General features: G+C 47.1%; 2 protein-coding genes across 4 annotated transcripts; one reads left to right on the top strand and one right to left on the bottom strand.

Moving 5' to 3' along the window:
• Positions 1-37,738: 37,738 nt before the first annotated feature.
• Positions 37,739-39,767, bottom strand: LOC100278542 (uncharacterized). Its single transcript, NM_001151782.1, is given in 9 exon segments — positions 37,739-37,967; positions 38,062-38,140; positions 38,239-38,284; positions 38,398-38,646; positions 38,758-38,835; positions 38,930-38,999; positions 39,095-39,148; positions 39,249-39,317; positions 39,404-39,767. Coding segments are annotated over 9 exon segments (1,065 nt in total). The 5' UTR covers positions 39,731-39,767; the 3' UTR covers positions 37,739-37,874.
• A 5,180-nt stretch (positions 39,768-44,947) lies between these two features.
• On the top strand, positions 44,948-56,289 carry LOC100384198 (uncharacterized). Of its 3 annotated transcripts, XM_020549947.1 has the most exons (10): positions 45,037-45,420; positions 46,117-46,396; positions 46,503-46,617; positions 46,876-46,942; positions 47,222-48,267; positions 49,872-51,436; positions 51,534-51,637; positions 52,872-53,668; positions 53,944-54,056; positions 55,633-56,289. In XM_020549947.1, coding segments are annotated over exons 4-10 (3,918 nt in total). In that variant the 5' UTR covers positions 45,037-45,420; positions 46,117-46,396; positions 46,503-46,617; positions 46,876-46,941; the 3' UTR covers positions 55,925-56,289. The 3 variants fall into 3 exon arrangements, with proteins under 3 accessions (XP_020405534.1, XP_020405536.1, XP_020405535.1); XM_020549945.1 differs by lacking the exon at positions 46,876-46,942 and having other exon boundaries at positions 44,948-45,420; XM_020549946.1 differs by lacking the exons at positions 45,037-45,420; positions 46,876-46,942 and adding an exon at positions 45,458-45,618.
• The last annotated feature ends 15,133 nt before the right edge of the window (positions 56,290-71,422 follow it).

Here is a 71,422-nt window from a genome sequence, read left to right as displayed (position 1 = left end):
GGTGCATCTGTCGGACTCCAAAGCAAAGCTGAGTCGTGCTGCATATCGGTGCTTGACCCATGTGGGTGAAGTAATGACTGCAGCTGCGCCTGCCCCCGCATGGCACCATGCGCCATCGCAGTGGATGGTCCACACCTTCTCTGCAGGCGTGTCCGGCTGCGTTATTGGCCCGGTCCAATCGACGATGAAGTCTGCTAGGACTTGTGACTTGATGGCTGTCCTGGGCTCGAATGTGATATGGTATCCGGAAAGCTCGGCTGCGCATTTGGCGATCCGGACAGATGCCTCCGGATTTCTGAATAATTCGCCGAGTCCCCTGTCCGAGGTGACTCGTACCTTGAACGCTTCAAAATAATGGCGTAGCTTGCGCGAAGACATAACGACTGCGTAGGCGATTTTTTCCAGTTCTGTCATGTTCCATTTGGATGTCGTGAGCACTTCGGAGACGTAATAAACTGGACACTGTCTGGTCGTGCTCTCTCTGTCCTGTTCTTGAACCAGCGATGCGCTGATCGCGTGCGGCGAAGCTGCGACGTAGAGCAACAGGGGTAGCGAGGGGTTGGGGCTTGTAAGAATCGCCAGCTCTGACAGGTGCTGCTTTAGTGAAGCGAAGGGCGCCGCTTGCTCTGGTCCCCATGCGAAGTCTTTTGCGCCGCGTAGCGTTTTGAGGAAAGGTAGGCTTCGCTCTGTGGACTTGTAAATGAATCTGTTGAGGGCGACCAATCTGCCTGTCAGTCGTTGGACGTCTCTGGCTGACTACGGGGGCGTCATGTTGACGATGGCCTGTATTTTGGTCGGGTTGGCTTCGATCCCTCGGTGCGACACCAGGTAGCCCAGTATCTTCCCCTGGTGGACGCCGAAGATGCACTTTTCAGGGTTTAGGCGAAGTAGTGCGTCCCTCATGTTCGCAAACGTTTCTGCGAGGTCAGCCAGATGTTCTTCTTTGCTTTTGCTGGCGACGACGATGTCATCCACATACGTAGATATGTTTCTGCCGACTTGGCTCTCGAGCACCGTTTTGGTGAGGCGAGAGAATGTGGACCCAGCGTTCTTAAGTCCCTCTGGCATTCTGATGAAGCAATACGCGCCGAAGGGTGTTATGAAACTGGTGCTGGCCTTGTCTTCCTCCTTCATATATATTTGGTGGTAGCCGGAGAAGCAATCAAGGAGTGACATGACTTCGCACCCAACCGCACTATCGATGATCTTGTCGATTCGAGGCAGCGGGAAATTATCCTTGGGGCAGGCCTTGTTGAGGCTGGTGAAATCAATGCACATTCGCCACTTGCCGCTCTTCTTTTGCACCATGACTACGTTGGCGAGCCACGTAGGGTAGGCGACTGGCTCGATGAAGTTGGCCTCAAGCAGGCGGTGTACCTCGACCTTGGCGACTTCTGTCTTCTCATGAGACATCTTGCGCAGCCGCTGCTTCTTTGGCTTCATCGAAGGGTCGATTCCCAAGTTGTGCTCGATGATAGAGCGACTAACTCCGACCAGGTCGAGGGCGGACCAGGCGAAGACGTCCTTATTTTTGGACAGACAGGAGAGGAGTCTCTCCTCACATGCGAAGTAAGGTGTTCACTTATGATGACCATTTGCTTGGGCGTTGCTTGGTCAAGGGGAACAGTCTTGGTCCTATCGTTGCTCCGCAGCTGCGCCTTTTCATGCTCTTTGGCGGTTGGGCTGGTAGCCTCGGGGACCTCGCGCTGCACCGTGAGGCAGTGTACGTTCCTTTGCCCTAGAACGAAGTCGCTTTCTATGTTGCGCGCGACCTGCTGGTTGCCGTAGACTGTGATCGCGCCTTGCGGACCCGGGATCTTCATGCACAGGTAAAGTCCGTGAATGGCTGCCTCAAACTTGTTGATGGAGCCCCGACCCATTATGGCGTTGTACGGGTACACCATGTCGACGATGTCGAAAGTGACTTGCTCACTTCGTGCATTGGGTGCTACACCGAAGGAGAGGGGTAGCTCTATTTTGCCGACAGGAAAGGTGCCCTTGCCACCGAAGCCATACAGGGGGTTGTTCGAAGGTTTAAGCAAGCCGTGGCTGATGCCCATGCGGTCGAAGGCGTGGAGGAAAATGATATCCGCCTGGCTGTCGTTGTCAACTAAGACTTTGTGTAGGTCCCAGCCTGCCATGCTGCAGTTGATAACCATGGCGTCGATGTGGGGTGCGCTGCGCAGGTCGACGTCTCTGGCGTCGAAGGTCAATGGCACATGGGACCACTTTGTCTTCACGACTGGACCGGTGACGACGACGTGGTTGATGCTGCGGTAGTGGTCCCTCTTCTATCGCTTCGTGTCGAAGTCGACGCTGGACCCCCCAGTGATCATGTGAATGACTCCGCGATACGGCTGAACAGCGAAGTCTTCTTGTTTTGGTGCTTGGGGGTGTTTGGGGTGGTGGATGTTTGGTTGTTGCGGATGTGGAGGTGGGAGTGGGGGAGGTACGATTTGTACCTCCTGGTGGTGTTGGTATGCGTGGTTAGATGGATGCTGAGCGGGGCCGTGGTTGTATGGTTGTGGGGGTTGTTGATATGTGTGCGCGACAACTCTTGGGTTGTCGGCTGGTTGCGCCCGAGACATCCTGTCTCTGGTGGCCTTCATTTCCGGGCAGTCCCTTGTTGGGTGCTCGCAGTCTTCGTCGTGGAACAAGCAGTAAAATCTGCGCGGCTGCTGCGCCCGTCCTCGGTCCCGACCACGAGTTCCGTTGCCGCGGCCCTGGGGGGGATAATCTTGGCGACGAGAGGCCTCACCAGCGGGCTGCTGGTTGGCGATGTTGTGTACCTGCTTCTGACTGCGGCCGTCCCGACCGGAGTCTGACTGCAAAGGTCTCGTCCATGTTCGGCTGGACTGCGGAGGGTCTTTGGGTTTTCTCTGGGACTCGACCTTGCGCTGGTGGAGCTCTTCAGATCTGGAATATTTTTCGAACAGCTGATACAGCTCCTGGAGGTTCTTGGGTGGATCTCTGATGCAGTGGCTGTAGAGGACGCCAGCCCGAAGGCCGCTGATGGCGTAGTGAATGGCGATTTGGTCATCAACCGAAGGCAGTTGTGACTTGAGAGTCAGAAACTTGCGGTAGTACTCCCGCAGAGTTTCTCTTTCCAGTTGCTTGCAGAGTGACAGTTCAGCCAAGGCGTCGATGTCTAGGCGGTACCCTTGGAAGTTGAACAGAAATTTGTCCCGGAGACTTCTCCAGGAGTCGATGGACAACGGGGGCAACCTGGTGTACCAGATGAGAGCCGGGCCTTCGAGGGCGATGATGAATGATTTGGCCATCGTGGCGTCGTCCCCTCCGGATGATGCAACGGCGACTTGATAGCTCATGATATATTGTGCTGGGTCAGTGCTACCGTTGTACTTGGGGTAGGTCCCTGCCCTGAAGTTGGCGGGCCATGTTGACACTTGCACGTGCGGCTCCAGGGGACTCCGCTTGTCAAGGTAGTTGACACCTTGGAATGTTGTGGCGTGCGGGATGACGGGTCCGCGCTGAGGAATGAATAGGTCTTCGAATGGCATGCGCTGTTGGAGGGGTTGGCCGTGTTGCAGATCAAGTTGGCCTTCGCGCTGCATGAGCACAATCTCTTGCTCAAGCTCCTGAGCCCTCTGCTCCTCCTCACGTATCATCTGGCGCACCTTGGCCTGCGCAGAGACATGTTGGCGCTTGGCCTCGAGGATCTCTTTCAGCTTCTGGAGGTTGCGGTTCTTGATGCGCAAGGCCCGCAGCTGTAGCTGTTCCTCTGCTGAAACGCCGATGACTTCGCCATCCTCAGTGGCGTCCGCGCCCTCCGGTGGAGCGAAGCCTGGGGGAGGTTGCGGTTGTCCTCCGGAGCTGCAGGTGCGGAGACTGCCTTCGGGTGTAGGTTGTTCATTGCGCTGCCTCTTGCTGAGTGCGTCGTCTTCGCAGGCTTCTTGGTGGGTGGTGTCTACAAGGGCCTTGCCCTTTTTCTCGGCCAGCAGCGCTGCCTTCGCTGCTTCGTCAACAGATGGTGCTGCCTTCGAGCTAGCTCTCTTGGGTCACGCGGGTGATTTTTTCGTAGCACGAACGGTGGGCGCCAAATGTTGGCCCTTTCTCTCCTGGGAAAGTTAATCCAACGGGGGAATGAAAGCAACATAAACAAGGTTTCAACTCGAGATGGCAGTAGCTCTGTTAATCTAGCCTCTCAAGGGCACTATACGGGGGTATTTATAGGTGCCTGAGTGCCCAACGTCTCAATGTAAGGACACATGTACCCTCAGGCGCCTGGACTATCCCTGGAATATTTCTATAAAGGAGGGTTACAGACTGTCATTACAGAAAAGCTATTAAAAATCGGGCCCGTAACACGCTTCTCCGTGCGGGGCCTGTTACAATGGGCCGAATCCCACGTGGGCCTCCAGGCCGAGTGAGGACGTGGGACGGGGCAACGTCGTCGTAGGCCTTCGTCTCGTAGTGTACAAGGCGAAGGGTGGACCTTGCCGGTTCTTCTGCTTCCGTTGGTGCAGCGAGAAAGACGAAGGCTGGAGCGAAGGGTAGCGTCTTCGCCTTCGCCCCAACAACCCCTATCCTTCGGCTTAAGAATGATACCGAGTTCACTTGGGGGCAGAGCAGCAGGAAGCATTTGATCTCATTAAAAAATACTTGTCTGTGACTCCCATATTAAAAGCACCATGAGCAGGAGTACCATTCCAATTATTTATTGCAGCTCAAGATAAGGTCATTGGGGCTGTTCTGACACAAGAAACTGAAGGAAAGGAGCATGTGGTGACATATCTAAGTCGGAGGTTGGTGGATGCTGAAATGAGGTACACTTTTATTGAGAAGTTATGCTTATGCTTGTTTTATGCATGCACCAAATGTAGATGTTATTTATTGTCTAGTCATTGCACTGTTTCTGGTCAAGCCGATGTGATCAAATATATGTTGCATAACCCAATTATAAGTGGTAGAGTTGGTAAGTGGGCTTATGCACTCATAGAATATGACTTGGCCTATGAACCATTGAAATCTATGAAAGGCCAGGTTGTAGCGGATTTTATTGTAGAACATCAGATTAATGATACTCATAAACTAGATATGTCATACCTCACTGTTACTCCTTAGACTTTATATTTTGATGGATCGGTTTGCAATGAAGGGCAAGGAATTGACATCGCACTTGTTTCACCAAGCGCGATGTCTCCTTCGACTTCTCTAGCCGATTGAAAACTTATTGCACTAACAATCAAACCGAATATGAGGCCCTTTTGTTCGGCTTGTTACTTTTAAATTGTATGGGAGTAAAACATGTAAAGGTATTTGGTGATTCTCAGCTAGTCGTCCAACAGGTGTTAGAAGAATATCAATGTTTTGATGGTACTCTAAATACTTACCTTGAAAAATGTTGGGGCATAATTCATTCTTTTGACGAATTCAGTATTCGGCATATCTCTAGAGTTGAGAATCATAGAGCCAACAATTTGGCACAAGATGCATCAGGTTATCGGATAAAGCGAGGAAGATTTCACAACACTGAAAATCTGATAACCGGTGCAGGGCCAATTCCCCAGGTCGCAGACCGTCCAAGTGGAGACTCCAGACTGTTCGGGGTTGCCAGGAAAGTTCTCCTAATTGATTCGACTGATAATGAAGCCGATGCAAGTGATTGGAGGACACCCGTAACTAATTATTTACGAAATCCCAGTATCAGGACAGATAAGAACATTCGGCGTACATCTTTCAAGTATGTTTTGATGAGTGATAAACTCTACCGTCGAACAGTCAACGACGTCCTGCTTAAGTGCTTGGGCCCAGATGATGCTATATTAGCCATGGCTGAAGTACATGAAGGAATTTGTGGTACCCATCAATCGCTCCAAAGATGAAGTGGTTGTTGCGAAGGTCTGGTTTTTGTTGGTCTAACATGATAGCTGATTGTTTCAAGTACTATAAAGGGTGCCAAGTGTGTCAAAAATTTGGCGACCTACAGTTGGTCCCTGCAGCTGAATTACATCCTATCATCAAACCTTGGCCTTTCAGAGGCTGGGGATTAGACTTTATAGGAGAAATTCATCCTTCATCATCAAAGGGGCATCGGTTCGTGTTAGTTGCCACTGACTACTTTACCAAATGGACTGAAGTTGTTGCTCTGAAGAACATGACACACAAGGAGGTAATTGAGTTCATAACTGAGCATATTATTCATAGATTCAGCATTCCCCAGACTTTGACTATAGATCAAGGAACTTCTTTTATGTCAAAAGAGGTACGTGAATTTGCCGAATTATATAGAATTAAGTTGCTTAATTCATCTCCATATTATGCTCAGGCCAATGAGCAGGCCGAGTCTAGTAATAGGACATTGATTAACTTGATAAAAAAGAAGATATCCGATAATCCTAAACATTGGCATAATATTTTGTCCGAAGCTTTATGGGCTCACAGAATATCTAAACTTAGTGCTACTAAAGTATCTCCTTTTGAGCTTGTCTATGGGCAGGAAGCAGTGTTGCCTGTGGAAATAAGTTTGAATGCCGTCACGTTCACTAGACAAAATGATCTAACTGTCATTGATTATTATAATTCAATGATGGATAATATTGATGAGGTGACCGACAAGAGGGTCATAGCTTTGGGAGCAATAGAAAAGGACAAGATCAAGGTAGCTAGGGCCTTCAACAAGAAGGTCAAAGCAAAGTCATTTCAAGAAGGGGACCTGGTGTGGAAGACTATCCTGCGTCTAAGGAATAAAGACCGGAAGTTTGGGAAATGGTCGCCAAGCTAGGAGGGTCCTTATAAAGTAAAACAGGTAATGTCTGGTAACACCTATTTACTACAAACATTACAAGGCAAGGATTTACCCAAGGCTTTGAATGGGCGTTTCCTCAAACAGTACCACCCTAGTATGTGGCAAGATGCCTAAGAGAACTGATGTAATCACATCGAGTTAGTTGCTTTTAGTTTGCTCAGCTCCACCAAAAGGCAGGGGGCATATGTTGGGCACCAAATTGAGCGCTCCGAACGGTCCGCGCCTGTGGGCCGGACGGTCCGCGCGTGCGCAGAACATATTAGGGTTCCGAGTTTTGTGCTACGGTTGTTAGCTAGATTCACGGAATTAGCTCGGAAATTAGTTTGTAAAGGGTCCAGCCCCCTCCTCTATAACTAGAGAGGTATACGGCCGATTTGTAATCATCAATCGAATCAATAATACTTCTATTTCGCATTTATTTCCTAGGAGTAGTTCTAGTCTAGTTCTAGTTTAGCCTTCCAATCCCCAAATTCTTCGCTTCTCTTCGACTCTACGTCGATTAGAGGAGTCTAGGTCGGCCTGCCGAGCCTAGACATCACCTAGGATCTTTCCTCCCCGACGGGGTCCCTCCCAGGAGCGAGATCCAGGCACCGCCAGCGATCTTCCGCTGCCCCTGCGCACACACGGACCGTCCGGCCGTCAGGCAGGAACCCTAGCCTCGCGCCAGGCCGCAGACCGTCTGGCCCTTGGCCGCGGACCGTCCGCCCCTATGCAGAGAGCACCGACGCTGATTCGTGTTGAGTGATTGGCGCCATAAAAAGGTGTCAATAGGTCGACTCTGACGGGTGAACAGTGCAGCAAAGTACCACGGCAGAAGTCACAGCAACAAGTCAGAGGGGCACCGGACTGTCCGGTGCCGCAAGAGGACAAAGCTCCAACGGTCGCCCAGGCTCCGAACTCTAACGATTGGGTGGCGTGGCGGCGCACCGGACAACCTACAGTGCCTGTCCGGTGGCGCACCGGACAACCTACAGTGCTTGTCCGGTGGCGCACCGGACTGTCCGGTGCGCCCATCGCCAACAGCCTCCCCAACGGTTACTTTGGTGGTTGAGGGCTATAAATACCCCAACCACCACAACTCCAATAATCCAAGATTTCTGAACATCACATTCAAAACAAGAGCTCTAGCATTCACTCCTAAAAACAATTCAAAAGACCAAAGCCTCTCCAAGTCCCAAATTCACCTCAAATACTTAGTGACTTGTGAGAGAGTGACTTCATGTTCTTTTGAGCTCTTGCCTCTTGGATTGCCTTTCTTCTTTCTCATTCTTGTTCTCAAGTAACTTGTAATCAAAGCAAGAGACACCTAAGAGTGTGGTGGTCCTTGCGGGGTCTTAGTGACCCGATTAATTAAGGGAAAGGCTCACTCGGTCTAAGTGACCGTTTGAGAGAGGGAAAGGGTTGAAATAGACCTGGTCTTTGTGACCTCCTTAACGGGGACTAGGTTCTTTGGAACCAAACCTCGGTAAAACGAATCATCGTGTTCATTCGCTTGATTTTCATTTGATTTGTTTTCCCCTCTCTCACGGACTTGATTTTAGTTATAACGCTAACCCCGGCTTGTAGTGTGTGTTAAAGTTGTAAATTTCAGATTACGCCTATTCACCCCCTCTAGGCGACTGTCACTTCTTGAACTGCTCGTAGGTGCTAGACAAATTCCTGGAGGACGACCTGCCGGACGGACTGGACCAGTTCTACCTCCAGATGGGCACTGCCGACAAGCAGAAGGTGAAGATGATGCACTTCTGCGAGATGGAGGAGGACATGTTGAAGTCATTTATGAAGGACAAGGCGGACATCAGTGTCATCTCAAGCCTGTCTTCATTATCGTCGTCGTCATCGTGCTCACCACCCTAGAAATCCACCAAGAGATGATCAATCGACCAATTTTTGGCGTATAGTTTTTAATCACCATATTGGGGTCCTGGACCCAGACAACATATAGGGATGGACATGTACACCTGTGTATGTATAGTGCTTACAAATGGTGTAAGTAAAACTATATTTGCAAAGAAACATGGCAGGAACACCCTACAAATCGATGAAAAAGATGTCGGTAGTGCTCTATAAAAGTATGCACATAATTTGATGGCCCTGTTCAAACGCTAGCGACTAGCGAGCACGCTCATTGCCATGTGAGCATGCCACGAGGTTGTTGAGGCTATTTTCCACAGGAAAAAAAGGGAAATAGAGGCAAATGAGGTCGTTGAGTAGAGATGAAAATGGGTAAATTTCCGTCAAGTATTACTATCTTATACTCATATTTATGATAAAAAACAACCTTATAGAATCACCTATATACATTTGTGGGTATAAATTTCTCTTGTACACATACCCATGTAGGTCAAAATCGTCCGTCAAGTCATCTATACCAACAAAAAATGAACATCTATCAAAAGACACATTGCAAAAATGGTAGGTTTTGAACCAAACACTGATACCATATATCTGTCAATCCAAATATATATCTAGTACATCCATCCATCCAAATGTCAAATATATCCATCTAATTACCATTACAAAAATTCTAGCATTGTCCAATCATCCATGTGTTAGGGTTAATGTGTATGAGTGAGGACGAAACGTTCTAATACCTGCATACCCATTGGGTGAAGATTTTTACATAATAAAAAGCATATGTGTAGGATATTTAGTGATTTAGTCCATATACATCCCCTAATAGAGTAAATACCTACTGGGTCGTGGCCTCGTGGGTACCCATAGCCATCTCTACCTGTCTAAATATCATGTTCGGTGTCATATCCGATGGTACACTAGACACATCTGATGAGTATTTGGACTCTCAGCATAACTTGCATGCTCTCTGAGTGCCCTATCTGGAGAGTACAAACTTCTTGAGCCCACTTTCACATGCTCTCTGAGTGTCATGTATGGTGCACCTCATTTGGTGCACACCAAACATACCAATGTAACTCTAAAACACTATAGGGCACATTCATATTCGGTGTTCTGTCCGGTGAAGCATTGGACACATCTGGTACTACAACAGCCTTACCAACTCTTTTCAATTGGCTTTTGAGTAGGGTTTTATTTTAAACTTTTTGTGGGCTCTCTTGGATTTACCTAGCTTTAGTTTTTGCAAGTGTGCATCACAACACCTAACTATACTCATCTAGGCCAAATTACTCACCTCATACCTTCCTTTATAGTATGATCAAAGAAAAATTAAGGTCATATCACTAATCTAAGTGTCCAATGACTCCATTATCACTTAGAACTAGCTGATCCTTGACCTTTTCGGCCATCCCTTTAAAAATCAACCATTGATCTCCATCAACAAGGACATGATTACATGAATACCGCATAAGCCCAATCATCCTGCATTATTGTGACCTAACTTACCTTGTTTGTGAAAACACATGTTAATCATAATAATATTACCTTGTCATTAATCACCAAAACCGAATCGGGGCCTAGATGTTTTCATTAGCACTAGGGCCTCGTGTGGAGTTGGAGGTAGACCTTTCAAAAGGGCATGCGAAGGTTAACAGGATGAGCACAACTTTGGGTGTGTGGCGCCCAACTTGTAGGCTACAGTAAGAATATGAGAAAATGTATTTGCATGACTCCTCTTGAGAAGTCCGCCATGGAGAGGTCATTGGTCGAACTTGCCTAAAGGCCAGCAGTGATACCCACCCAAGGAGATCTAACACCTTGTCTAGGTGAAAGTCGTCTAGAGGAGAGTGAATAGGCGAAACCTGAAATTTACTTCAAAACAATCTAAAACTTGACTCGAGATATATAATCTTAAGTGTTAGAATAAGATGGTTAGTGTAGGGTGAGTATAAGTTCAACACTTTCAAGTTGTTGCCAATAAAGAGGTGTGGAATATGATCTTAGCAATAGTATGAAGAATAAGCCAAGTGTGAGGTTAGGGAAGATAGATAGAAAACAAATTGCAAATGCAAAGCACAAAGACACGATAATTTGTTTACTGGAGCTCGGTTTCCAAACAAAACTTACTCTGTTGAGGAGTCCACAAAGGACTGGTTCACTCTCAACCCTTTCCTCTCAAGTGGTCACCAAGACCGTACTTGAGTCCCTTTATCTTTTTTTCAAGTGTGGGACTGAGACTCGCAAGACTCTTCACAACTTAGAGGCTCGTACTCGCTTTACAACTCAATGGGAGCTTAGCTCCAAGGCTCGAGATCACAACACAACCCACAAATGCTGCACATGCAAGTGCTATCTCACTAAATGTTCAAAGCAAGGCTATTTCTAAGCCCACTTTGATTTTATGGCACTTGGATCACTTTGATGCTTGGGAACAATGCTCTAATGTATGTGACTTATTTCTTAGCTCTTGGATTCTAAACACACTAGTTGGGTCATACTTATAGGCCCCAAAACCCCTTATAGTCGTTGGAGATGCACTCCAAAAACTGCTCAGGATCTCAGTGCATTGGACCTCTAACTGTTGCAAGTTTGGTGCACACCGGACCTGCCACGTTGATGCCACATCATCAGACCGTTGGACCTTCCTCTCCGACCATTGGGTACACTGTTCGTTTGGTGCACACTAGACCTGGTCCGATGCACCAACTGACTTGTGTCCTAAAAAATGTTTATGCGGTCCCTTTCTAGAGGGAAGTACGGTGCACACCGGACTTGGTCCCGTGTACCAAACTTCGAAGGTCCCAAAAATGTACTATCTACTACCTCGGTCTGGTGCACATCAGACATGTTCCTGTAGGTCTGGTGCACTTGCAATCAGCCTAACTTCTTCAAATTGTGCACCTTTTCCTTTGTCTTCATTTGGCTAGTGTCTTAGGTACTTCTATGACTTAGACAAATGTATCTTGAGTCCATCCAAACATTCTAAGTCATAGGTATTGGCTTAAATGATTTTCTAAATTCATTTGCCTTTTCTCTTCGAGTCTTTAATTCATATAGCCCTTAGAACATGAACAAGGAAGAAAAAGGCAACGATAATGGGTTCGCAAGACTAGGTGAAAAAGGTATAATGCCACACAAAAGCCTATTTAAAGCCTCTCTCACCCTCTCCCTTCTGTGTTCATCGAGTGAAAAACCAAAAGCATCACATGACTCACATAAAAAGGTGAGTCATGCAACATGACATGTGTGTAGATGAAATTATTCTACCGCTATGATCATTATGCCTAAGATTCTTGCCATGCATGATGGAACAAGTCCGTCATGCACACTTACGACCCCACTCTCGCTCGGAATCAGCTAGGATCACTAAACTAACTTATCACCAAAAAACTAGCAGTAATTAATTTTGTCCCACATAATGATTGGGTTCCGAGCCCAAGGAATGCATATCATATCAAAGGGGTGCAAACACAAGATGTGGTTGCGACCAACCCTTCAGCTTCTAGGCTGAAGATGATGATGAGTAGCATATGTTCTCGTATGGCACAATGGCAAGGTTTATACATGAACCCAAGGGACAACTAAGTCATGATATGAACCCACCCTGTCATGATGGGTCGCCTCTCCCTAGTATCGTTCAGTCCTCCCCTCATGCTCGATTTCTCTAGGGACCTAGTTGTCGCGATGTCCATCAGTGCCTCTAACAATGAGATGCGTAGTCATAATCTGGACGCACTTAAAATTCATTTAATTAGCTATCTAGCAAGAAATATGGGCCTACTAGTAGGACCACTCCAATAACATATCTATGGCGCTCTACCAGCGTCTAGGGAAGGTAATACCTGGCTACTACAATGACACATTCAAGGATCCTAGTATAGAAAGCTATCAGAAGGCCCACTGCCTTCGAGGCCCCGTACAATGTGAACCACCCTTAGGCCCAACCGAGGCAAGAGATTGACATAGAGTAACATGATATTAGCGCAATTCAAAGAAATGAATACGTTACAAAGGCTCGTAAAGAGTTGCTAAAAGACATGAGGCCACCAGACCTCTTGGGTTACTAGGACTAGTGCCCATAGTGCCCTGGGATGTCTCAAGCTAGAATAATCTAAGTCCCAAAGACCCCTTGTGCCCAAGGACACCAATGAGCAATTAAAGGCCCATTGACCCATCGTACCATGTGGTGCTCATGAGTTTAAGTCACTAGGGCCCTATGTACCCTAGGATGCTATGAAGGATTCGGGTGCTTTGGGCAGTTTGTACCTTGGTGCACTTGGTGGAAATTAGATGCTTGGGGCTCTCTTCTAGGGCAGAGTCCCTAAGGTCCTTGGCATGAGATTATGAGAATGGTCGGTCCTTGAACCTTTTGGGCCCAAAAACCATGGGAATAAGCGACTTGACACGACTAAGTGTAATCCTGTCACAAGGCATAGGGATGATCATAGGGCCACCAAGGGCAGTATAGCCCCAATGACAGGGGTTACAAACAAACAAGTCTGTCACATTAGCTTAACCGATAAGTCTCAGGTACATCACATTAAATGTGTGATGTGCAACATTACGAGCCTAACACGCATGTTGTTGCTGCGACTTACTGCTATTATTCAAGACCATTATACGATACCTGTATTGATCACGTAGCCATGCATGCAGAAAAAGGTGTACCATGAAGTATTATCTAGTAGGGAAGGATACATCAACAACCATCATACTCAGTGGCACCTAGCATGGGCCCTGATGCCCATGGATGCAACATATCATACCTATCTCTATGGCAGGTATGGCAATAGGCTGGCGAAGGACATCTACAACATTGTGCAATGACCAAAGCATGGCACTGAGTATGACTCTAGGTTCAAGATAAAAATGAGGTACTTGGGTATTAACTAGTGGGATATGAAGTTTGGCTAATGTAACCTCTATCCACCCTCACACTTTAAAAGGGAGGGCCAGCGTAAAATTTAAAAGGATCTAGAATTCACTCTACATTGAGGGCAAACATAAAGGTGGATTAGAACCATTTAGGCTAGAACTCCCACCCCAACCAAGAGGTGAGGGGAGCTAGGAGGCCTTGATGCTCGCTTGTGTTTGGGGTTGTAATATTCTTCACCTTTGTGTTCATCTATCGATGAGTAGCAAAAGGATGTAGGATATTATGTACCCTAGGTCCGAGCCTCTCTATTTTCCCAGGTGTTGGCTCCCACTCGTGCCTAAGTTCAGCATGATCGCTGATGTATGCCTTGCCCTCTCCTGAAACTCTCTCTTTTCAGTACTTTAGGTACCCTGGTGTTGTTATGCAATGGCAATGGGGTTGATAAAGAGGATGAAAATAAAAGTAAGTGTGGCATTAAAAGCCACATCATTCAAGAGCAAGAGTAAGAAGAAGAAAATTAAATCTAGTGATGATGAAGAATGCTTGAACTCGAGTAATGAATATGATAAAAAATGACTCTCTTTGTGCACCAAAGGAAAGGCTACGGTGCAAGAAGAATAAGGTTATCATCCAAAAGTGAAAGGGAAATATGTGATATAGCCATTTCTAACTATTTTGGTCATTAAGGGCGTGTTTGGTATGACTCCAGAGAAAAACTCTAAGGAGGAGCTAGCTAGAGCATGCCAAACACCCTAACTCCAGAGTTGTAAACTCTATGGATTTTTTGGAGCTGCAGTGTAATTTTTTGGAGTACCTCTTTTGTTGCTCCAAAAACTCAAAAAAACAACCTAGTCATGGAGTTTAAAGTTATTTACCTGCCACTGCCACCGGTTATGAGAAACAATCTAAACTCTGGAGCAGAGTTGTCCCACCTAGAGTTTTAGAGTAGAGCTGCTCTGCGGTGGAGCAGAGTCATGCCAAACACGCCCTAAGTGTCCATGAAAGTAGCCTAGAGGGGGGCGAGAGTGAATATGCTACACCTGAAATTTTCTCACTAAAAACTTGTGTTGGGGTCATGCTTCATCGACGAAGGTCCTGCAGGAAGAAACACCTTCGGCAAATCCGTTTAAACGTAGTACCGAAGCTACCACTAATGAAGCTTCGGTACTATAACGTATCTGAAGACGAAGGTTCAAACCAACTTAAAGATGAAATGACTTCTTAGTCCATAAGGGTCTGAGTCATAATTGTAATCTTTTGTAAGGGGCATGATTGTAATTTCTCACAGGCTGCGTCCTGTGCCTATAAATAGATGAACAATACTCCTTTACTGTTCACGCAATCCTGTAACCATCAACGCATCACACTGGAATTATTGTTCTTTGCCAAGGCAAAGGTATAAATGTGTTTAAATATTATGTTTTAATACTTAAGTTTGTATAATAAAATATATGTATAATAATATTTGTTTTTGGTATAAATTTCTTTAATGTTTCATGTTCTAGCATTGTCTACATTGTTTTATAGAACTGATCACAAAGGTAAGACCTTCGTGATATTTTGCTTATGGTCTTCGTCCGAAGTTCATTATATCCTAAGGGTGATAATGCTTCAGCGGACGAAGGGCATTAACATTTAACATTTTATGTTGCCTTGTTCTTAATTCATAGCATTTGAGAACAAGGCCCCAACATTGGCGCCCACCTCCGGTGAACTCACTTCCACTTTTTGAGCTGATGGCTTCGTTCAACAACAAAGCTAGTGTTGCTTCGGCTACGAAGCTGGTGCTCCCAATAACAGGCGGATCGTGCTCAGAACCGGCCAATAAAAAGCAGAAGGAGGCACAGAGAAGGGTACAACATGTCGGGGTACAGAGACCCTTCATCAAGTCAAGATGGTCTCATATCCCAATTACCTTCTCCCAAGAGGACCTTCAGCTCAAGGATTACCCTCACAACGATGTTATGGTCATATCTTGTGTCATCAAAGGATTTCTAGTCCATAATGTTTTGGTTGATACAGGCAGTGCAGCCGACATTATATTTGCTAAAGCCTTCAGACAGATGCAAGAGCCAGAAGACAAGATTCATGATGCTACGCACCCTCTTTGTGGCTTCGGAGGAAGACAAATTGTAGCGCTTGGCAAGATTACCATGCCAGTGACCTTCGAATTTGTCAACAATACAAGGACTGAGCAAGTTGTGTTTGACATTGTCGACATGGAGTACCCTTACAATGCAATCATTGGTCGCGGAACACTCAATGCTTTCGAAGCAATTCTTCAAACAACATATCTTTGCATGAAGATACCTTCGGATCAAGGACCTATTGCTATTTATGGGAGTCAGGAAGCTGCCAGAAAAGCTGAGGGGAACTAGACAGATTCAAAGGCGATCCATAATATAGATGAAGCCGAAGCTTGTGAGCAGTACAAGTACAAAAGGGAGAAGGCTGCTTCATCCGATCAGCCGAAACCCATGCTTTTATGCGAAGATATCGCAGAGCAGAAGGTGCTGTTGGGATCTCAATTATCTGAGGAACATGAGAAAACCTTGATAAGGTTCTGTTCAACAACAAAGATGTCTTTGCATGGTCAGCTAATGATCTATGTGGTGTTAACAGGGATGTCATTGAACACTCGCTCAATGTTGACCCATCCTTCAGACCTAGAAAGCAGAGGCTTCAGAAAATGTCTGACGACAAAGCTGAAGGTGCTCGGAATGAAGTAAAAAGACTTCTTAGCGCTGGGGTTATCAGAGAAGTGAAATACCCAGAGTGGCTAGCCAATACTGTTATGGTGAAGAAAGCCAATGGTAAATGGAGAATGTGTATTGATTTTACTGATCTCAATAAGGCTTGTCCAAAGGATGAATTTCCATTGCCAAGGATAGATTCTCTAGTAGACGCAGCAACTTCGTCAGAGCTTATGAGTCTGCTAGACTGTTACTCAGGCTATCATCAAATTTGGATGAAGAAGGAGGATGAGCCAAAAACCAGCTTCATAACCCCTAGTGGAACATATTGTTATCTTCGGATGCCTGAGGGGCTTAAGAATGCTGGAGGAAGCTTCAGCAAAATGACAGCGAAGGTTCTCCATTCTCAGATAGGCAGAAATGTGCTAACCTATGTTGATGATATTATAGTAAAAAGCATCAAGCAAGAAAATCACATTACTGATTTGCAGGAGACATTCGCTAATTTCAGACAAGCTGGTCTAAAGCTGAATCCAGAGAAGTGTGTCTCCGGAGTAAAGAAGGGGAAATTCCTTGGTTGTCTGGTCTCAACAAAAGGAATCGAAGCTAATCCAAATAAGATCGAAGCTATTCTTCGGATGGAGCCGCCAAGCACAAAGAAGGGGGCTCAACGACTGACAGGAAGACTGGCATCTCTCAATCGATTCATATCTAGATCAGCAGAGAGAAATTTATCATTCTTCGAAGTGCTGAAGTCAGCCGAAGTCTTTCAATGGGGATCAGCTCAGCAGAGAGCCTTCGAAGAGCTGAAGCAGTATTTGATAGACCTAACGACGTTAACTCCACCAGCGCCAGGGGCTCCTCTGTTGTTGTACGTGGCAGCTTCACACTCAGCAGTGAGTGCGGCACTTGTTCAAGAAAAACTTGAGGGACAAACCAAAAAGCAAGCCCCAATATACTTTGTCTCCGTAGTTTTTAGTCTATCAAAGAAGAATTATACAGAATTGGAGAAGGTCTTATATGCCGTCTCAATGGCATCCAGGAAGCTTCGACATTATTTTCAAGCATATCATATAATTGTCCCTTCGTCACAACCTTTGAAGGATGTCATGAGGAACAGAGAAGCTACTGGAAGAATTGGAAAGTGGGCTGCAGAGCTCAATGAGTTCAGTATTGATTATGTGCACAGATCCTCAATACAATCCCAGGTGTTAGCAGACTTCATTGCCGATTGGACGCCAGGGGCTCAAGGAGAAGAAACAACTAAAGATACCGAAGTATGGATGGTATTTTGTGACGGTTCTTGGGGAACCTTCGGGGCAGGAGCAGCTGTTGTGTTAGTTGCACCCTCCAAAGTTAGAACTTGCTACGTAGCAAGACTTGATTTTAGCTGCACAAATAATATTGCTGAGTACGAAGCTTTGCTTTTGGGCCTTTGGAAGTTAAAGGCAATGGGGATTAGAAGGGCGGTTCTTAAAACCGATTCCCAGGTTATTTCTGGCCATATTGACAAAAGTTGTAAAGCAAGAGACCCGAAGCTTGAGAAATATTTAGACATGGTCCGAAGGATTGAAGCTTCCTTTGAAGGGTTTTCTGTCAAAAACATTCCTCGAGGAGAAAATGAACATGCTGATTTGCTAGCCAAGTCAGCAGCACAGGGGTTGCCCTTACCTTCGGAAGTATTTTTTGAAACAGTAAAAGCACCTTCGGTTGAACTTCTTGAAAGAGCAGTCCTCAATATATCTCCTGTTCATAGTGAAGATTGAAGAACTGAGATCATTTCTTTCTTTCAGGGTAATTTCCTTTCAGATGACGAAGCTTATAACAAGAGAATAGAGGCAAGAGCTCGACCATATGTTATAATAGAAGGGGAGCTGTACAAGCATGAAGTCTGTTCTCCACTACTCAAATGTTTATCTAGAGCCGAAGGTATAGAATTGATGAAGGAAATACACGCAGGACTGTGTGGATCTCATATTGGATCTAGGCCTTTGCTAGGAAAAGTTTTTCATCAAGGATTTTATTGGCCAAAGGCAGCTTCAGATGCAGCCGAATTAGTCCAAAAGTGTGAAGGCTGTCAGAAATGCGCAAGAGATCAAAAACAGCCTTCGTCTTTGACTCAGTTAATACAACCCACTTGGCCATTGCAAAGGTGGGGCCTTGATTTGTTAGGCCCGCTACCACCAGCACAAGGAATTTAAAATATGTTGTGGTAGCAGTAGAATATTTTTCCAAGTGGATTGAGGCGAAGCCTTTAGCCACAATAACTTCGGTTACCATTCAGAAATTTTTCTAGTAGAATATCGTTTGTCGCTTCGGAGTGCCGAAGGCCATTACTGTGGATAACGGAACACAGTTTGATGCCGAAGCTTTTAAAGAGTTCTGTGGACAAATTGGCACGAAGATCCATTTTGCATCGGTTAGGCATCCAGAGTCAAATGGACTTGTCGAAAGAGCTAACGACATCATAATGATGGGAATAATGAAATTAATCTTCAATCAGCCTAGAGGAAAATGGCCAGATGAATTAATTAAAGTGGTGTGGAGTCACAATACAACGACATCAAGGTCAACAGGCTTTACACCATTCAAGTTATTATTTGGTGACAAAGCAATAACTCCGGAAGAAGCAAAAGCAGGATCAATAAGAACAGTGGCTTCGGTAGAAGACGAAGCTGATTATTCTGTGGACAAAGATGCTATAGAAGGGATCAGGCTTCAGGTTGTGGAAAACATCAATAAATATCAAGCCAAAACAATAAAATGGCGTGGTAGAAAGGTTCAGCTAAAGAATATTAAGCCAGGACATTTGGTGCTTCGGAGAGTGGCCAACCCAGACACAGTAGGCAAGCTACAGCTGAAATGGGAAGGACCTTTTCTGGTAGTATCTTCGTCAAGACCCGGTTCCTACATATTGAAGGATATGGACGGCAATGACATTCCTAGATCATGGAATGCGGATGAGCTTCGACGATATTATGTCTAGCTTGATGTAATTTTTTTCTATTCTTTCTTATGGCACTCTTTTCCTTTCCAAAGGGGGAGAAAGGTTTTTAATGGGGCCATAGCATGTAATTTCTCTTTTTCTTATTTCAACTCTATAAGAGCAATATCCCCCAAAGATGTAAATGTAAAAGCTGAGAACGCACCATCGAGTGCAAAGAAAAAAGAAAAGAAAACAGGAAGAAGCTCAAAAGTCGTTCCTAAGGGAATGCAGAGCTTACAGCAAAAAATAAACGCTGATTCCGCCGAAGTAGAAGGCGAAGAAGCTCCTAAGGGAGACTTACAGCGAAAAATAAACGTTGATTCCGCCGAAGTAGAAGGCGAAGAAGCTCCTAAGGGAGGCTTACAGCAAAAAGTCAGCACTGATACACCGAAAATAAATGGTGAAGCCGAAAAAATAAGCGGCAAAAAGATTTGAGTCATTCCTAAGGGAATGAAGGCTATGATTATGGCTTCGAATATGTATTTGGACATTCATTTGCACGATACATTACATCATGGCATTTGCATTCATAAACATTCATTTAGACATACATAGGATCATTATCATCATATCATACAGAGAAGACAGATGCTTCAGCTATGAGGATAAAGCTTCGGGGAAAACAGAAAGAAGAAATTTTCATGCTTCGTTGTGTACGAAAAGAAGGGAAGGTGTTTTTCGCCTTCGGCTCAAAAAGAAAATTTCGTCCACAGCAAAGCAGATCGCACACGTACAAAGGGGTAAAGATATATTACGAGGTACGCACAAATTTACATAAATTTCTTTACAATCATATTACAAAATTTTCTCTAGAATCTTCTGCAGCAAAGTCTTTCGGAACAGCTGTTAAGGCTTCAGCTCATCATTCTTTAGCTTCATCATCCTGTACATATTAAAACGGAATGAGAAAAAGCACAGAGTTCAAGGAGAAGGTAAAAGTATCAAGTATAAGTTTCTCAATGGCCTAAGGTGGCTTCGAGCTTCGTCACCAGCCATTTTTCGCCCGCCGTTTATCCAAATTTGAGTCATAAATCTGTTTCCTATACTTCGAGCTAGGCTGGGGATGTCAATCAAATCTGCTGGTGACAAACTGAAGTTTGGCCTATTAACAATTTTCACGTGCGTGCAGCCAGTCTTCAGGAAAGCAGTAGCTGTGCCTCGAGAAGCTAACAGGGCGCAGAAATCGGCATGCCCAGCGATAACTTCGTCAAGCGCATCAACTTTGCCCTCAATATATTCAAAGGTGCTTGGCAGGTCTTCAACTGAAGGTGTAAACTTTTCAGAGCTGGCTCCAATTGAGTAAAAGACACCCTTCAGCCGCTGCACGCATCGGTTGCCGAAGTCTAAACATTTATCCTGAAGCTCTTTCAATGATTTTTGCAAATTTGAACTCTTCTCAATTTCGGTTTTGAGATTCGTCTCAAGATTCTTCTTTTCTTGCTCAGATTTTTCTAATTTTATGAGTAATTCGCTGTTTAATCTGTCAATCTCGGCTTGAGCTTCTGCCAGCGAACCCTCCATGGAGTGGATGACAAAGTCCTTTTTCTCCAAAGCAGCTTCGTGATCTTTGATTTTATTTTCTAGATCTTTAATTGTAGCTTCGTTTTTCTCGTCTTCGAGATCTTGTTGCATCCTCAGCACTTTACTTAGTAATATACTCTGGCAAAATAACCTTCGTCAGAAAACATCTTAATTCAAAAAATAATAACAAGTTCAGAGTTTTACCTTAAAATTATCATAGAATAGGCTACCGGCGACATGCTGTCGCCGGTACCTCCAGAGGTCCGCCTCAATCTTCGGCAGGCCAACACTCTTCGAGAAAGTCCTAACGACCTTTGCCTCGGTTCGATTCCGAAGGCATCTCAATTTCCCTTCATTGACTCCGCCGAACAGCAAAGCCCCTGGTTTGTACCCACAGGATACAGCATATTTCTTCAGTTCTTCTTTTTCAGTTTCTGATAACTCTTGCCCTAGTATATCTTGAAAATCGAAGTTTTCCTCTTCCAAAGTATCTTCAACTGGCTCTTTTCCTTTCTCAATTGTTGTGTCCACCGCGGCCGCTGCAGCTTCTTCCTCAGCCATTTTTAGAAGCATGTTATCAATATCACCAAGTGTGGTTTCTAGATCAGAATCTTCGGCGGTTTCGGCTTTGGCACCTTCGGCTTCGGTAGCTTCAGCTTCGGCAGCGCCAACGTCTTCAGTAATTGGTATTTTTGACGCCGATGCCGGCGGCGGTGTCTGATGAATAACATCGGCCACTTGGATAATTCTCCGTTTTTCAGCTTAGCAGGACTTTTCGTTGCCAAAGGCTCCTTTTCCTTCTGAAAAAGCTTCGTCAGTTGTGGCGCCAGCGGACTTAGCTTGATAGGCAAAGGTTCAGTCATTACCTTTAGAATTTCTTCCACATCGGCAGCAGAAGGCGTTGCAGGAGCTTCTTCTTCTGGGCCCGACGTTTTTGGTTTCGGGGTTGTAGCTTTCCTTTTCTTTGAAGTAGCTATCTTCGGCTCAGGACTCAGCTTTCTTTTCTCAAAAATTTCTTTGTCCTTTTTAGCCAATTTAGTAGCTTCTTTGTCAAGGACGCTGGCAACTCTTTTTCTCTTCTGGCCTTCGGCACCTTTGCCCAATTGCTCATAGTCAGGATAATCAAAATTCAAGGCATCCATCACCCGATTCATTCTTCGCTTCGGACGAGTACCGAAAGCCGTAGTCATTAACTGATCTTCTTTCTTAGAATAGTTGCCAAGGATCTCGTTGCACATAACCTCAATTGTGTCCAACCACTCTTGGTAAGGTGCTTTAAAATGTTTTTTAAACTTGTAATAATAAGGTAGCCAAACAAGCTCTTTCTTCTTCTTCTCCCCTTTCAGCTTCGGCATGTCCCATTCCTTCAAAGTTGGGAATACTCTGAAGGCTAAGAATTCTTGGACTAGATCCCTAGTGCCAATGTGCTCTGCAACAACCCGAAATTCGCCCAATGCAATCTGGCATGGACTATCTGGATACATGACGCATTGGGGCCTAGTTTCTCCGAAGGTTAAACTCAAAGGGCTCTGAACTAGCTTCTCCTTCTTCTCATCCACTTTGACATAAAACCATTCACTCTTCCAGCCAGCTGACCATTTTGTACGATAGCTGATAACTGGATACTTGGCATCTTTCCGATATGCAAAATTGTAGCAGCCGAAGTTATCATGTAGCCCATCTTCTCTAGCTTTTGTCTGGTAATGAAGCTCGTGTGCTCGGCAAAAACCTTCAGCAAGTGGCTCTGCCTCCTGGCTTCGGAGTGCCCAGATGTAAACATTAAGCCTAACAATGGCGTTAGGAGTTAACTGATGAAGGTGAATCCCAAATCTCTCTAAAACATCAGCAATCATCCCATGCAGGGGAAATCTTAACCCTGCTTTGAAGAAGCTCTTAAAAACCACCACCTCATCTTTTTCTGGCTTCGGGGTAACCCGAAATTCATAATCTCATCTCCCTCACGATCAACCCTGGCAGTGGAGCGCACTCTAGCCATTTGATTATGAATTTCTAGAAGTTTTTTGAAATTAATGACCTTTTTTCGAAGCTCTTTTTGCGACGAAGCAGAATCCGAGGTGATGCTTCGTTTGAGTGCAAGGGCCAAGCTTCGGCTATGGTTAAATTCCTGGCAGCAAAACAGTGCAATAGCAATGAATGCTGTGGTAACTTCACACCTACTCGTCTGTTTATATAGTGCTGCAGGTAAGAAGGTGAATCGTCAAGTCTCCTACACCGGACGAACAGTCGCTCGCACCCACTGAACGGTGGGCCACAAAACCCGAGAAGGTGAATCCGCATGGTGGGACCACTCCACGCTCGGAAATTTTATCGTTTCCCAGCAACGAGCTCAGGGAAGGTGTTTTTTGGACCTTCGGCTTCCCGAAGCCTAAGAGACTTTTTCACGGATCAAGCTCGTTACGAAAAACGATCTAGCACCGCGAAGGGGCTACTGTTGGGGTCATGCTTTGTCGCCGAAGGTCCTGCAGGAAGAAACACCTTCGACAAATCCGTTTAAACGTAGTACCGAAGCTACCACTAATGAAGCTTCGGAACTATAACGTATCTGAAGACGAAGGTTCGAACCGACTTAAAGATGAAATGACTTCTTAGTCCATAAGGGTCTGAGTCATAATTGTAATCTTTTGTAAGGGGCATGATTGTAATTTCTCACAGGCTGCGTCCTGTGCCTATAAATAGATGAACAGTACTCCTTTACTGTTCACGCAATCCTGTAACCATCAACGCACCACACTGGAATTATTGTTCTTTGCCAAGGCAAAGGTATAAATGTGTTTAAATATTATGTTTTAATACTTAAGTTTGTATAATAAAATATATGTATAATAATATTTGTTTTTGGTATAAATTTCTTTAATGTTTCATGTTCTAGCATTGTCTACATTGTTTTATAGAACTGATCACGAAGGTACGACCTTCGTGATATTTTGCTTATGGTCTTCGTCCGAAGTTCATTATATCCTAAGGGTGATAATGCTTCAGCGGACGAAGGGCATTAACATTTAACATTTTATGTTGCCTTGTTCTTAATTCATAGCATTTGAGAACAAGTTCCCAACAACTTGAATTGAAGTCAAATAGAGAGTTGCACTGGTGCAAACCGGTTCAACCAAGATAAACTCGGTTGACCCACCTTGAAGGAGCTCAACTGTGATTTTGGGCTAACAAAAAAACTAGGGTACACATCAATATCTAAAAGATGGTTTGAAGCTGTTGGATCTTTTATGGGCTTGGCCCATTTATTGAATAAACTCTATGGTGTGTAATGGTGGAGAATACCAATAGTACCACATTGGAAGTCCAAGGGTCTTTTGCCTTGACTTATATGGTGGGATTTATTCCACTTAACTTGAGAAGTCAAGAAATGGACAAGGGCGTGCCACACGCGCGCGCTCGCGCCGCCGCCGCCGCCGGCCGGGCCGGGCGTGGCGAGGCAAGGCGAGGCAAGGCGAGGCAGGCAGGCAGGCAGGCGAGCGGGCGTGGTGTGGTTGTGTTAATTTTTAGCACTCACTAACCGCGTACGTCAGCCGAGTGACCCTGTCTCTTCGTCTGCCGAGTGACCCTGTCTCTTCGTCAGCCAGCCGAGTGACCCTTCTCCTTCAGCTGCCGACTCATGGCGTGACTCGGCGAGAGCTGGCCGACTCATGGCATAACTCGGCTAGAGCTGGCCGACTCTTGGCGTGACTCGGCGACCTTTCTCCTTCAGCTTCCCTCTGCGAGAGTTTAAATAGAGGAGCACCCCTGTCACTCGGTACACGAGAGAACACTTTCAGAATCACAGTCCAGCCGCCGAGTGAGGGTATTTCCATCTCGTGACTCTGCGCGCACAGAGAAGCGAGAGGGCAGGTGCCTCCGAAGCCGGTGTCGTTCGAGACCTTGCACGGGGGATCGACAATTAGGTTTTTGGGGAGCGTCTACGCGACTGCCCAAAACATCTCCAACATGACAAAAGAAGCTGGCCAAGGATCTGGATCATCAGAGCGCATCGAAGGGTATGATCGTTTTATTTACTTACTGATTTATGTTCTGGATATTTTATATGTTTCATATATTCATCTATGCTGTTTCATATTTAGGAATGATTTTATCTTATCTGTTTTGTCTTATTGTAATATGATAGATCTGTCTGTTTTAATTTTACAGTCATGTTGTTTGTGTTTCTATCTGTTTATTTTCAATCGTCCAGTCAGTTTACATGTTTATCGTATTTATATGATTTATATAATTCATATGCTTTATGTTCTCATGATCCATATTGTTATGGATATATTTGATGTCATGATTAATTATCTTTTATATGTCATCATCATAATATTAATTTATGGAATTAAAATGATACGGAAAATGCCTATAATTCTAACAATCCAAAAACCTAATGTTAGGCATTTTCTGTCAGAGGTTTTGTTGCTGTGCTAAAGCCTGATCCTTTTGATGGTAAAAACTTCTTGATATGGAAAGCTAAGATGGAATTGTGGCTAACTGCAATGTCTTGTTTTCATGCCGCTGAGGGCAAGCCTGCCAACTTGCCTCCTGAGGATGAGGCTAAGTTTAAGGCTGAAGACAACCTCTTTCGAGGAGCAGTAATTAGCGCACTGGATACAAAATTCCAGAAAAGCTATATCATCCTTCCCACAGGGAAAGAGCTGTGGGATGCTCTTGTTGCAAAGTTTGGAGTTACTGACGCTGGTAGCGAGCTGTACCTCATGGAGCAGCTGTATGACTACAAGATGGTTGAGAACCGATCTGTAGTGGAACAGGCTCATGAGTTTCAGGCACTAGCTAAGGAACTCGAACTTTTTCCTTGTCCTTTGTCTGACAAGTTTGTGGCTGGCGGCATAATCGCCAAGTTGCCACCTTCTTGGAAGGACTTTGCTACCTCTCTCAAACATAAGAGACAAGAGTTCAATGTGGAGGAGCTCATTGGTACTCTTGATGTTGAGGAAAGGGCTAGATCAAAGGACAATGGAAAAGGTGTGGAGACCTCTACTGCTAATGTGGTGCAGAAGAGAAACTTCCGCAAGTTTAACAAGAAGAAAAAACCAGAACAAACCAGAGAACGCGAATAAACCTATTCAACCAGCACAGTTTAAAAATAAGAACAACAATAACAAGGGAAAGGGAGGATGCTTTGTCTGTGGCAGTGATCAACATTGGGCAAGAGAGTGCCCTGATCGCAAGTTCACTCAAGACAAGAAATCAGCTAATGTTGTAACCACTGAAACTGAAGAAGGAACATCTGGGTATGGTAATTTTTTACCATTTGTTCTTTCAGTATGTAATTCACCTGAGTGGTGGATGGATAGTGGTGCAAACATTCATGTGTGTGCTGATGCCTCTATGTTCACTTCCTATCAGGTCGGGAGGTCTGGCGCCTTGTTGATGGGAAATGGGTCGCGTGCTCATGTTCTTGGTGTTGGTACGGTCATTCTGAAGTTTACTTCGGGAAAGATGGTGCCATTGAAGAGCGTGCAGCATGTGCCCTCTATCAAGAAGAATCTCGTTAGCGCTTCTATGCTATGTCGAGATGGATACAAAGTTGTTCTTGAGTCTAATAAATGTGTTGTGTCGAAACATGGTACTTTTGTTGGTAAAGAATATGACTGCGGAGGCTTGTTCCGCTTATCACTGCATGATGTGTGTAATAAACTGGTGAATTCTGTTCATTTTTCTGATGAGTCAGATTTATGGCATTCATGTTTTTGTCATGCAAGCTTTGGCTGTCTTATGCGGTTAGCAAATATAAATTTAATTCCTAAATTTAACTTGGTCAAAAAGTCTAAGTGTCATGTGTGTGTTGAATCAAAACAACCCCGCAAGCCTCACAAGGCTGCTGAGGCGAGGTGTTTGGCACCTCTAGAACTTGTTCATTCTGATCTGTGCGAGATGAATGGAATTTTGACCAAAGGTGGTAAAAGATACTTTCTCACTTTTATAGATGACTCCACTAGATTTTGTTATGTGTATCTCTTAAAAACAAAAGATGAAGCGTTCAATTATTTTAAGGCCTATAAAGCTGAAGTAGAGAACCAACTTGAGAGGAAAATAAAACGTTTAAGGTCCGACCGAGGTGGAGAATATTTCTCTATTGTGTTCGATGAGTTCTGCGTGGAACATGGTATTATTCATGAGAGGACACCGCCATTCTCACCACAATCCAATGGGATTGCTGAAAGGAAAAACCGCACTCTAACAGATTTGGTGAATGCCATGTTGAGTACAGCGGGATTATCCAAGGCATGGTGGGGTGAGGCGATTTTGACAGCATGTCATGTCCTGAATAGAGTCCCAACAAAGAACAAAGAGATCACTCCATTTGAGGAATGGGAAAAGAGAAGAGTAAATCTCTCGTATTTGCGCCCTTGGGGTTGCTTGGCTAAAGTGAATGTGCCAATCAACAAAAAGCGTAAACTTGGACCTAAAACTGTTGACTGTATATTCCTTGGGTACTCTTTTCACAACACTGGATATAGGTTCTTAATTATAAAATCTGATGTGCCTGATATGTATGTTGATACTATCATGGAATCAAGAGACGCAACATTTTTTGAGAATGAGTTTCCCATGAAGAATACACCTAGTGTTACAAGTCATGAGACTATAATTCCCCATGAGCACGAACTGTCGATTCCTATAGATCATGCTGAGGATTCTCACGTGCACATCCCTGAGGAGGATGACACTATAGTCACTCGAAAGAGCAATAGACAGAGGGTTGCAAAATCCTTTGGTAATGACTTTATAGTGTACCTTGTGGAAGACACACCAACTACCATTAGTGAGGCATATTCCTCTCCTGATGCTGACTTATGGAAGGAAGCAGTAAGGAGTGAGATGGAATCTATTATGTCTAATGGAACTTGGGAGGTCGTTGACCGTCCTTATGGTTGTCAACCTATAGGTTGCAAATGGATCTTCAAGAAAAAGCTTAGGCCTGATGGTACAATCGAGAGGTACAAGGCAAGGCTTGTGGCCAAAGGATATACCCAAAAGGAGGGTGAAGACTTCTTTGATACCTACTCACCAGTGGCTCGGTTGACTACAATTCGCACATTAATAGCCGTGGCAGCCTCTTATGGTCTTATCATTCATCAGATGGATGTTAAGACAGCTTTCCTAAATGGAGAGTTGGATGAGGAGATCTATATGGATCAGCCAGAAGGGTTCATTGCGGATGGTCAAGAGAACAAGGTGTGCAGGTTGATAAAATCATTGTATGGCCTAAAACAAGCACCTAAGCAATGGCATGAAAAGTTTGATAATACTCTTACAGCAGCTGGCTTTGTTGTAAATGAATCTGACACGTGTGTATACTATCGGTATGGTGGGGGTGAGTCTGTTATGCTGTGCCTTTATGTTGATGACATTTTGATCTTTGGATCAAATCTCAATGTGATTGAGGAAGTTAAAAGTCTTCTATCGAGCAATTTCGAGATGAAAGATTTGGGAGAGGCTGATGTCATTCTAAACATCAAGCTTGTTAGAGAAGCTGATGGTGGGGTAACTTTGTTACAATCCCATTATGTGGAAAAGGTATTGAGTCGCTTTGGTTTTAGTGACTGTGATCCTGCTCCAACACCTTATGACCCCAGTGTGCTATTAAGAAAGAATCAGAGAATAGCAAGGGATCAATTGACATACTCCCAGATCATTGGCTCGCTCATGTACCTTGCAAGTGCAACAAGGCCAGACATCTCTTATGCTGTGAGTAAGCTAAGTCGGTTTGTGTCGAAACCAGGAGATGATCACTGGCGTGCTCTTGAGAGAGTGTTGCGGTATTTGAAAGGTACTATGACATACGGTATTCATTATACCGGAAACCCAAAAGTGCTGGAAGGCTATTGTGATGCCAACTGGATTTCTGATGCTGATGAGCTTTATGCCACAAGCGGATATGTGTTTCTGTTTAGAGGTGGCGCTGTTTCCTGGAAGTCTTGCAAGCAGACTATCTTAACGAAGTCTACAATGGAAGCAGAACTCGCAGCATTAGACACTGCTGGGGCTGAGGCCGAGTGGCTTCGTGATTTCCTATTGGACTTACCGGTAGTTGAAAAACCGATACCGGCTATATCCATGAACTGTGACAACCAAACGGTGATTACAAAGGTTAACAGTTCTAGGAATAACATGAAGTCTACAAGGCATGTTAAGAGGAGATTGAAATCTGTCAGAAAGTTGAAAAACTCCGGAGTTATAACTGTGGATTATGTCCACACATCAAATAATCTGGCAGATCAATTCACTAAGGGTCTATCACGCAATGTGATAGAAAGTGCATCGAGGGAAATGGGTATGAGACCCATGTGAGATCTACTCTAGTGGTAATCTGCTCTATGTGATCGGAGATCCCGTGAAGTAGAGTGGAGAAACAAGCTAGGAGTAGATTGTGAGGAAAGATCCCTTCTTTAACTCATTTCTGATGCACATCTTTCCTATCTGTAAGGCAGGATGGTTTTTACCTTAATGTATTCCAAGAGTCTTATAAAGGTGAGATGTTGTCCTACAGAACATCTTTTGAGGAATACACCTATATGAGTCAGACTGCTGGTCACAGTCTATGGGACTTGGGTAATCCCTAAATACTCATGAAAGGCACTGAAGTGTGACTTATATGCTTCTAAAAAGCGGGAATACCCTTTTGCAGCCTAGTATCAGCAAAGGATTTGAGTGAATCTTATTTCGCACAAAACTGTCAATTCAAGGCATAGTCCATTGTTCAGTTGTGAATGAGTGAAACTCTTATTCTAGATGGATGTTCAACTTAACAGTCTCCATCGAAACACTGGTATATCAAAGGATTGTGATTCTGATACTTCATCATTTACAAACCCTAGAGTTTGGTGGGGATTGTTGGATCTTTTATGTGCTTGGCCCATTTATTGAATAAACTCTATGGTGTGTAATGGTGGAGAATACCAATAGTACCACATTGGAAGTCCAAGGGTCTTTTGCCTTGACTTATATGGTGGGATTTATTCCACTTAACTTGAGAAGTCAAGAAATGGACAAGGGCGTGCCACACGCGCGCGCGCGCCGCCGCCGCCGGCCGGGCCGGGCGTGGCGTGGCGTGGCGAGGCGAGGCGAGGCAGGCAGGCAGGCAGGCGAGCAGGCGGGCGTGATGTGGTTGTGTTAATTTTTAGCACTCACTAACCGCGTACGTCAGCCGAGTGACCCTGTCTCTTCGTCTGCCAGCCGAGTGACCCTTCTCCTTCAGCTGCCGACTCATGGCGTGACTCGGCGAGAGCAGGCCGACTCATGGCATAACTCGGCTAGAGCTGGCCGACTCTTGGCGTGACTCGGCGACCTTTCTCCTTCAGCTTCCCTCTGTGAGAGTTTAAATAGAGGAGCACCCCTGTCACTCGGTACACGAGAGAACACTTTCAGAATCACAGTCCAGTCGCCGAGTGAGGGTATTTCCATCTCGTGACTCTGCGCGCACAGAGAAGCGAGAGGGCAGGTGCCTCCGAAGCCGGTGCCGTTCGAGACCTTGCACGGGGGATCGGCAATTAGGTTTTTGGGGAGCGTCTACGCGACTGCCCAAAACATCTCCAACATGACAAAAGAAGCTGGCCAAGGATTTGGATCATCAGAGCGCATCGGAGGGTATGATCGTTTTATTTACTTACTGATTTGTGTTCTGGATATTTTATATGTTTCATATATTTATCTATGTTGTTTCATATTTAGGAATGATTTGTGTTCTGCCGAGCCGAGGGTGCCTCAGACTGTGCCGAGGGTACCTCGGGCCGAGCCGAGGGTGCCTCAGACTGTGCCGAGGGGGCCTCAGGCTCGGGCGTGTCGTCGATCTTGACGGAGGGTTGATGCAGATCTCGGGAGAAGACGTCCGGGGGAACCGTTGTCCGCCCCGAGGCTATTTTAGCCAGCTCGTCCGCAGTCTCGTTGTAGCGCCGAGCGATGTGGTTGAGCTCGAGCCCGTAGAACTTGTCTTCCAGGCGCCGAACCTCATCGCAGTAGGCCTCCATATTTGGGTCGCGGCAGTGGGAGTTCTTCATGACTTGGTCAATGACGAGCTGCGAGTCACCGCGAGCGTCGAGGCGTCGGACCTCTAGCTCGATGGCAATCCGCAACCCGTTGACCAGAGCCTCGTACTCAGCCACATTGTTGGACGCCGGGAAATGGAGGCGTAGCACGTAGCGTAGGTGCTTCCCGAGGGGCGAGATGAAGAGTAGGCCTGCGCCGGCTCCTGTCTTCATCAGCGACCCGTCGAAGAACATGGTCCAGAGCTCTGGTTGGATCGGAGCTGTTGGTAGCTGGGTGTCGACCCATTCAGCCACGAAGTCCGCCAAGACCTGGGACTTGATGGCCTTCCGAGGGGCGAACGAGATTGCTTCGCCCATGATTTCCACCGCCCACTTTGCGATTCTACCCGAGGCCTCTCGGCACTGGATGATCTCCCCCAGGGGGAAGGATGACACCACAGTTACCGGATGAGACTCGAAGTAGTGCCGCAACTTCCGCCGTGTCAGGATCACCGCGTACAGCAGCTTCTGAACCTGTGGGTAGCGGATCTTGGTTTCGGACAGTACCTCGCTGACGAAGTAGACTGGCCTCTGAACGGGCAATGCATGCCCCTCTTCTTGCCTCTCGACCACAATCGCGGCGCTAACCACCTGAGTGGTCGCGGCGACGTAGACCAAGAGGGCTTCTCCGGCAGCTGGGGGCACCAAGATAGGCGCCTTTGTGAGGAGCGCCTTCAGGTTCCCGAGGGCTTCCTCGGCCTCAGGGGTCCAAGTGAAGCACTCGGCCTTCCTTAAGAGGCGGTACAGAGGTAGACCTCTTTCGCCGAGGCGTGAGATGAAGCGGCTCAGAGCCGCGAGACATCCCATGACCCTCTGTACGCCTTTCAAGTCCTTGATGGGCCCCATGCTGGTGATGGCTGCGATCTTCTCCGGGTTGGCTTCGACGCCCCGCTCGGAGACGATGAACCCCAAGAGCATGCCTCGGGGCACCCCGAAGACACACTTTTCGGGATTGAGCTTGACGCCTTTCGCCTTGAGACATCGGAATGTCACTTCAAGGTCAGAGAGGAGGTCGGAGGCTTTCCTCGTCTTGACCACGATGTCATCGATGTAGGCCTCGACCGTGCGGCCAATGTGTTTGCCGAACACATGGTTCATGCACCGCTAGTACGTCGCGCCCGCATTCCTTAAGCCGAACGGCATGGTGACATAGCAGTACATGCCGAAGGGTGTGATGAAAGAAGTCGCGAGCTGGTCGGACTCTTTCATCCTGATTTGGTGATACCCTGAGTAGGCATCGAGGAAAGACAGGGTTTCGCACCCAGCAGTGGAATCCACGATTTGATCGATGCGAGGTAGAGGGTAGGGAACCTTCAGACATGCTTTGTTCAGACCAGTGTAGTCTACACACATCCGTCATTTCCCCCCTTTCTTTCTCACAAGCACAGGGTTGGCAAGCCATTCGGGATGGAATACCTCTTTGATGAACCCTGCCGCCATTAGCTTGTGGATCTCCTCGCCTATGGCTCTGCGCTTCTCCTCGTCGAATCGGCGTAGAGGCTGCTTGACGGGTCGGGCTCCGGCTCGGATGTCCAGCGAGTGCTCGGAGACATCCCTCGGTATGCCGGGCATGTCCGAGGGACTCCACGCGAAGACGTCGGCGTTCGCGCGGAGAAAGTCGACGAGCACTGCTTCCTATTTGGGATCGAGCCCGGAGCCGATCCGGACTTGCTTGGAGATGTCACTGTTGGGGTCGAGGGGGACGGACTTAACCGTCTCCGCTGGCTCGAAGTTGCCGGCATGACGCTTCACGTCTGGCACCTCCTTAGAGAGGCTCTCCAGGTCGGCGATGAGGGCCTCGGACTCGGCGAGGGCCTCGGCGTACTCCACACACTCCACGTCGCATTCGAACGCGTGTTTGTACGTGGGGCCGACGGTGATGACCCCGTTGGGGCCCGGCATCTTGAGCTTCAGGTAGGTGTAGTTGGGGACGGCCATGAACTTCGCGTAGCATGGCCTTCCCAGTACCGCGTGGTAGGTTCCTCGGAACCCGACCACCTCGAAAGTCAGGGTCTCCCTTCGGAAGTTGGAGGGTGTTCCGAAGCAGACGGGAAGGTCGAGTTGTCCGAGGGGCTGGACGCGCTTCCCGGGGATGATCCCATGGAAAGGCACAGCGCCTGCCCGGACCGAGGACAGATCGACACGCAGGAGCCCGAGGGTCTCGGCGTAGATGATGTTGAGGCTGCTGCCTCCGTCCATGAGGACCTTGGTGAGCCCGACGTTGCCGATGACGGGGTCGACGACGAGCGGGTATTTCCCCGGGCTCGGCACGTGGTCGGGGTGGTCGGCTCGGTCGAAGGTGATGGGCTCGTCGGACCAGTCTAGATAGACTGGCACCGCCACCTTCACCGAATAGACCTCCCGACGCTCTTGCTTGCGATGCCGAGCCGAGGCGTTCGTCGCTTGCCCACCGTAGATCATGAAGCAGTCGCGGACCTCGGGGAACTCTCCTGCCTGGAGATCTTCCTTCTTGTCGCCGTCGTGGGCCCTGCCACCCTCCGCGGGTGGCCCGGCCTTGCGGAAGTGGCGCCGAAGCATGACGCACTCCTCAAGGGTGTGCTTGACGGGTCCCTGGTGGTAGGGGCACGGCTCCTTGAGCATCTTGTCGAAGAGGTTGGCACCTCCGGGGGGTTTCCGAGGGTTCTTGTACTCGGCGGCGGCGACAAGGTCCGCGTCGGCGGCGTCGCGTTTCGCTTGCGACTTCTTCTTGCCCTTCTTCTTGGCGCCGCGCTGAGTTGACACCTCGGGGGCATCTTCCAGTGGGCGGCCCTGGGGCTGCTTGTCCTTCCGGAAGATAGCCTCGACCGCCTCCTGGCCAGAGGCGAACTTGGTGGCGATGTCTATCAGCTCGCTCGCCCTGGTGGGGGTCTTGCGACCCAGCTTGCTCACCAGGTCGCGGCAGGAGGTGCCGGCGAGGAACGCGCCGATGACATCCGAGTCGGTGATGTTGGGCAGCTCGGTGCACTGCTTCGAGAATCGTCGAATGTAGTCCCGGAGAGACTCTCCCGGCTGCTGTCGGCAGCTTCGGAGGTCCCAGAAGTTTCCAGGGCGCACGTACGTGCCCTGGAAATTGCCGGCGAAGGCCTGGACCAGGTCGTCCCAGTTGGAGATCTGCCCCGGAGGCAGGTGCTCCAACCAGGCGTGAGCGGTGTCGGAGAGGAACAGGGGGAGGTTGCGGATGATGAGGTTGTCATCGTCCGTTCCACCCAGTTGGCAGGCCAGACGGTAGTCCGCGAGCCACAGTTTCGGTCTCATCTCCCCCGAGTACTTTGTGATAGTAGTCGGGGGTCGGAACCGGGTCGGGAACGACGCCCGTCGTATGACCCGGCTGAAAGCCTGCGGACCGGGTGGTTCGGGCGAGGGACTCCGATCCTCCCCGCTGTCGTAGCGTCCCTCACGCCTGGGGTGGTAGCCTCGGCGCACCCTCTCATCGAGGTGGGCCCGTCGGTCGCGGTGATGGTGCTCGTTGCCGAGGTGACCCGGGGCCGTAGGCGCTGTGTTGCGCGTGCGCCCGGTGTAGACCGAGGCTTCCCGCATGAATCGGGAAGTCGCGACGTGATGTTCCGAGGGGTACCCCTGCCTTCGGGAGGCGGAGCTCTCGGCCCGCCGGACCGCGGCGCCTTCTAGGAGATTCTTGAGCTCTCCCTGGATTCGCCGCCCCTCGGTGGTTGATGGCTCTAGCATCGCACGAAGAAGCATTGCTGCTGCAGCCAGGTTCTGGCCGACCCCACTGGATGCGGGTGGCGGCCTGACCCTGACATCGTCGGCGATGCGGTGCTGGAAGCCCTGGGGTAGATGACGTATTTCTCCGGCCGGAGGCTGGCCCACCCATTCCTGCCCGACGTCCCGGCGGATCGGCTCAAGTGCTCCTGCCCCCTCGTCGAGCCTGGCTTGCACCCCGCGGATTCGCTCGAGCTGTGGGTCGTGACCCCCCGCCGGAACGGGGACCACAGCTAGCTCCCGTGGGATGTCAACGCGAGGCACCGGCCTAGGGAGATCACCGTCCTCCGGCATACCGAGATGGTTGCCTTCAGAGGGACCCCCTAGATCGACGTGGAAACATTCGCGGCTCGGACCGCAGTCCTCGTCGCCGAGGCTACGGCTACCGTCGGAACAGTCGGAAAGGCAGTAGTCGCATGCGGTCATGAAGTCCCGCATGGCACTGGGGTTGCCAAGTCCAGAGAAATCCCAACAGAAGTCGGGCGCGTCGTCTTCCTCGGACCCAGAGGGCCCATAGGTCGAGACGTCCGTCAGCCGGTCCTAGGGTGACCGCATACGATACCCCAGAGGGTTTGGACTCGCCTCTACGAGAGCGTCCGCCAAAGCGAGGCCGCTCGGCGGGTTGAGGCTGGATCCGAAAGGCATGAGATGGGAATCGGTCGGTACCTCTTGGTCGACGGACGGTGATGAAGTCACGTCGGGGACTGACCGCACCGTCGTCTCAGGTACGAGGGTGACGTCCAGCAAGCCTTTTGCGAGCGCGCTGGCGTCGTCCGTTTTCTCGGAATCGGCATGTTGCGGGGAGACGACGCTCGTCTTCGTCTCAAACGCGAGGTCGATGCCCGACGCACCCCCCGTTGGGGCACCGGTGCTGTCAACTCGCTCGACAGCCGACGAGGCGCTGCCTCCTGCTTGGCCTTGGTTGCCCCGCCTCCTCCTCCGTCGGCGGGGGAGAGGACGGGGTGAGCTCGAATGTTGTTCTTCCACCACGCGGGGAAGACGTCGTCGACTCCGCCGCCGGCGGGCGGGCTGTCGGCCGCCATTGTCGCTGTCGCACGGCGGTGGAAGGAGTATCATGTCGTAGCTGTCGTCAGGGGACATGAACTCAAGACTCCCGAAACGGAGCACCGTCCCGGGTTGGAGAGGTTGCTGGAGACTGCCCATCTCGAGCTTGACGGGAAGCTGTTCGTCAACACGCAGCAGGCCCCTACCTGGCGCGCCAACTGTCGGCATTTCGAGACCGGGGGGTCCCTGGGCCGACGAGTGAATGTCGCCGCATGCCCCAGCCCAGATGGGTCGACGCGAGGCCGAGCGCGAAGGGGGGAAGTGAGGCGGCCGGAGACCGGCGTGAGAGAGGTGGAAATCCCGCGGCCTTCGTGTTCGTCCCGCGCCCAGGTCGGGTGCGCTTGCAGTAGGGGGGTTACAAGCGTCCACGCGGGAGAGGGAGCGAGCGGCTTCAAGCGAGCGCCTGTCTCGTCCTCGTCCCCGCGCGGCCAACCCTCTCTAAGAGGGCCCTGGTCCTTCCTTTTATAGGCGTAAGGAGAGGATCCAGGTGTACAATGGGGGGTGTAGCAGAGTGCTATGTGTATAGCGGAGGAGAGCTAGCGCCCTAAGTACACGCCATCGTGGCGGCCGGAGAGATTTTGGCGCCCGGTTTGTGTGATGTCGTGGCCGTCGGAGGAGCGCTGGAGCCTGGCGGAGGAACAGCTGTCGGGGCTGTCGAGTCCTTGCTGACGTCCTCTTGCTTTCGTAAGGGGGCCGAGAGCCGCCATCGTCAGGGAGCGTGCAGGGCGCCATCATTGCCTATCTGGCGGAGCGAGCCAGATGGGACGCCGGTCTTGTTCCCCGTAGCCTGAGTCAGCTTGGAGTAGGGTAATGATGGCGCCTCCCGTTGATGTGGCCGGCCCGCGCCCTAGGTTGGGCGATGTGGAGGCTCCTCCGAGGTCGAGGTTGAGTCCGTCTTCCGTGGCCGAGGTCGAGTCCGAGCCCCTAGGTCGGGCGAGGTGGAGTACGTCGTCTTCTGGGGCTGAGCCCAAGTCCGAGCCCTAGGTCGGGCGGAGCGGAATTCGTCGACTTCTGGGGCTGAGCCCAAGTCCGAGCCCTGGGTCGGGCGGAGCGGAGTTCGCCGTCTTCCGGGGCTTAGCCCGAGTCCGAGCCCTGGGTCGGGTGGAGCGAAGTTCGCCGTCTTCCGGGGCTTAGCCCGAGTCCGAGCCCTGGGTCGGGCGGAGCGGAGTTCGCCGTCTTCTGGGGCTTAGCCCGAGTCCGAGCCCTGGGTCGGCCGAAGCGGAGCTTCCTATGGTGCCTGCGGCCGGGCCTGACCGCCTGTCAGCCTCACTCTGTCAAGTGGCACCGCAGTCGGAGCGGCGCAGGCGGCGCTGTCTTTCTGTCAGACCGGTCAGTGGAGCGGCGAAGTGACGGCGGTCACTTCGGCTCTGTCGGTTGAGGGGCGCGCGTCAGGATAAAGGTGTCATGCCACCTTTGCATTAAATGCTCCTGCGATTTGGTCGGTCGGTGCGGCGATTTGGTCAGGGTTGCTTCTTGGCGAAGACAGAGCCTCGGGCGAGCCGGAAATATGTTCGCCGCTGGAGGGGGGCCTCGGGCGAGGCGGAGATCCTCCGGGGTCGGTTGCCCTTGTCCGAGGCTAGGCTCGGGCGAGGCGTGATCGAGTCCCTCGAATGGACTGATCCCTGACTTAATCGCACCCATCAGACCTTTGTAGCTTTATGCTGATGGGGGTTAGCAGCTGAGAATTAGGAGCCTTGAGGGTACCCCTAGTTATGATCCCCGACAGCACCGTTGAACAAAGTCTAAGACTCTCTTCAATATACGCTCATGTACTCTATATTTAGCGAATGACGAGTCTTTTTTCTCTCCAGCAGACTGCGGTAAACGGTCCGCTACAATAGCAGACGCACCTGCCGTCCTCCAAATGTGGAGTGTCCTCTACTCTTTCCTCCGCTCCGCCTGCCACCTTTGTTTATTGCCATCACGTAGCACATTAATGATAATGAATAGAGTAACGAATAGAATAAATTCTAGCGGATTGCACAAGCGAAAAAAAATATGCTGACGACCCAAGTAGAAAAATATGATGGTTGGGAAAAAAATAAGGATAAAATATAAATGACGAAATTTAGAGAATATTGCTGGAAATGGTCAAGATATCGAGAATAAATTTTTTTAAATTATACTGTAAAGGTCAAAAAAAATATTTCTTTAAAGGATGAAATTTAGATGGACAGCCTTATACTGGCACACGTCTTAGTACGGTCCACGTCGTTTTTTTATTTATTATACACAAAGCGTATACCTGCTGTCGGCCCTGTCCATATGAATCATGAACAACCGCAACAAGGAGTAGTAATTGATAGAATGGGCAAGCTTCTTTTCCTTTTTACTACGATAGGCTGCGGCTAAGCAGCCCTTGGAACGACCTGAAGAGGTCCATGTTTTCTGCACCGAAGATCTCGTCCGCCTTCCTCAGGGTCTCCTGCATCGCAACAGTATACGCGAATATCAACGATTCGGTGCCTGAAGCTGTGAACAGGTCTTTTGAAGATTGAAGCTCGGTCAAAGCTTCCCACCTCTCGAGATTGCCTATGGGCGTTGAGCTCCTTGATATTGGAAAGAAAAGCCGCAAATTGTTCGTATGACAGGCGGTGTCTGGGGATGCGAGTACCAAGTTAAGCTACTTTTCTATGAAGAAATGGACGCAGGTCTGCATATATCAGGGTTCAGGCAAGCGTGGGGGATAACCATACCTTGCTTGACGAAAGAACTCCTTGCCATCTACTCTTGTACCGCGTCCTGATTCAGAGTCCGTCGAGAAAATGTCAGGATTTATTTATTTATTTATTTATTTATTATTATTTTGCAAAGGATCTATCTGAATGCTGACAAGATGCCTCACAAAGCACCACCTGAGATAGACTGTCCACGAGGTGGCGAGTTGGCTGCAGAGGACATCTTGCTCGAGGGTAGCCATGGCGACATCGCCATGTGGCCCTCCAATCGCGGCGAGGTGGCGCCGGACGCCAGTTTGGGCGACACCGCCGTGGAGTACCTTCTCGGGGATGTCGCGGCGGTTCTCAGCTTCGGCGCAGGATCCGAGGTGAGGCGTGGAGTGATGTGCGTGATGGTCAGTTTCTGCTCAAATGGCCTCGTCGTCACTGCTCAGCTCGAAGCAAAGCAAGCGTGCAGGACACAGGGCCAAGGAGCATCAGTCGATAAACACTTGCAAAAATTATGGAGATGCGTGTCTTGGTCACTGATCATACTACCTTCCTGATTTACGCTGTCGGCTTCGACGGACTCGTCGGATAGAGAGGATACAGGATGGCTGTTCTTCTCTAGCCCGTCTTCAGAAAGGGAAAGGGCCGTATCAGATCGTATGAACAGAGTGGTGAGAGTGAGACGACGAGACGTTGTGCATGGCAGCAAGGGACACAGTACCTTTCCAGGAATTCGCTTTTGCCACCGATTGCTCGTAGGTTCTTATGTCTACTGTTTCCTGATGATGAGTCTGTTGAGGGGCACGAAACAGAACACGAGTGCTCTTCTTGAGGATATAAACCAACGGAGAAGGAAACGCAGGCAGGAGGAGGATCATCAACTCACTTGGGAATTATCATCGCCCAGCGACTGCATCAGGTGCCGCTTGAAGGTTTCCAGCTGCATGTCAGTTAAAAGAAACAGAAAAGAAAAAGAAGGAAGAACTAATGTGAGCTTACAGTCACGGCTGAGGTGCACGTACTGATCTCGATCACATCACCTTGGCGAGGTCCCTGGCCAGCTTCTTGGACGTCTGCGCGAGCGAGTCCCGCTCCTTGGCCAGCTTGGCCTTCGCCGACGCACAGAATCGCAACCGAAATCAACCGGCTCATCAGTAAGCAGGCAGAGAGCGCGAGATGGAGAATGAAACCTCACGTTGTCGTCGAGTGCGCTGCGGAGCCGCGCGTCGGCGTCGCGGAGCGCCTGCTCGAGCTTGGCGGCCCTGTCGGCGAGCTCGGCGGCGAGGCGGTCCCTGTCGGCCAGCCTCTGCCGTAGCCGCGCGGCCTCCAGCTCGAGGCGCGAGGCCCGGGACGCCACGGCCACGGCCGTGATCTTGCGCGCCACCTCCAGCTGCTCGTACGGGTCCGGCGGCAGCGCGGCCGCGATGGCGTCCGGCAGCGGCAGCTCAGCGGACGGCGCGGGCTCGGGGCCCGGCTCCGGCGGCGGTGCAGCAACGGCCGTGGGCGTGGGGCTCAGCGCCATCAGAGTCCGGGAGCGTGCTGATGGTGGGTGTGCGGGTAGCGAGATCCGAAGCTGGGAGCCGCGGTTTATCATCGGGAGAGCTCGGGCCGTGGACTGCTGTGGGGGCGCGACGAGTGGCGGGGCTGCTTTGCGTGCATTTGAATACTTCGCGACGCACGTACAGAGAGAGTTGTCCTTGGGCTTTTTTGCGTGCCACCTTTGGTGACCGGGTCGACGAGGCGACGGCCGAGTGTTCGGTGCTCCTCTCCGACTCCGATTCATAAATTTCAGTGCTGAACGGTGTGCAATGAAGCCGTTTCCACCCATCCACTCAGATCCTTTGAAGCAGACGCTTCATGTGTGACGTGTTTGTTCTTCGCGGGCCACGCGATTTCTCAATTCGTGGTGGATCAGTGCGGCGACATCGTGAAAAAGTTGTTTTTTGTTTACTCACTACCAAACAAATGCACACATGTTATTTTATAAGTCAGCCAATTTTAAGATTGACAAAATCAGAGTTCTTAAAACTTGACCTCATTTGTTCGCACCGGAGGGTTTCACGGAGAAAAGGTTTAGCTGCACGTTGACACGTGGCAGGCTTTGAGATTTTAGAACTGTCCATCGGCCACCACAGACACCGTGCGAACGATGGAACAGAGGACCTATCCTCCGCAGCGCACATCTCCCCGTGTTGGTGGGCACAGGCCATTAGACCAACGTGCACGTCCTCATCTCTTCGTCCCGTCGCATCAACCCCGACCCAACGAATCCTCGGTGCTTGCTGCTCGCTCCCTCACTCTGCCTGCTTGACTGTTTCCCAGAAGTGAGCGACTCCGTTCCTATTCACCACGTCCTGTCCACTCCCCCACCCCCAACGCCACGCCACTAGCAGCAGCCACACGCAGTTACTTGTGGTATCTCCCGCGGTCTCACCCTCGCCGCTACCGTCGAGCCCATGGTCGTCGATGACTCTGCCTCCAAGAATACCAAACGCAAACAGCTCAAGCCCGACGTCGTCGTGGAGGCAGATGAGGGGGTTTCTTTGACCAAGAAGAAAGAGAATAAGGAAAAAAGAACAAAGCGAAGGAATCGCCTCTTTTGCTCTGTTGGTCGCGTCCTCTAGCGAGGAGGAGAGGAGCATCACCAGCTCCGAGGAGACAACCCCCACCGTGAAGAAGGCAAATAAGGGGAAGACGAAGAAGAATGTTGAGGTCTCTTCTTCAGCCTCAGATGATCACGACCGACGGTGATGACGAGACATTATGGTGGTTGCGGCCACCCGAGGACGAACATGGCGCCACCTCCCATGTCGACCTCGAGCTACGTGCCCCTACACCCTCGTGCTCTCCGGTTTGTATAAAAAAGAAGTTTGATTTTTCTTTATCTTGGATTAACATGCTCCCACTCATGTTGCTAGATCCTCGCTCGAATTTCGCGTACGAGGAGGCGGATCTAGGCCAGCGGGCGACACTAGCCCGCGAGCGAGCGCGACGACGAGATGGAGGACGTCGCGCTGCTCGACTCGTACGATGAGGAGATGGAGTCGCACGTGTGCATCACCGGCATGGCGTGTTCCACCTGCACCAATGTCATCGAGGCTGCCGTCTCCGCGCACCATAAAGGCGGTGCGTCGCCGTGTGGTTACTCCAGAACCACGCCCACGTCATGCTCGACACTGCAATTATATAACAAAAAGACAAATGTTTTGAGTGGCAAAATTCCAATTATTTCCACCGCGATGGCCAAGGTGCTTATCAGTGCTCCTCTCCTTCTTTGGTGTGGCGTGTGTCGACGGGTGATTCAATCCTTGCGTGCTTGCAACCATTGGTTGGACGTGAGCCTCGTGCAACTCCGTGGAAAGTTGGGAGCTCTCCTGCAAGCTTGTGTGGTGGTATTTTCTTATTTTAATTGTCTACAGTTTTTTAGGTATTTTGTTCGTGTTTTAAGCCATTTTAGCCATGGAGTTCACTATTCCTATGAAAAATTGTAGGGGATATACAAAGTTCCTCATACTAAAGCTACGAAGTGTGTGGCTCCTGTGTCTCCGAGGTCGTACGAGGACATTGCAACACTACTTTTTAGGTGACCTAAAGAAAAATTCGTATATTATATCGTGTTGGCACTGATGCTTGTTGTTATTTTTTATTAGGCCAAGAGTATGAGGGGCTTTGTTGCAGGATACTGAAGAAAAATGGTGATGATAATAGCTAGATATTGTTGATTTATCAGTATTGATGAATTCTTTGCTATGTAAACTTATTACATTTTATGGCCGATTGATTTATACCAAACTTGTAGAAAAGGTATGGGAATGAAAGTATGAGACTGCTTTCCAACAGATGACTTTAGTGTGAACAGGTTGTTTAGTTGCTAGAAGACAGTGTTGGTCTATATTCCTTGTTGATAAGTTCTCTTCTTTGAAGCAAACTGGTCTATCATGCCTAACCGCTCTCCTTCTCCAAAGCAACTTGTTCTGCTTCTTCTTGCTTTAGTGTCTATACCTTGGATGTTGATTCCAAAACCTCTTCTTTTGAAGAAACAACATCATCAAGTATGTTTACATAGTATTATCCTATCGGTGACTTGATGTTGTATGGTTGCAGTTTACTTTTATTCTGAATATTATATGTTTCTTTTTAATCAGATGGACCAAGGTCACCAGTACGCCATGCTTCAGAGCACTGATGAATCAGTGGGAGCAGGGTTGGGGGGAACATCATGATAACGCTTTGTTCTGGGTGCAGTCTCAAACACTGTTTCATACCTTTGTCTTTGAAGATACATAATTTTGTAGTAGTGACTTTTAACTGCCACAGGTAAAGAAATTAACTGTTATACTAGACCACAACAATTCTACTAACAACATAGAGAATAAATCCAAGTTAATATCAAGTACCTTTTTGTTTGCTAGGTAATGTTTATCAATCAGTTCTAAAACTCCAACTCTACAATCTGATGCTATTTTGTTTTGGGGCACAATGACAACCATGTGATCGGAGAAATTTAGTGCCTTTGTATTATGGTATGAGCAACTTGCCGCGATCGAGGAATGGTAGTGCATATAGCAATTTTCTGCCATGTGGTCTCTAGAATGTTATTACACAATACAATATTATGACATTGCCCCTCTTTCTAACAAGGTTAGTTTTATTTATTACAAGTCAACACTTTTCTTTAGACTAAGTGAATAATCAGATTTCATATAAACATTTCATATAAACCTTTTTAAAATGCATGAACAAGTATGTGTGTTGTTGTGCTTGCAGGAGTTGTTTCTGGTCATTCACTTCCTCTCTATGGTGCTTGTTTGCTCTTACTTCAACTTTGCTCTATTTCACCTTCATTATTGAAGATTTTTAATGCGATGCTAGCAAGTATTTGCCTTATCAAGAAGTAGTTTGATTTGTTTTCCTATTATGTTTTACACTTGAAAAACAAATTTGCTCCTAGAGCCAGACAATTCTTTCATTTGTACTGTGTATGTTAGTAGTATAGAGGCTGAAGCTGCAATGCTTGGCAAGGTGAAGTGCAATTTGATTTCTAAATAGTCTGGTTCCTGGTACTGTGGAACATTTGTTTTCTTTATGTTTGTTTAATGAAAAGAACAAATGTTCGCAAACTTGAACTTCAGAGATATTATGCACAAGTACTGTGTTCAACAATGGTGTGATCTTTTACCCTGACAGCGTCATAGGCACTGACTCCCACACAACTATGATAGTTGGTCTTGGAGTTGTTGGGTGGAGAGCTGGTGGTATAGAGGTGGAAGATGCAATGCTTGGTAGGTGAAGTACATTTTGATTTCTAAAAAGTCTGGTTTTGGTACTATGAACCATTTGTTTTCTTTATGTTTGTTTAATGAAAAGAACAAATGTTCACAAACTTGAGCTTCAGAGATTTTATGCACAAGTACTGTTCTCTATGCTATGTTCTATTTTCGTGGTTGATCTGCTTCAGTAGCGCACATACATACATATTGATTGATGTCTTTTTTTCTTTATGCAGCCAATGGACATGGTCTTGCTAGGGGTTGTTGACTTTAAGTTATCAGTCAAGCCGGGGAATGAAGTTACAACCATGGACTTGGTTTCAGCATAACTCAAATGCTTAGTAAACATTGTGTTGTCGGGAAATTTGTTGAGTTCTATGCTAACCGTAATTTTTTGAAATTTGATTTCTAAAAAGTCTGGTTCTGGTACTATGGAATATTTGTTTTCTTTATGTTTGTTTAATGAAAAGAACAGTTGGTCACAAACTTGAGCTTTAGAATTTTTATTTACAAGTACTGTCCTCTATGCTATGACTTACTTTTGTGGTTGATCTGCTTCAGTAACCTACATACATACATATTCAGGTACCCAGACCACTCTTTATGACCATGATGAAATTATAACCACTTCGCTTCTTTAGTGTGCTACTAATGAACTCATTTGTTCTGTAGTTGAGCTGCCATGATGCTTCACTTGCAATACAACCTATTTTTGATCGTTTTGAAACCGTTGTGATCACTTTTGGAACTCCCAGCTCTCGCTAGAAGATAAATTTCATTTGGCATATTGAAGTCAACATACTTATAAGAATTGTTGTGTGCAACTCAGGTGAATATTTTTGCTCAGTTTGGTGGTGTTTCTTCTTTTTTGCTTTTGGTCTCGAGTTTTCACTAACTAAGGTACTAAAAAAAAATCTCTGAATGTTGTCTTGAGTATCTCTTTCCAGAGTAACTTTTGACAACCTTACATGCCAAAAGGTTTTCTTACTGGGACTGTCATTTTTATTAGTTGAAAGTCATTGGTCCTATTGCTGTACCTAGAGGTCTGCTTCAGATTGCTCTGTTTATGTTCCTGTGTTGCCTCACTGCAGCGGTATATATGCATCTATCAGGCTAAGAATAAGAGTGAATGAATGCCATGTAGTAAGCCATGACGCTAACTGCTGAGTGTAAAATATGTAGCAGACTCAAACATGCCTTTTTATTATTAAAAGTGACTATAGGTGGCGTGCAATCTAGCTCTGTACAAACACATGTAGATTTCAATATGTTTCGCTTACCTGGAACATGTATACAAATCTGTTTTGGACCAATATCTAACATACTTTGTAAATTGTCTTAGATATATGTATCATGTCTTTTTCATTATTTTAACTTCTGAACATGGGGTTTACAAATGTTGCAGTTTCAAATTATCTGGATCCACATTTTTTGCCCTTTACAAGGGTTTTTTGTGATTTGGCTCTTTGTAATGCCCTTCTAAACTCTACTCTTTTGGCCGAGTAGGGCGCGACGAAGCGCGGTTCTTTTTCTAGTCGTCATTAACAATGCATTAGGCAGCGCGCGATCTCAAGCCATCCGGCAGCATCGATGCCAACTCCTCTTCTCGAGCAAACGCCTTGATGACAAGTTGCCATTAGCAGGCGGCTCCGTATAGTAGAAAGAGAAGACGACCTGTGTTTTGGGGTTTAGGGTTTAAAGCAGGCCAAAAAAAAAGTTATAAAAAGTAACGGAGCGCGACGAGGGTAGAAAGCGGAAGGCCCGCCGCTTCCCCTTCTTCATTCCCGTCCCACACACGCCGCCGCCGCCGGTGCGGCTCGCTTCCGTCCCCCCCGGTCCGCGCGGGCTGCCTGCGGGAGCAGGGTGGCAGGGCACTCCGGCAACCACGTGGGTGGGGAGGCGACGACACCACCCTATGCTCTGTCCTCGCCCGCAGGGTAAGGTATGGGATCGATTCCTGTGTCGCCTCCACGCGCCTCGCGCCTTTTTCTTGCGCCCTGTCTCTGCGGAGGCTTCCTCGCTTCTCTCTGTTTTGCTTGCTTGGCGGGATTTGGCCCTGGATCTGTGCACCGGTAGCCGGATTTGGGCGGCGAGTTGGTGCGCTGTATGTAATGGCTCTTACGTGATGCTGTGTTTTGTGGTACGATGTTTTGGATCTGTTTCATTGGCTTGATTTGTATCCTCTTCTCTTTTTTTTTTCTTGTCTCTGTTTGCATCTTTTTTTACGGAGAAGGTGTAATTTATGATTGAGGGCCAATGCAGGCTGTTTGGTCTAAGTTACAGGCTAACGATATCGTTTTTCCAGTTGAGGCTAATTTCCTAATAGAACATTGTCTACGTTTTTATTTGGACTATACCATGATTTTCTTGATATTGTTATTGCAACTGATAGAATAGCAGCATGTATTTATCTCTCGTGTGTGGTACTCATGCTCTATATCTATAATTCCCTAGTTTATAAAAACAATAAGGACATTCTTATCTTGAATTATGGTTAATGTTTATTTGGGATCGTATACATTAGTAGTATAGTGGTGAGTATTCCCGCCTGTCACGCGGGTGACCCGGGTTCGATCCCCGGCAACGGCGCATTTTTTATATTTCCATTCCTTTTTATATATTTTCCTTTTTTTTTCAGAGGGGCCGGCTGTTGCGGGCTCTGGGCTCAGACCTCTCACCTCGGGCCTCAGAGAGTCAGAGCGAGAGTCGGTCCAACGGCTACTGGTTCCACTGTCTCCGCTTCCAGACTCTACGTTCCTGTCTCGTTCAAAACCCTAAACCTTTCCTCTCCATCGGACTCTCGCCGCCGCCCCATGGCGGCGGAACCAAGAGAGCCCACATCCTCGCTGGATGCCCAGCTCGCGGCCTCTTCCTCCTCCGCAGCCGGCGTAGGCGGCCCCAACCCGTGCTGCGCGACGGTAATTGACCCTCCCTCTTCTCATCATGACACCGCATTCTGTCTTGTTCTGTTCTTGACGTGCCTTCTTTTTGGGGGCGTTTCCTTTTGGGGTTTGGGTTCTACAGCAGTGGAAGAATTGCCAGAAATTGGTGAGGAGCCGGACGGCGCTGCGGGAGGCGGTGAAGCTCCTGCAGGCTGAGAACGAGAAGCTGCGGAAGGAGAACTCGGAGCTCAGCAAAGGTTCCTATTGTGTTCCCTGATTTCTTTTCCTAGTGTTCTGCTTTCTTTTTCTGCGTTGCGATTCTAGTTACAAATGGAAACAAAAAGAACACCTTAATTATGCCGAGGTAATGCACATGTTCAGACTGTACGCATTATGTCTAGTATTTTGGCTCTTCCTTTTTTCATACCTAAGGCTGCATTCAAAGAAAGTGAACTTTTTTCTTATAAAAAACTACTTCTGTGAAGTATCTAATGCTCTAAATTCTAATTTCATAGCATGCTAGTAGCGTGCTAGCAGGAATTTTAACAGAAGGTGCCTATCACAGAGAAGATGTCTTTCAAAGTATGTCTGGTTTCTCAATAATGCTTCATGTATTTGTTAACATCATGTTTGGTTTCTCTTCAATGCATCTTTTATTCGTTAGCATCTATTAGGCTCCCTCCCCCCCAATTTTATCCTTAACTTAGTACACTCTAAAACACTTGATTACATGATTTGATGTCACCCACCCAAAGCATATGTATTCTTGATGAACAGTGTATCATGTATGCATCTTGAAACCATTCTTATGTGTATCATGCTTTAACGTTGTACTCTCTCTGTTTTTCCTTTGATGAATAGTGTGCAAGGAGGAACACCTCCGAGGTGATTCAGCAGAAGCAGCTAGGGCAACTGAGTCTGATGCCAGAGATCTATTGGAAAAGGAGATAATTGAATTAAAGACACAGAACATGAGTTTGAAGCAAACACAAAATACCTGCAAAAATAATGATGAACTTTTACGTATCTCTGAATTAGAGGAAGAAAATAGAAAGCTCATACAGATTTTAGGAGAAGAAAGGAAGAAGATCACTTCTGAGAAGAAAAAAATTGAAGAAGAAAAGTGCAAAACTCTAGAAATGCAAAGGATATGGAAGTCAGAAGCACAGAAGTCTGAAGAGTATAGAAGAGTTGCTGATACTGAAAGAAAAGTTGCCAATGATTGGAGAGCATCATGTGAAAGGTTGAGGAGTGAAGCAAATGAACTCAGAGCTCAGTTGACTGCTCAAATTCAGAAAACAGAAGAAATACTTAAAAGGGCTGAAGCGGAGAAGCAGAAGGTCGCCAGAGAAAAGAAACGTGCTGATTCAGAGAAATCATTATCTGAAAAGAATAGAACACTTGTTGAAGTTGAGAAGAAAAAAGTAACAGAAGAAAAGTGCCGTGCTGACAATTTATTTGCTAAGTTAGAGGAGCAGAAGAAACTCAATGAACATTTGCGAACTAGCATACAGGTTGAAACGAAGAATGCAATAGAAGAGAAAAAACGAGGAGACCATTTGTTTCAGAAATTAGAAGAGATGAGAGAACAGACTGAATGTTTACAGAGAAAGGCAAATGAATTCTCTGCAGGTAGAGATGTAATTTCTTCTGGCAAGTGTGGCCGGCGACACATTGATAGAATTTCTGAGAATGCAAACGTTAAGCTTCTCAAAGAGAAACTTAAGCTGAAAAAAGAACAACTAAAGCATGTCAAGAATGTGTCCAAGCTAGATAAAGCAAAAACTGCTTTAATAAGAAGAGAGCTTCAAAGTTTAAAGCAAGACTGGACACAGCTACTGGGTCGGTTTAACATGCTGGATGACCACCTTGCACGTGGTGTTGAAGATATTCATGTCTTAACACAGGTCTGTATCCTGCATGGTATTTATTACTGTCTTCATCTATGTTTGTGGTGGTAATTTGGGTAAAATCAAGAATTTCTTAGCAATAGCCAATAGGTAACTCTTACATCCTAGTAGCAACAATGAACTGTTATAGTGTTCTTCAAATATGTGCAATTTGGCATTTTTTTCATGGACTTCCTTTCTTCTCATGCTAATAAAAAAATGAGTTGTTAATGAAATCATAGGGGACAATCATTCGGTATCTGAAATAGCACCTTTTTTAGCGTTCGTTTTTTGTCCTAAAAAATATCCTTTGTTTTTTAAAGCATATGAGTGGGGGAAGCGCATAAGATATGCACTTGCAATTACTACATGTAAATGTTATATATTCCTCTCTGGTCACAAACCCATGTCACTTCATACTTGGGGTGGTCGACAAGATTAATTTTTCTCATTTAATTGCATATAGCCTGCCAGATCATACTAATAAAACTCGAAAAGACCGCCCCCATGGTATTATATTAAGAAGCTCAATCAAAGCCCCGACCAAGAAAGGTCACGAAAGCTGGTCCCTCGTGCAGCACGAGGGACCGCACTCTATATGCCAGATCTTTACTTGTGCTTTGAGCCCTCCCAGGCTCCCAGCCCCTACACGCCTCCCTACAGGCCAGTCCATCTCGTGTGCACACAACCAAGGGAACCGGTAAGTGACCTTTTTTTTTTTACCTCAGTCTGAAATTCGCTCCCATTGGGATTCAAAACTCAGGGCCAGAGGAGTGCTTACTCAGACCACCTAACCAACTCAGCTAGAGACCATTTCACGTCAGATCATACTAATAAAAACTTATCGCATTCAAGTATTGTATACATAATTGTTTCATGCTGATTGCTTTCTGTTTATCATCATTTATTTCGGAAGCTGGCCGTTTCCACACACTGTTGCAGAAATTTTATCATGCTACTTCTTTAGTCTGATGACAGTATCATCATTTCTACAATTTTTTCCTGGCTACTACACAAAAAAATTATAAAAATAGAAAATTCGGGACTCTTAGGTAAAATGTGTAACTTTTAAGTCAATCACTCCATGATATTTCTCCAAGGCTGCACCCACCACATGGACAATGTGGCACTAGACCGTAAAATAAAACTACTCAACCTATTATATTATCAGAGAGGGGAATTATTGCTGTAGCCACACCTGTTTTAAAAGGGCAAACATTTCGAAAAGGACGATTCTCAAGATAATAGTCAGAATTTGTGAAACAGAGGGGCTGTCTTCAATGTTGTGGTTGCCGGGAGGGAGGCTGTGACTTCACATGACAAACATGATGTTTTTTTGTCTTTATGTTTTCTGTGAATGGAATGCTGGGCCAAACTAATATATTACAGGTAACGTTGTTATGCATTGAAATGCCACAATATTGGTTTTCCCTCTAGATCACTGTACATTGACTATGAATGAGCAGTTATAACTCATAAATTATATGTTCTAGTAGATATGAGCAGCGTATTCTTTGATCTTGTTCCTGATATATTGCATATGTTTTGTTAAGTTCATTTGTACTTGTTATGTTCTATCTATATAAACTGATGCAATTACTGGCATTGTCTCATATTTACAGTTGAATCAGCATCCAGAGATACATGGCTTTGAACAGAAGCTGCTTCCTAATGATTCAGTTCCTGCCCCATATTTTCGGTTGCAGGCTGGGACAGTTCCATTTGGCTCTTCTATCCCAAGTGAATACACTTCATATCAGTTGCCCAGAGAAAGCTGCTCACGATCAATCTCAGGTACTAGTTCTGAATTATGCCCCCCTCTTGGTAGCTCTCACAGACTGCTGAAGTCAAAATGTCAGCACAGATCTTCATGTCCAACATCCATATCTGATGAAAAATTCATGGGCTCACAGGGCAAGGATAACCTATTTGTCTCATCGACAGATATCAGGAAAAAACAGGATTCAGTTGTTCCCGAGCTGGCTCCTAAAATTAGAAATGATAGAGCATTGCCTTGTGGTACGCTTACAGATAGAAGAGAAACACTTGGTGGTGATAGGAAGAGAAAACACACCAAAATGTCTCAAGACCCCTCTGCTTTTCTTCCCTCAAAAAATGATTTGCTACATTTGAAATCAAAGGTGCCTGCTACCACTTCAAATGTTGCATTATCCTTTGATGATGATCCTTTGTGTCTGCAGCAAGGAAATAACACCATATGTGTTACTGAAGGTGACATGGATAAAGCTCCTTCATTCAGTTTCCCTTCTAAAGTGTCTTGTGGAGGAAATGGCTGTACTAGTAGCAAGTTTGCTTCATTGATCCCCTTTGAGGAAATGGTCAGGGAAAACTGCTTAAAGTTGCTCAATTTGGATGATGATGCAGATGAGGAAAAGTTTAGAAAGGCAAAGGAGAGACCCCATTCACCAAACCTGAGCATCATCCGACCCCGTAGAACTAAACTGCCAACGTATGCAGAACCTCACAGCTTGGGTAGATCTCTCAACGGTTGTCCTGCCTTAGGATCTGATGCCATTGATTCCAAGACAAGGTCCAAAGCATCGGAAGTTAAAGAGCCTGTAATTCAGAAATCGACTCAAAATTATATCCAGCTTGATCCGTCGTCAAATACAATCGAGTGTAGTGGCATTGCTAAACCTCTTTTTGTGAATGATAAATCCAATGCAGCTGTCAATGTTTCTTGTAGCACCAGTTTGGTTGTAGTGCCAGCGAGCACTTCTTTTGACAGCCTTTTGCATGAGCATGTGGCCCAGAATTCTGTAGCATCTTCTGCTGAGGCATTAGACAGTATAAGCAGACCAATGTTATCGGGAGGTGGTCATTCAGATTCCATTTTACATTTGTCCAAGGAAGTGTCTAACAAAAACAACTCACATCTGATTTGTGACAAATCAAGTCCTGGGCTGCAAGCTAATGTTCGGACAAGTGAAACAACAGTGACCAAGCCAAACAATTCGGTCTCGAATAGTTTGCTTCGGCACCATCATGGATCCGAAAACCCTCCATTGCACTTAGTTGGATTTACAAGAATGAAAAGAAGCAAAATGATTAACATATTTCGGTATTGGGAGATACTGAGTTCTCAATCTCAAAAGCATTCTGACGAAGCTTCAGTTGATGGTCCACTGCTTGATAAAGTGTCAACTGACACAATGCTACCTATAGAGTAGGTTTGTTTGCACTTGTTTAACTCAGGCTTGATCACTCATTCACTCTTCATTTGCATTTTTTATAAAAAATAAATTATCTGATTTCTTTTGCAGCGAGAAGGTTTCCCTCATATTTTCCCTTTTGTTGTGGGATACTAGATTCACTGAAGAAACTTTTGTGGATGGAAATTTTGCCTCATCAGCTTTTTCGTCGAGTGGTATGACATCTGAAAGTCTTTTACAATTTAATTTGCTTTCTTTATGTCTTTGTAGCGGTAGACTCTAGAGTCCAAAGGTTTTAGGCTCAGTAGAACTGAAACCGAACATGAGGAAGATGTTAGTTTGGAAGGTCAAGTATTGCCCAACAAGTATACCTTTCAGTATTTAGGATCATTGCTATAGAGAGATGGGGATATTGATGAAGATTTAGTCATAGAATCAAAGCAATGTGACTAGCTAAGTTGGTTAGGTGGTCTGAGTTGCACTTCTCAGGTTTCGAGTTCGACTCCCCGTCTGTCCCATGCCAAAGCACAGGTCTAAGGTCCGGTCACGATCGTTCTCACATGTGCTATGGTGCCGCTGTGTATGGGTGGGGCAGGGGTTCGGGGGGTTTTCTCGACCTGTGTGTGAAGGTATTCTTAATATAATGCCGCTGGTACGGTCTTACCTCTGCAGGTCGATTTTTTTTACAAGAGGGTACCACAAGCTAAAAGGCAAGTTTTATAGGATGGCGATTAGACCTGCTATCTTGTATGATTTACAATATTGACCTATAAAATGACAACATATTTAGTAGATAAGTGTTGCGGAAATGCGTATGTTGTGTTTGCCCATACAAGATGGAGCGAGTCCGAAACAATGGTATATGTGATAGGCTAGCGGTAGCAGCAATTGAAGAAAAACTTGTTCAACACTGGTTGAGATGGTTTGAACATGTAAAACGGAGACCTCTAGAGGCATCAGTGCGTAGTGGGATCCTAAGACGCGATAGTATTGGGAAGAGGGGCAAAGGAAGGCCAAAGTTGACATGGGAAGAGGTAGTAAAAGAAGACAAATGATGGAATACACCTAAAGATTTAGTCTTGTGGTTTTTATTGGGTTTCAACTTGTCTACCCTAACTTGCTTGGGGCTAAAAGGCTATATTATTGTTGTTGTCATCATCTTTCTGTCTTTGTAGTTAGATTTCTGTCCAAACTTTGTATGTTGAACTTTCCTCTCTTTTTATTCTGGTTAATAATGAAAATGTCTGATCATAGTCTTCAATGCCTTTTAGATGTGGCCACTAGTTGTCTATGAAGGGGTTGCTTGTCATGCAGCTGTATCATTCTATCAGTGGCCTTGCTTGGGACTGAAAGGCTTTGTTGTTGTTGTTGTTGATAGTTTTTGATCAGTACCATCACACCATATGCTAACTCCTGGGTTACAATTTTAATTTGTTATGTTCTTTGCAGTGAAATCTCATATGGAAACAAGGTGGACCATTCTGAGAGGGAATGACCTTGATCTTCTTAACTCCTTAATTGAAGATTTTCTCCTGAACAAAGAAGTTGTAGTCTGCGAGAAAACAGGACAGAAGGTTTTTGGCGCAAACAAGGATCATGAATTGGATGATGAAACTGGTGTACAGCTATCTGTTAAACCTGCAAAAATAAATGAATTTATCGCGGCTTGCATTCTGTTGGCTTCAATATGCGGGGAAGTTGGTAGAGTGGACATTGTATTAGAGGTTTCGTACAAAGTTCTTCAGATGGGTAAAAGTAATATTTTGTGGACTCTACTGGCTCTCCATGTCTTTGCTTCCATGTGTGGTGATAAGTTTCTCGCACCAAAGAGTTGCAACTTTCTCATGACAACTATACGGTTAGTTGTCCTGCTTCTTGAGAGCAACGACACTTCTCTGTGCCTTGTGTCATCATATATCCAGTCAAACAAGCCAACAACATTACCATCCTGTGCACATTGTCTGTTTAATGTGGATACGGTTTCCATTGATGGCTTCATCTCTTCACTGTTGGATGAGTTGGATTTATGTTCTCTGCAATGGAACAACCGCACCTGCTCAAATGAAAATATCACAAGGTGCAGTTCGCATATGGTATCAAGTGGACTTGATACCAGATGTAGTGAAACTTGTAATATCTTCAAGCAAGGAAAACTATCTGAGGATACTCATAACTACCCAGCAGAGATTAATTTATGCTACTTCACCGAGCTAATTTCTTTGCTCGAGCTCTTTGGGATCTATATGGTATGATCATGTCTGTGACCTCTGTTTAATTTTTGTTCTCTTAGTGATATTTTTAGTTTTTACACCAAGTATACATGCATACAAATTTTGATGTGCTAATATAAACTTTTGGGATGTAAGCCATTGATTCTGACTTTAACCAATTTGGAATTGGGATTTTGCTTGTTGAGCATTACCATCATCCATGCATAGCTATAAATTTTGTTTATGACTTTTATAGATCAACTTATATGATCTGTTCCAGTATCAACTGATTCTTTTGACTCCATTTTTAGAGCTGCGAGTGGACATACAACAATGTCGTTATCCGTCTTCTGGAGATTCTGGAATTGTGCATGTGCCGTGACTATTCAGCTGCTCTGTTAGTACTTGTGAGCCAACTTGGAAGGTTTGCCCTGTTGCCCATATACTGTCTTGTATCGAGCTGTTTCATGCTTTTCTTTGTGTTTTATTTTCCAATGCATGAATAGAGAATCTACCACCATAGAATTCTTGACGTGTATGTGTTGTATGTGGCACTCTGTTATACCTGGAATCATGTATCTATACCACTATATAATCCACCAGTTTAAACTTTGCAAAACTCGCCCAACTAAATCACTCTCAACCATAACGTCCGCTAAATCCACCAAACAAATTGCACCTAGACTTAACACACCATCAAAACCAACGGTTTAGATCGATGTTTAACCCCCTCTCCCTTACTCAAAATCTAATGGACAATACTTTTTGGATCATCTCTCATCCCTCCCCATCCCCAGTGACCCTGCTGCCTCCTCTCCCTCACGCTCTGCCGGCGGCGGGATCAGCAACCCTTCCATCACGCTGCCACCGTCACCGTCGACCCCTCCCCTCCGTGGGATCATAGCGTTAGCATAGCCTATATGCTAATAGTATAGAAATGAGAGATTGAGAAGAGAGTGGTGTAATGCCGCACATAGGGGTAACAATGGGCTCTAAATTTTACACTATAAAATTTAAGGATTGATAGGATTAGGATCGGACTCTATTTCTATTTATTTTTGAACTAAAATTTATTTAGGGCCCTAACAATTTGTGAAGAATCATTTGGATCGCGATCCATTACCACCCCTAGCCGCACACAACCAAAGGGGCTGGGACTAGGGGGGGGGGGGGGCGCACACACACACACACATATATATATATATATAATCATAAATGATTACAGTTAGTGACACATCATTCTATCCATAAGAGGAAGCATATATACGGAAGCCACCGATATAACAAGGAACTAATTCCTGTGCAATCAGAAAAAAATCATTCAAATCTCGTTCTTGATGGAAGTTTGGATGGCTATAACCCTAAATTGAAACTGTTGTTTTTTATAGGAATTTGTATAGGTCAACCTCACTAATCAATCCAATCCTAAGTCCTAAAAACTTTTCAGTCATGAACTATGCTACACACAGCTTTACATGACAGCTAGGCCTGGTCATTCTATCAGTTATTTCACTGTACAGGTTGATTTAAAGATCATAATATAGTATAGCTGTTTGGTGACTTCCCCTGTAGGGCAATTGCAAAATTTCAGATGTGTGATGTCTAAAACACCTGGACCTTGGCACATTCTTTCTTCTACCTTTTCCCCATTCCCCGAAAATTGAGATATTAATTTTCAGTATTCCATCATCCAAGCTAAAACCAACATGATCTAAAATGTTTAGGTCTCTGCAATGAATGTTTATTTTGTCGTTTGGATCGAGCACGAGTACACACGCGTGCATACAATATATATATATATATATATATATATATATATATATATATATATATATATATATATATATATATATATATATATATATATATATATATATATATATATATATATATATATATATATATATATATTCATGCAAGTTCCAAGTATATCTTTTGTTCTGACTATTCTAATTTCTAAATTTATTCCTGATGTACTCTGTTCATGTCCCAATTTATAGGTCATTTGTCGATGATGTTGGTTACGAGGAGAGAAGTGTTAGTAAGCTAAGGAACAAATTATCGTTATTGTTAACAGGGGCACATTTTACAAAATCATGGAGTTTAAGTGTTCAGTTTACTGCCATTGGTGCATTGGTCAGCGTCCTTCCACTGCCATTTGATAAAATTGTTGCCACTGGAAGTAGACAATTATCAGGTTCCTTCGATGTGGAAATGAAACAGATTTCTGAATGGTTTGTCCAGTTAAGCAGCGAGCATCAATATTTAGCTCGTTCCTTTTTTAGCTGTTAGCCTATATATGTTGGCTGGGCCTTACATGGATCAGTGAAGAATGCCCTGTGCAATTTTGATGGTCTTATAACATGACGTTGGATTACTCCCTTGCTTTGACACTACATAGAGGATGATGTTTATTCACGGGTGTGGAGATGTGAAAGTATTATGAAGATCGCCATTTTTTTGCCAATGCTATGTTCTTGAGTGTAGAGAAGCAGGCAGCGGCCGTTATGAGATTTTAGGGACCCAGGATAAGATTTAAAATAGAAGTTTTTTAGTTATTTTTAATATGTAAATGTTACTAATACAAACACTCTAGGTGTAGCTAAAAAATATTCATATTAATCAACAAGTTAAATAAAAAGTATGGTATTACCTTAGGTTTTAAGTTTTTCATACTACGGTATTACTTTAAAAGTATATATATGCGAAGTCGTTGATGATGGTGTCAATATGGATTTTATCCAATAATAACTTCTCCGTACATAAAATAGCCAAAATATTTAAGCTTTTCGAAGATATTTTGAGCCACAAATAATTCTCTAACAAATTTAGTTTTGAAAAGCTTCTTTATGCTGATGTCTTATTAGTAGTCATGGTAAATAAGATTTGATAAGCCCAAGGTGGTATCATAATTCTCGGTTTAATCTTTTGGAGTTCAAGTGTTTGGAATAGCCTTGAATCCTAAGTTTTTGGAATATCCTTGAATCCTCTATGTAGCTATGGTTGAAGTTTTATCCAAGCGAAACATGAACAAGAACGACATTGTTGGGTCGTGGGACTTTTGGGCTAAGGAGGGTACTATTGGGCCAAGGAGTGGCACTAACATGTTATTGGGCTTAGGTGTTTGAGTATCCATCCTTGATCTAGTTGTTTCCTCTTACATCACTCTAGGAACTTCTTTGAGCAATCAATCTCTAGTTGTTTTGTTTGTGAGGTTTTTGGTGTTCTAGAGGTTTGGGTGAAGTTTCGGAAATTAAGATAAGAGTGATGAGGTGCAAAGATTTTTGTTGGCTCTCATTCATCCCTCCTATGGCCACATAATTTGATGCTTCAATTGACATTAGTTAGAGCAGGTTAAGGATCAACTCACCTTAGCTAGTTTTTGATCCAAGAAGGTGACATGGAGCATTGTCTTGGCAAGCCACCACTTTTATGGATCGAACTACCCATATTGGAAGATCCATATGTCCACATATCTTCATAGTATTGGATCAAGGGTATGCGAGATCTATCTTGATGACACCTACATGGTCCTTGTTGTTTGAGCCACTCTCTTCCAAGCATATAGCCATGAGTTATGCTATGAACAACAAGACTCATGCTTTGTTCTCATGTCTCTCACTTTCTAAGTCCGATCGAGTAAGACATCTTGGTACTGCTCATGAGATTTGGCACCAGAGCGACACTACCGGGCCACGACACTGCCGGACTAAAAGGGAAATGTGCCCTTGGGCCATTTCTAAGCGTTTTGGTGATTAACTGCTCAACACACCACTATGAACTAAACATCTTGGTGTGAGGATTAGCTCAGATTCTAATCGAGCAAATTGAAGATGCAAAATCCAAACGAGTTGGATTAGAGGACCAAAAAGTGCAACCTTGGATAAAACCACAAAACATGAAGTTTAAGTGTTTAAATAAGTTGCACTCACTTTATGCTATGTTCCATGTACTGCTATTTGGCTACTAACTTCTATGTGCAAGTAAAGTGACAATTGGACTGAGTTTGAGCATATTGCAAACCATTATGGAACAAAGTGATAAAGGTATGTTTCTATCACTTAGTCAATCGATTTAGTTGCTAACTATGCTCATCTAAGTGCTAGGGAACTCTTTAAGTCGAGCCAAAAAGAAGCAAAGAAGTTTGGTATAAAACAGGAGAAGTTGGGGCAGACTGGGCACATCGGACAGTCTGGTGCTAGCCTGGTCTCCGGGCCCAAACTAGCCGCTGCACTTGGGAAAGACGCCGAGGCACGCTGGTATAAATCATCGGACAATCCGGTGTGTTAGGCACGGAACGGCTCCTCGCGAACTCCAATGGTTGACCGCGTGATCAGTGCCGACCACGTCAGCAGGCAACGGTCGGGAAGGGTCACTGGACATGTCCGGTGTGCCACTAGATAGTCTGGTGCCCACCCGAAAAGGAAGGCGGCCAATCAGACGATTCGGTGGTGTTGCGGATTGAGTGTCCGATGTGCCACCGGACTGTCCGGTGCACCCACAGACAGAAGGCAACCACTGCCTTCCAAATGGAGGAGCAACGACTCCTTGGCCCTTGGGGCTATAAAAGAGGCCCCTAGGCGCCTCCACCATAACACCAAGCATTCTAAGGGCTCCTTTGTATGACCCAATCCCTGCAGGGATCCCAGCCCAATCCGCATGAGGGGTAAAGCCCACGTCTTCTCTTCCCCACGTATCTCGGGCTCCTGTTTAGATGAGGCATGGGCCAAAATGTCACAGACCTTTTTATTCCTAACCACCTTGATCCATGGGGAAGTAAAAAAACTAGTCTGCACTTGTGTTTCTCATTCCCGTTCTCGTGGTGGCTCTCGATCCCTCGTCTCATCCGTCACTCTCGCAGTCCAGTAGCACCTATGACAGCTGGGGTTTGTGTCGGCGGCTGAGATCCATTTTGCTGCTCACGCGCCCACGCTCCATCGCTTCCATCCCCACTCGCCCAGGCTCCATTGCCTCCATCCCCACTCCCTCAGGCTTCTCATCACCCCTCTCCATCACCGGGACATGTCGGCAGTGGACCCGGAGCCAGTGATGCGGTCTGCAACTATGAAGGAGAGAGGTAAGAGGAAGATCTACTATCGTTGCCTGTTCTCCGATTGTTGTTGCCTATTCTCTAATATTTTCTCCGCCTGGTGAGTGGCGAGCCACACAGGGCAGTGTTAGAGCCTAAACTAAGTCACATCCCAGTCACCAAGAGGCATGCGTGCATGAGCGAAGGGGATCCTCTTCCCTCGGTCGACCCCTTTGCACACTTTGCAATTTTCGCTAAATTAGAGCTAGACCGTTTGGACCACTATAGATATTTTCTAAGCTTCCATTATTTCGACATAGTTTGGGTCGAATGCTAAAAGATCATATCTGATTAGGGTCTTTTAATTTTATGATTTATTGTAAGTCGTGTTCGTCGAATATTTTGAAATGGGTAAGCAGTTCTGTTCAATAATAATTTAAAAATTGCATTAAGGTATTGTAATATTTGTATCGCATACCTTTCAATTAATTAAGTTAGATAAAACTAGGATAATTCATTGATTTCCTAAAATTGATTTCCTAAAGACCAATCCGTTAGTGGAGTGGCAACTAGCTAGCTTTGTTTAAGAATACAGTAGTAAAGAAAAATCTTTTTGTATCTCTTTTAGAGTCATTTGTGTTATTTCTTTGTCTATATCAGAAGTGCCTCTGTTAATCTGCCATTTAAATATACATTGCTATGTGAATCACATGGAATTGAATCTATTTGCTATGTGAAACAGGAAACATTGCTACAGGTGATTTAAACTTCACATCAACTGAACGAGCACCCCAACCAACTGAACATGTTAGCACTATTGATATTGATGCTCATGATTCTCACCTTAACCGTTTCCTTGCAAATGTGGATGATCACATCCCATCTAGTGGACCCATAGACATATATGAGATAGAAACACCATCTTCATCTTGCTCTAAAAACCTAGAAAATAGGATTGGGAAGAAAAGAAAGCTCAGTATTGCTAGAGTTTTACAAAACTATGTGGACATTAGGGCAAATGAAACAACAATATTTATGAATGAACTCAATGAGACAACTAAGGAAGTAGGTGACTATTCTATCAAGTAGTGTTTGGATCTTCTAGAATCAATTGAAGAACTTTCAGATGAGGAAAAGGTGCAGGCAACAAATGTGCTGAAGTGTGAGGTCAACAGAGAAATTTTCATGAACTTCAAGATTCCAACGGTTTGTTTGTTATGGGTCAAAGGCGAAATCGCTCCTAAGGTAACTTACTTTCAGATGTTTTTACTTCTAGTCAATTAACTTTTTTTTGCACATGTTCCTAGCCCATCTTCTCACTCCAAACTTAATCATAAAGTTGGATACCTGAAAGTCGCCTAGAGGGGGGTGAATAGACGAAACCTGAAATTTACAAACTTAAATACACACTAAAGGCCAGAGTTAGCGTTAGAATTAAATTTAAGTCAAAAGAATGTTTCTCTTGCTAAGAGTTGCTCAAAGAATGCGGATGACGTATGGGAGCCAACTCACATCAATACTAGTAGGGAAACGTTAGAGAGGGAAAACAAATCAAACGAGAATCAAAGCGAGTGAACACGATGATTTGTTTTACCGAGGTTCGGTTCCAAAAAACCTAGTCCCCGTTGAGGAGGTCACAAAGACCGGGTCTATTTCAACCCTTTCCCTCTCTCAAACGGTCACTTAGACCGAGTGAGCCTTTTCCTTAATCTCACGGGTCACTTAGACTCTGCAAGGACCACCACACACTTAGGTGTCTCTTGCTTCGATTACAAGTCACTCGAGAAATAGAAGGGAAAAGAAAAGGCCAATCCAAGCGATAAGAGCAACAAAGGGTATTTATAGTCTCCCAACCACCTCTAGTCGTTGGCTGATTTCTGCTGCCGATGGGCGCATCGAACAGTCTGGTGCACCACCAGACAGTCACTGTGCACAGTCCGGTGTGCGCCACGTCAGCGCAACCATTAAGGTTCAGAGCAGTTGACCGTTGGGGCGCCTTGTCGTCTTGCTGCACCGGACAGTCCGGTGCCATCTGACTTTTGCGCTCTGACTTCTGCATTTGCACTGTTCACTGTAGAGCGCCTTTTGCAGTCGACCGTTGGCGCCAGTTAGCCGTTGCTTTGCTGGCTCACTGGACAGTCCGGTGGCACACCGGACAGTCCGGTAAATTATAGCGGAGGCTGCCCTAGAATTTCTTGAGAGTGGCTGGTTTGGAGGGTGCCTGGCTGGCGCACCGGACAGTGTCCGGTGCACCATTTTCCAGCACACTCTAAGTCTTGCTCCATTTTTAATTGTGTCCCTAACTTGATTTCTTTCTTGTTTTGTGTTGAACCTTATGCACCTGTAATAGATGAATTCTAGACAAAGTAGTTAGTCCATGTGTTTGTGTTGGTCGTCAACCACCAAAATTAATTTTAGGAAATGGTTAACCCTATTTCCCTTTTAATCTCCCCCTTTTTGGCGATTGATGCCAACACAAACCAAAACAAATATAGAGTGCATAAATGTAACTAATTTGCATTTGAGATAGATGTGCAGAGGTTACTTGGAATGAAACCAATGAAAGATTTTAAACACATGAATAAGGGTGAATGGATTGCCTTTCTTTTATTAATATTTTGGACCACATTTGCACCACTAGTTTTGTTTTTACAAATCTTTTGGAAAAATTCTTTCAAAATCTTTGACAAATAGTCAAAGTTATAAGAATGTGATTTCAAGAAGCATTTTTAAGATTTGAAATTCCTCCCCCTGTTTCAAATGCTTTTCCTTTGACTACATAAAAGCTCCACCTGAATGAAAATTTTCACTTAGCTTTCAAGAGGGTTTTGAAATAGATATCAAGTGAAATTATACCAATTGAAATTCTTTCATACTTAATGTGAAGTTTTGAAGATGTCAATTTGAAACATCAAGTGAGATACCAATTGAGAAATTCACTTCACATACCAATTAAAAATTCATTTTAATCAAATACCAATTGAAGTACTTATTTTTTAATTTTGAAATGGTGGTGCGGTCCTTTTGCTTTGCGCTAAATAATTTCTCCCCATTTAGCATTAATCACCAAAAATGGAGAACTTGAGAGCCCTATGACAATTTTCCTAATACTTTTCTCCCCATTGGTACAAGAAATATGAGTGAAGGGTCATACCAATTGAGAGTTTGGAGGAGTAACGACAAAGGGTAAATGATACCGTCTGAGTTGGGGTGGAAGCCTTGTCTTTGCCGAATACTCCATTTCCCTTTCAATCTAAGACTAAGTATAAAAATACACTTGAAAGCACATTAGTCTTAGCCTTGGCACAAGAAGAATAAAAAATATGCATTTGTACCAAATGAAAGAGACATGATAAAAGGTATATAAATGGGCTATGTGTGCAATGCTTCAATCAAAGTTCCGAGAATCAAGTATATTTAGCTCATTCCTAAGTTTGCTAAAGGTTTTCTCATCTAGTGGCTTGGTAAAGATATCGGCTAATTGGTTGTGGGTGCTTACAGAAGCTATTTCGATATCCCCCTTTTGTTGGTGATCTCTCAGAAAGTGATACCGGATGTCTATGTGCTTAGTGCGGCTGTGTTCAACGGGATTATCTGCCATGCGGATTGCACTCTCATTATCACATAGGAGAGGGACTTTGCTCAATTTGTAGCCATAGTCCCTAAGGGTTTGTCTCATCCAAAGTAATTGTGCACAACAATGACCTGCGGCAATGTACTCGGCTTCGGCAGTGGAAAGAGCTACAAAATTTTGTTTCTTTAAAGCCCATGACACTAGGGATATTCCTAGAGATTGACAAGTCCCTGATGTGCTCTTTATATCAATTTTACATCCGGTATAATCGGCATCGGAATACCCAATTTGTCGGCGTTTCGAGACCGGGGGGTCACTGGGCCGACGAGTGAAATGTCGCCGCGTGCCCCAGCCCAGATGGGTCGGCGCGAGGCCGAGCGCGAAGGGGGGAAGAAAGGGCAGCCGGAGACGGGCGTGAGAGAGGTCGAAATCCCGCGGCCTTCGTGTTCGTCCCGCGCCCAGGTCGGGTGCGCTTGCAGTAGGTGGTTACAAGCGTCCATGCGGGAGAGGGAGCGAGCGGCCTCACGCGAGCGCCTGTCCCGTCCTCGTCCCCGCGCGGCCAATCCTCTGTAAGAGGGCCCTGGTCCTTCCTTTTATAGGCGTAAGGAGAGGATCCAGGTGTACAATGGGGGTGTAGCAGAGTGCTAACGTGTCTAGCGGAGGAGAGCTAGCGCCCTAAGTACATGCCATCGTGGCAGCCGGAGAGGTTTTGGCACCCGGTTCGTGTGGTGTCGTGGCCGTCGGAGGAGCGCTGGAGCCTGGCGGAAGGACAACTGTCGGGGCTGTCGAGTCCTTGCTGACGTCCTCTTGCTTCCGTAAGGGGGCTGAGAGTCGCCGTCGTCATAGAGCGTGCGGGGCGCCATCATTGCTTGTCTGGCGGAGCGAGCCAGACGGGACGCCGGTCTTGTTTCCCGTAGCCTGAGTCGGCTTGGGGTAGGGTAATGATGGCGCCTCCTGATGACGTGGCCGGTCCGCGCCCTAGGTTGGGCGATGTGGAGGCTCCTCCGAGGTCGAGGTCGAGTCTGTCTTCCGAGGCCGAGGACGAGTCCGAGCCCCTGGGTCGGGCGAGGCGGAGACCGTCGGCGGAGGCCAGGGCTGAGTCCGAGCCCTGGGGTCGGGCGAAGCGGAGTTCGTCGTCTTCCGGGGCTGAGCCCGAGTCCGAGCCCTGGGTCGGGCGGAGCGGAGTTCGCCGTCTTCCGGGGCTTAGCCCGAGTCCGAGCCCTGGGTCGGGCGGAGCGGAGTTCGCCGTCTTCCGGGGCTGAGCCCGAGTCCGAGCCCTGGGTCGGGCGAAGCGGAGTTTCCTATGGTGCCTGAGGCCGGGCCTGACTGCCTGTCAGCCTCACTCTGTCGAGTGGCACATCAGTCAGAGCGGCGCAGGCGGCGCTGCCCTTCTGCCAGGCTGGTTAGTGGAGCGGCGAAGTGACTGCGGTCACTTCGGCTCTGTCGACTGAAGAGCCCGCGTCAGGATAAAGGTGTCAGGCCACCTTTGCATTAAATGCCCCTGCGATTTTGTCGGTTGGCGTGGCGACTTGGCCAGGGTTGCTTCTTGGCGAAGACTGGGCCTCGGGCGAGTCGGAAGTATGTTCGTCGCTGGAGGGGGGCCTCAGGCGAGACGGAGATCCTCCGGGGTCGGCTGCCCTTGCCCGAGGCTAGGCTTGGGCGAGGCGTGATCGAGTCCCTCGAATGGACCGATCCCTGACTAAATCGCACCCATCAGGCCTTTGCAGCTTTGTGCTGATGGGGGTTACCAGCTGAGAATTAGGAGTCTTGAGGGTACCCCTAATTATGGTCCCCGACAGTAGCCCCCGAGCCTCGAAGGGAATGTTAACACTCGCTTGGAGGCTTTTGTCGCACTTTTCTGCAAGGGGACCAGCCTTTCTCGGTTGCGTTTTGTTCCAGTGGGTGCGCGCGAGCGCACCCGCCGGGTGTAGCCCCCGAGGCCTCGGAGGAGTGGTTTGACTCCTCCGAGGTCTTAATGCCTCGCGCAATGCTTCGGTTGGTCTGGTCGTTCCCTCATGCGAGCTGGCCATAGCCCGGGTGCACGGTCGGGTTCCAAGTTCTCGGGCTAGTATGTTGATGCTGTCAACGGTTTGGCCGGAGCCGGGTTTGCGAGAGCAGCCCCCGAGCCTCTGCACAGGGCAAGAGGACGGTCAGGGACAGACTCGACTTTTTTACATACGCCCCTGCGTCGCCTTTTCGCAAGGAGGAGGGGGGGAAAGCGCCATGTTGCCCTCGGAGGGCGTCAAACATGGTGTCTCCGGTGAGCTGCTAGCGGGTAATCCGAGCGGACGTCCGTGCCCCATTTGTTAGGGGTCGGCTAGAGGCCCAAAGGCGCGCCCAAAAGTACCTGCGGGTGATCTGCCGGACCCGGTCCCCTGTCGACGGGGTCCGAGGGCTCGATGCCTCCCTCTGATGGGATTCCGTTACAAGATCGTTCCCGCTGGTCTCGGAAATGTCCTAGGGTACCTCGGGAGCGTAGCCCGAGCCTCGGTTATGTATCGAACGTACCCAGGGTCATCCCTCGCTCTATGTCTGAGGCGGCTGTGAACCCTTCGAGGGCCAGCCTTCGAACCCTGATCAGTAGTGGGCGCGGAGCCCGAGTGGCCTGAGGTGGCCGTTGAACCCTTCCGAGGGGCCGGCCTTCGAACCTCTGACCAGTAGTGGGTGTGGAGCCCACACGCTCTGAGGCGGCTGTTAAACCCCTCCGAGGGGCCAGCCTTCGAACCTCTGATCAGTAGTGAGGCTCGGAGCCTGTTTCCTTCACGGAGAAGGATCCTTTTCGGGGTATCCCCCTTTCCCGGTCCCTGTTGTAAGAGAGAGAAAGAGGAAAAGGGAAAAGGATACGAAATCGAACGACGCGGCGTACCTTTTTTGACGCGATCATTATGGCGAAGGCGAAGCGTCGCTGGCTTCTCCTGCCAGAGGCGCCGCCTTTCCCGCCGCGGAATTAATGCGACGGGGCGTGCGGTTCGCGGGGCGGCCGTTGCGTGTGCGCGAGCCGTTCGAAGAACGGAACACGGGCGCGCCGTCTTCACGCCGTGAGAGAGGGTTCTCTCACTGCCCCAGGATGGGACGTAAGCTTGGCTGATGACGTGACCGCTGCTTCCGCCCGCCTGCCACCGCCATTACTGCCGGCCCATTTTTGGCCGTATTGACCATCGCGCCTGGCTGGCACTGCTGGGTCGTACGCAGGGTTGCCTCGAGTCGCGGTTCTGGTTCCACAGTCGAGGAGGCGTGGCAGTGGTGCGAGTGGCGGTGCAGTTGCTTGCACGTAGCGACCGGCGCGCCGGTTGCATGACGCGTGGGCGTGGGCCCCCATGCTGGGTGCATTGGAAGTCGGAGGGGCGCGCCCACTTGGCGCGGTTGCATGCCGCCTGCATGGCTGCCCGCCCTCTCGCCCGCTGGTCTAGGCGAAAGCGGAGGAATGCTCGTAACCGCTGGGCGGTTGCATGCACCGCACGCGGCGGTTTGGCTTCTTCTGCTCCGGGCCAGCTTGCATGACGCGTGGGACCCAGCCCCTGCGCCGTAGGGGGAGGACCTTGGAGCGTGTTGGAGAAGACTCAGCCCACGACGGCTGGGGACGCAAGTAGGGAGAGTCGCTTTAAAAGGAGGGTGACCCCCTTGAAAGGCGACCATGTCTTCGCGCTCCCTTATGCATCGTGTCTTTCCACCTTCCGAGCCCCCGGATGGGGGATACCTGCAGTCCTTCCGCCTTGTCATTGGAGGAACGCAACTCCGTGGGAGTTGGTACCTTTCAGCCATCATTCGGCTTCAAGGATTTTCATCATGCAGCCCGGCTGCACCCCTCCGCCGGCTGTCACCCGAGACGGTGACCACCAGCCCCTGGATGGGGAGAGGCAAACCGGGCTGCGTTCTTGGTGCCGCCCTCAGCTTCAAGGATGTTCATCATCCTTGCTGGGGCGGAGAGCGAGGCGAGCCGGGGCTCTACCTCCCGCGCGGGTCGGCTGGCCACCTCCTCTTCCAGCTTCTGGTGGTGGAAACCATCCTCCAGCTCTGCGGAGGAGGCGTTCTCTAGCCATGCCGGGGAAGGCGAACTGTTGCTGCCCATCTAGGATGCAACATTCCGCCCTCTTCCTCGCTTTCGTGGCGAGGGTGGGAGCGAGGACCTGCCGGTGCGCTTCGGGGCGGCCCACGTTTGCCGGTGCGGAGTCGGTGCTGACGTGGTGGCGGCTGGAGGAAGCTTCCCCACCGTCGAGGCCGTCAGTGCCGCCTACGGGCCGGCCTCCGGCTCTTTGGCTTTGATGGCTGGTTCGCATCCCTTGAGCGGGGACGCGAACGAGAGCCTTCCGGTGGCTGCGTCCGTCCTGGGACCATGGCTGCTGCTGCAGAGGTCGCCGGCGAGTCGCCCGGAACTTGTCGCCCCGCAGGCTCCCCGGTGCGGAGGTTGTTCATACCCGCGGGGACGGAACCGGAGTTCCGTTTGTGATGGCACCTTGAATGTCGGTCTTTTGTTCATTGTGGCTGTCGGGGCCTGAACATGTATGTATTTTTGGCGCGGAGCCGTGTTTTTTCCTCATTTTCGAGCACTAAGACTCGCCTGTTGGTTGTCTGAACCGCTTCACCAAGCATGAGTCACCCCGTGCAAAGGTGACGAGTGAGGTATCCGTATCCCGGAGGCGTAGGAGTCCCTCGGCTCGGTCGACCTTGCTGCCCGAGGCTTCTCTTGCTTAGTTAAAGGAACCCCTCGGCCGCTCTTCGATGAGCCGAAACCAGGGGTAGCGGTGTCAGCACGGACAGAGACAGAGTTGGCTCGAAAAGAAGACTTGGTCGGCCGGAGCCTGGCCGGGTTGTCCGTTAGCGGGACCGACGCCAGAGTTGATCTGCCGAGGCCTCGGGCCGGGCTGATGTCTTCGGGGGACAGCTGGCCGAGGCCTCGGGGTGACCAGCCGAGCCGCCTGCTCGAGCCGGATTCTTGGAGGAGACCCAGGCGGCGATGGCCCGGGCGTGATGATGAAGTTGTCCTTCAGAGTGGAGATCCTCGGACCACGTCGCTGTCGGAGGCTAGGTCGGACCTCGCCGAAGGTGTAGTCGACGCCGAGGGTGCTGCTGCTCCCTTCAACCGTCAAGATCCGAGCCTGCAGGATCAGATTATCTTGTAGCGCGTGTTTTCTGCGGCCGCCGAGGCCTAAACACACCCTCGCCGTGTTGTAAAGCTGCGCTTCTTTTCCTCTTGTTACGAGTATCTGGACTTTTTCGTCGGTAACAGAATTGTCTGTGCGAGCGAGAGTTGCTTTTCACGGAAGGTGATGAGTGAGGTATCCGTGTCCCGGAGGCGTAGGAATCCCTCAGCTCGGTCGGCCTTGCCGCTTACGCGCGCTCTTGCCCATCCATGGGGTTCTGTCACCGACGCAGTCGAGAAGGCCCGAAGAATTGCTTCGGCAGAGGAGCTTTCGAGCGTGAAGACTTGTTCGGTCCGCAGAATCACTTATCCGAACGTGAGTTACTTATCGCAGAAGGTGATGAGTGAGGTATCCGTATCCCGGAGGCGTAGGAGTCCCTCGGCTCGGTCAGCCTTGGCTGCTTACGTGTACTCCGTCGTTTTCAGGATCCACTTTCGAAGTAGTCGAAAAGCACGAAAGACATTCTGGCAGAAAGGATCTTTTTTCGAGGAAAATTTCGAGGAAAATTTCGACGCAGAGGGGGTTCCCCCCTGTTAGCCCCCGAGGGAGGGTCGGGCTTTGCCGAGGCAAGGCTGACCCTTCCTTGATGACTAAACTTTGCGTGGGAGCAAGGCATATGAACAACTTGAAAACATCTTAAGGGTAGAAGCGACGTAGCTGTTGGATGTTCCAAGCGTTGCTGTAGACCTCGCCTTGACTGTTGGCCAGCTTGTACGTTCCGGGCTTCAGAACTTTGGCGATGACGAACGACCCTTCCCAGGGAGGCGTGAGCTTGTGCCGCCCTCGGGCGTCCTGTCGCAGCCGAAGCACCAGGTCGCCCACCTGGAGGTCTCGGGACCGGACCCCTCGGGCGTGGTAGCGTCGCAGGGACTGCTGGTACCGCGCCGAATGTAGTAAGGCCTTGTCCCGAGCCTCTTCCAGCTGGTCCAGCGAGTCTTCTCGACTAGCTTGGTTGCTTTGGTCGGCATAAGCCCTCGTCCTCGGGGAACCGTATTCTAAGTCTATGGGCAAGATGGCCTCGGCCCCATAGACTAGAAAGAACGGCGTGAAGCCCATGGCTCGGCTCGGCGTTGTCCTCAGGCTCCAGACCACCGAGGGGAGTTCCTTCATCCATCGCTTGCCGAACTTGTTGAGGTCGTTGTAGATCCGAGGCTTGAGTCCTTGTAGAATCATGCCGTTGGCATGCTCTACTTGCCCATTCGTCATGGGGTGGGCCACGGCGGCCCAGTCTGTGGCGGAACTGCCCGAATTATTCCAACTTAAGTGTCCAAGTCCCGCCTTAGAGGCTAGACCACACTTAAATGGGAATAACCCGTCAATCCCTCGGATCTAGTCCGACACGGCCACTGACAGGATCAAGTACCACAATCTCACTCGAAGGTGAGTCACAGAGCAAATACAATAAAGCATAAAACCATACATGCCATAATGTTAAATTATTACATCACCATCATCATCATCGGAGTTTTTGCAAAAGTAACCATCATTGTTTGAAGTGCAGCGGAATAAAATTAACGATAATTAAACAGAGAGATGGGGAAGCCTGTCCCATCACTCCTCATGCTCCTCCTCGGCTGAGGCAGGGTCCCACTCAACAGTCCAACCCGGTGGCAAGGTGGACGGCCAAGTTATCCCAGCAACCATCTCCTCCAGAGAACCTGTAAAAATTATGCCACAAGCAAGGCTGAGTATACTAATACTCAGCTAGACTTACCCGGTGTGAGGAGTCTACTCCTCTACCTCTAGACATGCAGCTGTTTGGCTGTGGGGTTTGGTTGCCAAAAGCACTAGCTGAGTTTCTAAATCAAGATTTTAACTTAGTCAAAGTTAAGTGTGACTCTCTTAAGGCTAAAAGTGAACTATCTACTCATACATGGTAGCAAGCATTATTAACAATTCAACATCTTTTCTCAACTCATCACACTTCCACTTATTACTCAATGTAGCAGCATGGATCAAGCAGTCTCATTAGCTGCGAGAAGCAGACGATTCGAATCGAGTTTTTATCCTTGCAAGGTACACCTAAACACACGGCATGCAGGGGCACTCCGTCCCCACACATATCAACCGTCCCCATCGATTCCCCGTCAGCAGATCAGGGCTCACCGCCTTGGCGTACAATGCCCCACTGACCCCGACTGGCCGTCGTGCAGTGACCGCACTTGTACCCACCATAACCGGAATGGGAGACCTCGTCTCAGGACGCGTGAGGGGATATGTCCACTGCCAGGTTCACTCAGGTACTAGGCTTACCGATTTACCATATTTCTCGGCATGTGCTTAGTACGTTCAAACGCTTGACTCACGGTACCACACCTTAATCCTTATTCACATTTTACCCCGTGAACAACCAATCCCCATGGATTGTTGCCCACAACCCAACATCAATATGGTAAGAAGGTGGATACAGCCAATTCCTGACCTCGCGCGAGTGCTAGAAAAATCACTCGACTTCTACCGAGATCCTAATTAATAAAGCAGCTACTCGACCTAGCATACTAGTATTCATCTCAATAGGATTCCTGAGATCATGCAACTAGGGTTTCAGTCAACTCCTACACTTAAGTGCACAACAATCCTACAAACATTAAGTGTAGTAAAATAGCATAAATAACAGGTTATGCATAAAACCGGGCTTGCCTTCCAAAGCAGTGGCAGGCAGGTCCTCTGGTGCAGGCTCGGGTGCTGGATCTGGGGCTACCTCCTGAGCAGCTCCTTGCTCCGGCACGAGGATGTACTCTCCGTCAGCAAGATTACAGTCTATCGAATGCAATGAACATGTATGTCATGATTATGCATGATTTAATAACATTATGCAAAAAAAAGAGACTAAGCCAAGAAGTAACTTGGGGTTTTCTAAGTCTTGTGAGGCTCCAAGTGGTTTATACTTACTACCCTTTAGGCTTAGGTTTTCATTAGGGATAACATAGTGGATTTGCATTGCCTTCATAGATTTTAGGGGACAAATTTACAAAGGTCTTAGGATGACATCAATTTTCATTATTCATTTTCCTTTCTTTAATTTCTATCTGGGGTTTCTAGTGCAGGTTTGAACTACGACAGTGTTTTAAGAAGTTCCAAAAATTCTGTAAAAATTACAGTGGGTTGTCACTGGCTATTTTAGCTTGTTTTAAGAATTTGAGGCTTAAAGTATAAAAGTTAGGCCTTAAACAAAAATAACAAAAGTTAGGCAAAAAGGGCCACTTTACACTACACCTCCTAGTTAGGGGTAGGTTCTGTCCTAAAGGTTATTTTTGTTGACATCCTCTGGTAATAATAGATTTTTGTGCTAAGAATCACAGGAAACTAAGGGGTGGTTATTTAGTTATGATTTTCTCAAGTTTAATGCCAAAAAGGCACTTTCTACTACATTATTATTTGAAAAATGTCAAACAGCAGATTTCTTATTTTTCCTAAGTTCTTTCTAATAAAACAATAGTTATCCCAAGGGTGGGGGTGTTTTTACCTTGGGGTCATTTTGGTAGGGTTTTTCTAAGTTATCCTTGTTTTATTAAAATAAAAGATATCTTACTTAATTTGTATTAAACCAGGGTATGATATATTTTTCCAGTGAACTATATTGAATAAGTAACCCAACAAAAATAGAAGTACTCTCTGGTTCATTAATTAAGCTGCATTTTCTATTTTCCTTATCTTTAAGCATATTATAGAATAAAGGGTAAAACTAACTTAAATGGAGTGGACAGAGGTGTTTAATATTTTTAACTAGGTCAGAAGGTAGATAATAACTTCTCTAAATTGTTCTAACCTTAGTTAAATAATACAACCATTTTTCTTGCTATTATTAAGCTTTTGGTTCAAACTGTAATTAAATCAGGACCTTACATTTTTCTATAGTACTTATGGGGTTTTATATTTTTCTTAGACAGGTTACATTATTTAGAGTCTGGCAAAATTAGTTTGACCAAATTTGGGTAAACCAAACAGAAGTTATGGGTTTTTAAAGTTTCTGTTTGAATTTAAATCAGGTTTTAATTAAGTTTTTCTGGAAAAACAGTTTGCGCCGAGGTCCCTGGGTTTAAACT

The sequence above is a fragment of the Zea mays genome, chromosome 3 (genome assembly GCF_902167145.1).
Source record: "Zea mays cultivar B73 chromosome 3, Zm-B73-REFERENCE-NAM-5.0, whole genome shotgun sequence".
Taxonomy (NCBI): domain Eukaryota; kingdom Viridiplantae; phylum Streptophyta; class Magnoliopsida; order Poales; family Poaceae; genus Zea; species Zea mays.
The sequence above is the reverse complement of the archived record's forward strand: the minus strand, read 5'-3'. Positions and strand labels throughout refer to the sequence as shown.

Excerpts from the sequence above, each read along its gene's own strand:
- LOC100384198 (XM_020549945.1), top strand. The coding sequence starts at position 46,292 with ATGGCGGCGGAACCAAGAGAGCCCACATCCTCGCTGGATGCCCAGCTC. Across the intron at positions 46,618-47,221 it reads GAACTCGGAGCTCAGCAAAG|TGTGCAAGGAGGAACACCTC; the intron begins GTTCCTATTGTG and ends TTTGATGAATAG. Across the intron at positions 51,638-52,871 it reads ATCAGCTTTTTCGTCGAGTG|TGAAATCTCATATGGAAACA; the intron begins GTATGACATCTG and ends TGTTCTTTGCAG.